General features: G+C 44.2%; 1 long non-coding RNA gene and 1 pseudogene across 1 annotated transcript; both read right to left on the reverse strand.

Moving 5' to 3' along the window:
- Positions 1-9,053: 9,053 nt before the first annotated feature.
- Positions 9,054-13,474, reverse strand: LOC137089839 (G2/M phase-specific E3 ubiquitin-protein ligase-like; annotated as a pseudogene).
- Positions 13,475-26,568: 13,094 nt separating this feature from the next.
- Positions 26,569-37,021, reverse strand: LOC137089622 (uncharacterized). Its single transcript, XR_010907735.1, has 3 exons — positions 36,752-37,021; positions 26,889-27,101; positions 26,569-26,784 (listed from the first exon to the last, which is right to left on the reverse strand). It is a non-coding gene; the product is annotated as an uncharacterized lncRNA (long non-coding RNA).
- Between the last annotated feature and the right edge of the window lie 35,068 nt (positions 37,022-72,089).

Below are 72,089 nucleotides of genomic sequence, written 5' to 3' on the forward strand. Positions count from 1 at the left end.
GTTAATGACAAATTCAACTTGTACCACTGTAGTTTAGGTCAAGAAATATATTCATGACAATGTTATAAAATATTTTGACAGAGTATTGACACTTAATGACATGTAAATGACAAATTAAATCTATAAAAAAATCATGACATTATAATAGCCTAATGACAGCCAACGTCAAAACCAACCACATGACAGTTTATTAATAATAATAATAATAATAATAGATTTTATTTATAACGCACTTTTCATTCCGAAGAATCTCAAAGTGCAACAAAGGGAAAAAATAACAATACATGAATAACAAGTAAAAATTACATCTCAACATCATGCCGGACGTTGATGTAGCATGGAGCAAACTTCAGCCACCATGCAGTTCATGCCCGAGGGAGACCACCAGTGAGCAGCCGACACCCAGAAGAGAGAGCAGCCGCAGCGAGCAACATCAAATGTCCTTCAATCCAAAACCAACCACAAATTCAAACAAAAACAGAAGAGAAGCGGTGAAAAAACAACATCCTCTCAGTGGCTGCCACCAATCAGCAACAGTCCCAATAGTAGCTCTGTTAGACTAGTCACAAACATAAGAAAATAAAATAACATCTAAATTTAATAGTAAAGTTAACATGATTTGTGGGTGGAGAAGCGGCGAACAGACAACGCCAGCATCCTCTCCCCCACGTTGCCTAGCAACTAATGTAACGTAAACCCAAAAAGCTAAGTAGTTTCTTAAATTTAATAATTAATCTGCTATGTCATTTCATGTCTGTTTATGACAGGTTATGTTGTCTTGGTAATGTCAAGTTGTCATGACAAAGACACTGACAGGTTATGATGTATTGGTTTATGTCAAGTTGTCATAACAAAGACAACTCCGAAATGTCATCATTGCATTAAAAATGACACAATTAAGCGAATGACACTTAATGACAGTTGTCATAAACATGCATAAAAACTCCTTCATATTCATGACACGTGTCATGTCATGATTATGAAGGTGTCATGTCAGTCTTATGCACACCCCTTCAAGTAAAGTGTTACCGTTTTGCCCGCTGTTAGGGATGACACAGCTTTACGACGCACTCGACTCAACACAATAGCAGCAGCGCACACACGTCATTATTTAGCTCCGCTCACACGATATGCCCCCACCCGCTCGGCTTTTTTCGGAAAGACTCGGAACAGCGCATCTTTCTTATATAATTATTAAAAAAAATAAAGACTTTTCGGAGATATGCAGGATGCAATGCTACTCTATAGGTACTCAAGATTGACATGACACTGACTGAAACTGAGTGTTTCACCCCCCCCCCCCTTTAACTTTAGAATGTAGACAAAATAAAATAAATAAAGTGAATAAATAATAATAATAATAAAAAATAATAATAATATCCAGAAATGCACAGGAGTAAAGGGGATTTCAGTCCTCAGACACTGAGTCTCCCCAGACTCAAAGTATTCTAGGTTTTCTTAATTTTTCCTGGAATCCAGCACATAGTTCAGGGTGGAGAGTGTACCTCTTCTTTGCCATTCTGCCAGCACAGAATGATCCATGTGCAGGACACCAAACACACTGTTATATCTTTTGCGTAGAAACAACTCATTTGTTTTCAAAACACAAATGCAGCTCTTACATCTCAACATAAACTTTCTCAAAGTGGAAAAGATCGGTTGTCTTTCATCTCTGTTTGAGCTCTGTCTTGCTCTCTCTGAACCTCTGTGTGTGTGTGTGTGTATGTGTGTGTGTGTGCGCGCGCATGCGAGCGAGCGAGAGAGAGCACGTGTCTTTGTGTCAGTGTGTGTGTGTCAGTGTGTGTTCACGCGCGGTGTGTGTGTATGAGAGAGAGTGTGTGGCACTCTCGTAGGATTTAAATCAAACTTCGCTTATCAATACATACATAACACACGTGCATATACACCTATACATTACTTGCATACACATGTATACTATTAGATGTTCAAAATACATATATGAAATACACGTGCACACTAATATGAAATCCATACCAATACATATAATGTTAGTAATCAATGCATACACACTTGTGAATTACTTGCATATACATCTAAACTTTCATGCATATACACCTATAAACACTCGCATATACATATAAACTTTCATGCATATACACCTATAAACACTCGCATATGCATATAAACTTTCATGCATATACACCTATAAACACTTGCATATACATATAAACTTTCATGCATATACACCTATAAACACTCGCATATACATATATACTTTCATGCATATACACCTATAAATACTCACATATACATACACTCACTGCACGCAGACACACCTATACTCACTCGCACATACATATAAACTTTCATGCATACACCTATAAACTATCATTTTACATTTACATTTACATTTAATCATTTAGCAGACGCTTTTATCCAAAGCGACTTACAAATAAATCATGCATATACACCTATAAACACTCGCACATACATATAAACTCGAAGCGCGCATACATACAAAATAAAACGTGGATGCATGCTTTAGCTGTGTATATATGTATATGCGAGTGATTTCATATGTGGATGTGCGTGAACTTTTCAGTGCAAACGGAAGGCATTTCAGTATAAAAGGAAGTCATTTCAGTGTAAAAGGAAGTCATTAAGGGATGTCTTCCTCATGCATTTCGACATGAATTTCAGAGTGACCTTAATAGCCGTTACGTTTGTTAGCATTTTATTTGCTTGTGCAAGGTGCAATGAAGACGATATACTCGATTTCTTTAATAGCGTATTACAGTGCCTAACGTGCATACAGCAAGAGCCGAGAGAGATACTTTATCGAGATTTAGATAACCATGCCAGAACAATTAACAGTCTTTTGTCTGTGGTTCGTTATGATCAAAATGCCGAAACCAGAGAATGCATAGTTATTCTCGAGACGCTGTACGGCACACTGCGCCAAATCACACATCCACTTGATATTGGAAGACCTGCTGGACTAAGAGCAGCCCCACCACCTACATGTAACATAGGCCACAGAGGTCGCCCGCGCTATGACATTTCGTATGAGCAACTGTGCCATTGTCTGCGGCTTGGGTTAAACTGGCAGGGAATCGCATCCTTATTCGGAACAGACCGCCGCACTTTGTTCCAGCACAGGCAGCGTCTTGGAATCAGACCGCTGGAGTTTGCAGAACTGTCTAACTATGAGTTAAACACACTTGTCAGACAGATTTTGCAAAGAACCCCAAATGCAGGCGAGACCTACATTATGGGCAGTCTCCGGTCTCCAGCATCCGCATCCAGCATTGGAGGGTGAGACAAAGTTTATGGGCAGAACTGAACAGAGTTGTTTCATATTATTATTCGGACTTGTTTACTTTCATGGAGGACCAAGGTATACTAGACTCTCTGTGTGAGCTTCACATATATTGTTTGCATTTTATTTTCTTACCTCGGATCCAGAGAGCAGTTAGGGAATTTAGGGACATGTGGAATAACCATGGACTCTCAACTGAAAGAGGACAAACCCCTCTGCAGTAATGGCACAGGGGTATTGTTAGTCATATTGGAATCAACAACACGGCTATATCTGGTGTGTTAGAGAGTCTATTCTGACATCAATGAAAACAGACCACCAGCACCTGAACTACAGAGCAGGAATAACGTCTCAGGTTACGTATGTAACCATGGTTCCCTGAGAGGGAACGAGACGCTGCGTCGAAACGCTAGGGGACGCCTCTGCGTGCCATGTCATGAAGCACTTGTGTAATCAGTCCAATAGCGGGACGATACGTCACGGGCGGGTGACGTCATCGACCAGGAAGCTATAAAGCATGCCCGGACCAAACAGTCACTAGCTTCTGAAAAAGTCGAACAAATCGATCACAGGCATGCCGGGAGTATGGCATCTCGACGCAGCGTCTCGTTCCCTCTCAGGGAACCATGGTTACATACGTAACCTGAGACGTTCCCTATCTCGAGGGAACTTCAAGCTGCGTCGAAACGCTAGGGGACCTCAATACCCATGCCGCCAGAGTCCCAAATGTCTGTTTGTGTGATTTAACCCAGAAACACCCGGGACCCCGGAGTAGAGGCTACGTCCAGATTGTAAAACCTCACAAATGTATGCGGAGAGGACCACCCAGCCGCATCACAAACCTCTGACAGTGAAACTCCCGAAATAAGAGCCATAGAGGCAACCATACTCCTAGTAGAGTGGGCGCGGACCCTCATAGGTGAAGGATGTCCGACCGACTCATAAGCGAGCGAGATAGCCTCGACTATCCACTTGCTAAGCGTCTGCTTTGAAGCCGATTTTCCCTTACTCGAGGACCCAAAACATACGAACAACTGTTCTGATTTTCGCCACAGGGCAGCTCTGTGGACATATGCATCTAGGGCTCTGACCGGACATAGCAGATTTAGCTTCTCTTGGTCTTGACTAGTGAACGGAGGCGGACAGAAAGCCTGCAGCATTACTGGTCCCGGCACGTTGGTCGGGACTTTGGGAACATATCCTTCCCTCGGGAAGAGAAATGCTTTCACCATTCCTGGTGCGAATTCAAGGCAAGAAGGTGCTACTGATAGAGCCTGTAGGTCTCCTACTCTTTTCAGTGATGAAATCGCTAGGAGAAACACTGTTTTTAGTGTGAGGAACTTTTCTGACACTTCCTCTAACGGCTCGAAGGGAGCCAACATAAGGCCTTCCAGCACTATGGCCAGGTCCCAAGTCGGCACCCTGGAGCATGCCGCAGGTCTGAGCCTCAAGGTACCACGGAGGAAACGCGTGACCCACGGGTGTCTCCCTAATGATGCATTATCTAATGGATTATGATACGCAGATATCGCCGACACATACACTTTCAGAGTCGACGAGGATAACCCTGCGGAGAATTTTTCTTGCAAGAACTCGAGAACTGAACCGACCGGGCAGTTAACAGGGTCCAAAGTTTGGTGCGTACACCAGGCGACAAAAACTCTCCATTTGAGTGCGTAAAGTCTCCTTGTGGATGGTGCTCTGGAGTGCAACATGGTCTCTATCACCTCAGTCGATAGACCCGTGTTTATGAACTGGGCCCCCTCAGGGGCCAAGCCCACAGTTTCCACAGTTCCGGGCGCGGGTGCAGTACTGACCCCCCGGCCTGTGAAAGAAGATCCCTCCTGACTGGGATTTCCCAGGGAGGACCCTCTAGGAGAGACATGATGTCTGAGAGCAATACTCGGCCCGGCCAGAACGGGGCTACCAATAAGAGCTGAACCCCATCCCGGCGGACTCTCTCCAGCACTCCTGGGAGCAACGCCAGAGGGGGAAAGGCGTACAGACGCAGCCTCGGCCACGTCTGTACCATCGCGTCCAGCCCCAGTGGGGCTGGATGTGTGAGGGAAAAGAATGCTGGACAGTGTGTCGTCTCTCGAGACGCAAACAGATCCACCTGGGCTCGCCCAAAGCGGATCCACAGCTCCTCCACCACCTCGGGGTGGAGCCTCCATTCCCCCGGCACCACTCCCTGCCTCGACAGGGAGTCTGCCGCTACATTCAGGACCCCTGGGATGTACATCGCCCTGAGCGAGAGCATCTTGCCTTGGGCCCATATTAGAATGTGATGCGTGAGCTTCCACAGCCGACGCGATCTCAATCCCCCCTGGTGATTTATATACGAGACCACTGAAGTGTTGTCTGACCGAACTAACACATGGCGGCCCCGTAGGTCTGGGAGGAAGTGTTTGAGTGCTTGAAACACAGCCATCAGCTCCAGCTGGTTTATGTGCCAGGAGAGCTGATGGCCCCTCCACAGACCTTGGGCCGAGCGGCCACTCATGACCGCTCCCCAGCCAGTTAGGGAGGCATCCGTCGTTAGCATCACGCGACGACAAGGAGCCCCCAGAACTGGACCTTGGGAAAGGAACCAAGGATCTTTCCACTTCACCAAGGCACGTAGGCAGCGCCGCGTGACCTTGATTAGGCGAAAAGGGTTTCCCCTCAGGGAGAACCCCTTGGTCCTGAGCCACCACTGCAAGGGTCTCATGTACAGCAGGCCAAAAGGTATCACGTTGGACGCTGCTGCCATCAAACCCAACACTCTTTGAAAGTGTTTGACAGTGAGTGACTGGCCTAGCTTTATCTGGTTGACGGTATTCAGGATCGTTTTTATCCTGGGCGGAGATAGCCGAGCCGACATCGTTCTCGTGTCCCAAACTATCCCCAGAAAAGTAATGCTCTGCTGTGGTGCCAACATACTTTTCTTTTCGTTCAACCTTAGCCCCAACACCTTCATGTGGGCGAGAACAGCATCTCGATGCTGAACCGCCAGTTGTTTCGACTGTGCTAACACTAGCCAATCGTCGATGTAATTTAGCACGCGGATGCCCTGGAGTCGCAGCGGAGCCAGATCTGCATCCACGCACTTCGTGAAAGTGCGGGGCGATAAAGCTAGACCGAATGGCAGCACTCGATATTGGTACGCTTTTCCCCCAAAAGCGAACCTGAGGAATTGTCTGTGCTGCGGAAGGATGGAGATGTGGAAGTACGCATCTTTTAAATCTATCGTGACGCACCAGTCCTCGGACCTGATGTGACACACGATCTGTTTTATCGTGAGCATTTTGAATTTTAATCTTTTTACTGCTCTGTTTAGATGACGCAGATCTAAGATAGGCCTTAACCCCCCATCCTTCTTTGGAACTATGAAGTACCGGCTGTAAAACCCCGACTCTCTGCAGTGGGGAGGGACCCGTTCTATAGCCTCTTTTCGCAGAAGAGTCTGTACCTCTTGTTCCATTACCAGAGCCTGCTCGGGGCTTACTACCGTGGTAGTAACCCCGTTGAACACGGGCGGGTGTAACCCGAATTGAATTCTGTACCCTTTTTCTATTGTACGCAGGACCCATTCTGAGACATTCGGCAGAAGTTTCCACGCTGCCAGAAAATCTACTAAGGGAAGGTCTCTGGATTTTCCTGTGTGGTCAGCCCGGTGTCCTGTAACGGATAACCGGCAGGTAGCAACCGTACTGACCGCCCAGGGGCCCTCCCGAGAGGGCGCGAACATCCCCAAGCCGCTACGTTTCCGGGCGGACATAGAGATATGCGTTCGCCGGGGACCGCCGCGTCCTGAAGCACCAATGGTGGCAGGGTTGGCAGACCGGCCCCCCGATGGCACCGGGAAAGAGCGGGCGCCTCGGCGAGCCGCACTTTCCCGGAGGGGACTGCCATCGGAAGCCCTGCGCTCTTGGCGTCAGGACTTCTTAGCCGAGGCCTTCCTAGCGATAAGGACGGTCCTCAGATCCGTCCTACCGCGGGAAGGTCCCGGCTGAGCGCGTCGCCCTGACCCCCGTTCTCTCTGCGGGGGGGCCCGAGCGGCCACGCTCTGTTTCTGTTGCGCTCGATGCGCTGCGGAGGAGGACGTACTCGGCTGGGGCTGTCCCCGCCCGGCAGCCCCTGGGGGATATGATTTGCGGGGGAGAAATTTTGAGAACGCCGCCGCCTGCTTCCTGGCCTCCTGGTAACTGTCGACGACTGTTGTTACAGCGTCACCAAAGAGGCCAGTAGGCGAGACGGGCGAATCCATCAGAAACTTCTTATCCTTTTCTTTTATATCTGATAGATTTAACCATAAATGTCTCTCCGTGGCCACCTGCCACCAAGAGACAAATCTGCCGCCCGTCTAATTTCGGCGATCGTTTCTCTCCCCACTTCCTCAGTTTCTTCATTTATATCCCCCAATAAATCTGCCTGATATGCTTGCAGGACGGCCACCGTATGTAAACAGGCATACGAGTACGCCCTGCCCACCAGCGCTGATGTTGTTCTTACGGGCTTGGTGGGCAGCTGCGGGGCTTGCAGCGACGATGCTGACTCGGGGGAGAGATAGCTCGCGAGCGTCTCTTCCACCCGCGGCATCGCCGCATAACCATGAGCCTTCAACCCCTTTATATTTGAATATTCAGATGTTGACGGGTTGAAAACTCTGGCTGACGCTGGTTTAGCCCAGGACCTCGACACCTCGGTGTGGAGGTCCGGGAAAAATGGCAAGCCCCGCTTAAGAGGTTGTGTATATGAGGGCAGAAATCTTTCATCTAGCCTGCTTGTGTGCTTTTGTGACTCATAACGCTCGGCCGGCCAGTCTAAACTTAATCTGGCAACGGCGCGAGTGACAACCTCCATTAGCTCCTCCTGTGCGTGTGTGTGTAATGGTGGAAGTAATTCGTCAGTTTCATTTACGCTTACAACATCCAGTTCCTCGGAACTGGAGTGCTGCAGCTGATCTTGTGCCTCAGCGCGAGCGGTAGAAACCGCAGAGCGTGCTTCCAACTCGCAAGCTGAGGCTTGAGATCCAGCGGGTAAGGGCAGAGATAGGGGATCACCCGTCTCTAACCCCGCCACCAGATCTAACTGCGATCCCCAAGACGCGAGCCTTCGCTGTGCCTCGGCAGCAGCGGGACCCGAGCCCTGAGGACCGCGAGCCAAAGCACTCTCCTCGAAGAGTGCCCGGCGTGATCTTAATGTACGCATTGGGAGACTCTCGCAATGCTCGCAGCCAACCCCCTCGAGAGCTGACTGGGCATGCTCGAGCCCCAAACACATAACGCACAGGTCGTGTGTATCCCCACCCGTGATGTAACGAGGGCAGGGAGGAACACAACGCCTGAACTGACTAGACATTCTCTTTTCTCTTTTGACACACACACAATTAATGGACATACAATATCACACAGAGCGCTTTGTGAAGACACAGAAGCTAGTGACTGTTTGGTCCGGGCATGCTTTATAGCTTCCTGGTCGATGACGTCACCCGCCCGTGACGTATCGTCCCGCTATTGGACTGATTACACAAGTGCTTCATGACATGGCACGCAGAGGCGTCCCCTAGCGTTTCGACGCAGCTCGAAGTTCCCTCGAGATAGGGCACATAATAGTTCCTGAAAACATTTACCGGCCAAATGACACTACCATGGAAAATATTCTGGAAGCATTTAACCCATTTCAAAACGATGGAAATCATGGAATTAATCTATTTTCGGCACTTGTACAATTATTGGAAAGACAACAGGATCAAACACAGTAAAAGAGCTTTATTGTGATTGTTCTGAATTAGAACTCATAAACAAGTGTTGACAAATGTTGCATTAAGGAAATGCTTGCAAAAACTGCAACAGCTGAAAACTGTTAAATTCTATAGCCAAGGTTTAAACATGTACTGCTAAGATTGATTCTAACATTGCTGAAAATTATTTAATAAAGTTGTGTTACAAAATGCCTCAATAAGAACACTGGCACAGCATTAAAACATCTTAGCATTTAAATGTATCTCTTACTCCTTGCCAAATCCGTAGGTATTATTAATGGCAAATTCCATGTTGCTTTTAAAAGTGCCATATGTGCTATATAATGGCAGGCAAAGGCAGTTGATGCATGTATTTGCAACTGGAAATCTTTGTGGAGTTTCTGTCATGGTGAAAGGCAATAGAGGGCTGAGGATGAAATCCAACTGGTGGAACCTGATCAGATCCTGTAGCAAATGCTAAGATTGCTCCAAGCCTTTGGGACCCTTCCTCTGAGTAAACAGAAAAAAACCAAACCAAAATGTCAACAACTAAACAGTGTATTTGGGTGTTTGGGGGGGGGGGGGGGGGCAATCTGGACAATCAACTCTTTTTATGTTTGTGATAGTTATGACTCATGTTTGTCATTGACCTGGCTCTTAATGTATTGAATTGTGTTGCGTCCCTGTTAATATTTGCATCACTTAAGATTTGAAACTTCAGTAACTGATCTCTCAGTGAAGAGTTTGAAGATATATCTCTACATCACACATAAGTCGCTGCTAAAACATTCTCACAAATGGAGATTATGTTGGAAAAGAAGAGAAATGTAAGGATTGTTTTAATGTGCTGTGGACAGTTTAATGGCTAATAAAAAGACACTCATGAACAGATAAAAACATACAACAAAATCTAGAATAAAGAGTAATTACACCTTTGAACTGGGTTATTTTGGTAAATTCAAGTATTATGTGAGTTCTGTGAAATACACAGGTCAGTGCTAAATAAAACAAAATGTGATTTATACGATCTGTCTTTTTTTAAATATCACTTTTAGAAGATATATTTATGAGCACAGCTGTATATACACATATAGATATTGTATCAATGGAGTTAGCAGACCACTAGCAGCAATAGCGTCACGTACAACAATATATGCATTTAGAATTACAATGACACTAAAAAGCTTCATATTGACATTTGTCTTTATATTGCAGAACAAATGATAATTTACTGCTTCAAATCAATGAATTGATATAAATTATGATGTAAAAAAATTAAAATTCCAACTTAAATTTTACACCCCGCTAGCTTTATTATTATTATTTTCATTTTTACGTAAACTTTAAATTAAGACAGCAGAGTAATAAATTATTTTAAGTTGACAAATGATTGTTTACAGTGTGCACTTCAAATATATTTGAATGAGATGTTATCAGCAAGACAAGAAATGTTCCAGTTGCACTAATTATTGTCTGTAACTTATTAAAAGTGAAATGTGCTTATTACAAGGTTACCTTCCACATCCTGCAGGTAGTCCCTCCAGAAAGCAATTACTCTGTTCTCATTTGCTCGTTTGTTGCTCCCATTCTCTGACCACTGTATTTCAAATAGGTCATCCATTATGTCTGCTGTCAGCTGATTTGGCTGGTGACAAAACACAGATCTAAATGCTTCCGGGTGTTGTTGGACTTTTGCAAGGACGCCAAGAGTTTTTAGTCCATCCCTGAACCTACATTAAGAGAATTTAGTATGATTCACAATTAAAAGAGAGATTTGAAATAACATAGCATTCATTAATTTTATGAAATCAATTAAATAATTGTATTGCATTTTATAATTGTATTTAATTCAATTTTAAATACATTTGTCTGATTCAAAATATTCATCCAATGTACTGTGTATATTTCTGAAGTCCTAACAAACCTTTCAAATGGTCCACGAACACGATTCACCACCTGAAACATTAGTAAGTCTTCAACCAGCCTGTCCCTGTCAGCAATGCTTCTTAATGGCCTAAGACAACCTGCGTTGGCAAGGTAGTCCATAATGGGCTCAGTTGAGTGTTGTAGCTCTTCAAGAGTTGTGGCTTTAGAAATCTGTATATGAGCAAATGGAATGTGATTTTCAAATTAAAGTTCCCTTTCAGTCGGTCACGTTCGACGTACGTCAGAACTGAACCGACGAATTGGGAACTGCCCTCAGAGACCTATCCACTTCGAGTGTATAAAAACGAGCCAATCGGAGATTGGCATGTGATCCACACATTCCACGCTCCGCCCCGCAGCGCGGGTTTAAATAGGAAGTGGAATGGTAGATCAAATGCTTTCAACTTCGGAGCCGAACAGTTCATTGCTGTTTCCACGAAGAGTGTTTAGAGACTGAGTCTTGGAGAAAAGGAAGGAACTGCCAGTGCGGGTGTTATAGCGTTTCTCAGCGAGAGACCGACCATCGTTGCAATCGTTTGCATTCATTAAAGAGCAAAAGAGCTTTTCCATTGTTGGTTCGCTGGGCGTTTTCCCCTTTGAGTGTCACACGCAGGCTTGCACTGTGGACTGCGTGCTAAACGCGGTCATCTCCCTGAGTGCTTCAGCACAACTAAAAGAGCAGTTTTCCATCCTAAAAGAGCAACACGGTTTGACCCTGCGTCTTTTTCAAGATGTCATTCAAACCGTGCATTCCTGGAATGCAACTGTTTCCTGTCCTCATTGACGGCCACGATCGCAGGTGAAATTGCGATCGTGGATGATTCATGTTCTCGCAGAAGAACATGGTCACGTCGGCGCGTTGTTCGTCTCACCCTTTCTCATAAAAGGCTTGAGTGTTCAGCGCGTCTTGTGCCGTCGAGCGGCCGGCTGACAGCGGTGGTTGTCACAGCAACCGACGCGCGTCAGTCGGTGCTCTAGATGCACGGCCGAGACTATGAAACCTCAGATGGGGTCGAGTCCCTTCGCCTATCCCCCGATCTAGATCATATTCTGGTGTTACTGGAAAAAGGACTACTTTGGCTGATAAGCTCTGGTGGCCTGAGGACTGTTCGTGGGTGGTACGGATTCTCTCATGAGAACATGACCACGTCAGGGCATTGTTCGCCTTGCCTTCTTCATTGAGGCTTGAGCGTTCAGTGCGCTGTGTGCCGTTTTGACGGCCACGTTCACTGTCTCATATGCCTGCTTGTAGTGAGAGATGGAATCGCTGGTCCTGGAAGAGAAAAGGTCTTAGCGTTTCATTTTTTGCTCTGGCAGAGGACAGATGTCAATTGCTGCATCGGAGAGAGGGAAATATGGAGGGTCAAAAGGGCCAAAAATGAGACAAAAAAAAAAAAAGTATCATGGTTTTCCCTCTCTCACTGCCCTCTGCCTTGCACGCACGAGGGTAGTCCCAGCCCAGGGGTTGTGCAGGAACTGCGTGCGGTGTTGGACCTCGCCCTAGGGGCAATGAAAATCACTGCACGCTCCCTGGGTCAGGCGATGTCCACACTAGTGGTACAGGAACAGGGCGAACCCGGCAGATATGCATAACGAAGGCCTGTCTGTCGGGCTGGCCTCCTCGGCGACGCCATCGAGAACTTTGCCCAGCAGTTCTTGGTGGCCCAGAAGCAGACAGAGGCGTTGCACCAGGGTGCCGACGACGAGCTGCTCGGTCGTCGGTCGCGGCGCCTCTGCCGGCTTGTCGCCGAGGGCATCCCCTCCTGCGTCCGCCTCCACCCTGCTAGAGCCGAGCAGCAGCCTCCACTGGAGGAGCAGGGTGCCGGGCGCGAGGGAGGCGCCCAACCCGTCCAGGGCCCCACTAACCGGCAGGCAAGCGCAAGGGGACGCGGCCCTGAGACGGACAGGCTGGGGAGAACAGGAGCTGCTAGGGGGGAGGTGATATTCGTATCCCTCCCCCACCCCCTCGGAGGAGGACCGGGGGGCCCTGACTGGTTAACGTTCTGCCACATATTCCCACATATTCAGAGCAGTTCCTCTCTCTCTGGGCCTCAGAGGGCCAGGTTGGAAGTGTGCGACGCCCCCGGGCCTTGCTACTTCTTTCCTCCCCTCCCTCGCCAGGGGGCAGTAGTGTGGGCATCGAGACCGCCCCTGGGCCTTCTCAACCACACTCTGCCCCAACCTGGAGTACTCGGACAATACTCCGGGCCGCCTTCGGGCCTCCCGAGTAGGGTCTGAGTGCCCCACCTCCCTGCCTTCGGGCAGTAGGCAGCAGGGTGGGCTTGAGGACGCCTCTGGCCTTCTCACCCACTCTCTGCCCCTTCCGGGAACATTCAGATAACACTCTGGGCCGCCCACGGGCCTCCCGAGTCGGGTCTGATTCTCCCACCTCTCTGCCTCCGGGCAGCAAGCAGCCGAGTGAGCTTGAGGACGCCTCCAGGCCTTCTCACCCACTCCCTGCCCGCACCAGGAGTGCTCGCGCGACACTCCGGGCCTCCCGAATCGAGCCAGGGCACTCCATTGCGCTGCCCCACCCCGGGCATGTCTGTGGTGCTGTTGGTCCCGCGCGGGCGGTCCCTGGGAGTGTGGCTACAGCTCCCTCGACCGTCCCGTTGGCTCATCAGTACCATCAAACTCGGCTACGCGATCCAGTTCGCTCGCCGGCCACCGAAGTACAAAGGCGTCCTCTTCACCTCAGTGCGAAGCAGCGACGCTCGAGTCTTGCGGTCAGAGATCGAGGTCCTACTGGCGAAGGACGCGGTTCGAGCCGGTTCCTCCAGCCGAGATGAAGACAGGGTTCTACAGTCCCTACTTCATTGTGCCCAAGAAGGGGGTGGGCTACGGCCAATCCTGGACCTGCGCGTCCTGAATCGGGCCCTGCTCAAGCTCCCGTTCTGGATGTTACGCAGAAACGCATTTTTCAATGCATCCGTCCCCAGGATTGGTTCGCAGCGTTCAACCTGAAGGACGCGTACTTCATGTCTCGATTTTTCCTCGACACAGACCGTTCCTACGTTCTACGTCCGAGGCACGGGCATACCAGTACAAGGTCCTGCCCTTCGGGCTGTCCCTGTCGCCTTGCGTCTTTACTAAGATTGCGGAGGCAGCCATTGTTCCACTCCGAGAATGTGGCGTTCGCATTCTCAACTTTCTCGCCCAGTCTCGGGAGCAGTTGTGCGAACACAGGGACATGGTGCTCAGTCACCTCAGCCTGTTGGGCCTTCGGGTCAACCGAGAGAAGAGCAAGCTCTGTCCTACTCAGAGTATTTCTTACCTCGGTATGGAGCTGGATTCGGTCAACCAGACTGCGCGCCTCACGGAGGAGCGAGTCAGGTCGGTGTTGAACTGCTTGAATATGTTCAAAGGCAGAACAGCGGTCCCACTGAAACTTTTTCAGAGGCTCCTGGGGCATATGGCATCCGTAGCCACGGTCACGCCGCTCGGATTGCTTCATATGAGACCGCTCCAACACTGGCTTCATGGCCGAGTCCCGAGGTGGGCGTGGCAGAGCGGCCAGTACCGGGTCCCAGGGACTCCTTACTGCCGCCAAACCTTCAGCCCGTGGTCCAACGCCCCGTTTCTCCGGGCCGGGGTGCCCCTAGAACAAGTGTCCAGGCATGCTGTGCTGTTCACGGATGCCTCATCCACGGGTTGGGGGGCCACGTACAACGGGCATGCAGTTGCGGGTCTGTGGACGGAACCACAATTGCATTGGCATATCAATTGCCTCGAGTTGCTAGCAGTACACTTGGCACTACGCCGCCTCAAGGGGCCGCTATGTGGCAAGCATGTACTGGTCCGTACGGACAGCATGGCGGCCGTTGAGTACATCAATCGTCAGGGTGGTCTACGCTCCCGTCGCATGCTCCAACTCGCCCGCCACCTGCTCCTGTGGAGTAAGAAGCATCTGAGGTCGCTTCGGGCCATGCATGTCCCTGGTGCGCTGACAGCCGACGAGCTCTCTCGGCAGTCAGCACCTCCGGGAGAATGGCGACTCCACCCCCGGGCGGTCCAGCTGATATGGGACCAGTTCGGAGCCGCACAGGTAGACCTGTTGCCTCTCCGGACTCGACCCATTGCCAGTGGTACTATTCCCTGACCGGGGGTACCCTCGGCACAGATCCACTGGCGCACAGCTGGCCCCGGGACCTACGCAAATATGCGTTTCCCCCAGTGAGCCTTCTTGCACAAGTTCTGTGCATAGTCAGGGAGGACGTCCAGACCTCTGGAATCTTCATGTCTGGTCCCTGGACGGGACGCGGAGGTTCTAGATGGACTACCACAAGCAGTCGTAGATACCATCTCTTCAGCTAGAGCCCCCTCTACGAGGCGCCTCTATGTACTGAAGTGGAACCTGTTCGTTGAGTGGTGCTCTTCCCGCCGGGAAGACCCCCGAAGGTGTTCGATTGGTGTCGTGCTTTCCTTCCTGCAAGACGGGTTGGAGCGAAGGCTGTCTCCCTCCACCCTCAAAGTGTACGTCGCCGCAATAGCGGCGTATCACGACGCAGTCGAAGGTAAGTCCGTGGGAAGGCACAACCTAATCGTCAGGTTCCTCAGAGATGCGAGGAGACTAAATCCTCCTCGTCCATCCTCGATACTCTCTTGGGACTTAGCTCTAGTGCTCAGTGCACTTCAGAGCCCTCCCTTCGAGCCTTTGGAGTCTATTGAGATTAAAATCCTGTCAATGAAGACAGTGCTCTTGACTGCATTGGCTTCGATCAAGAGGGTAGGGGACCTGCATGCACTTTCGGTCAGCGAATCGTGCCTAGAGTTCGGGCCTGGTAACTCTCATGTTGTCCTGAGACCCAGGCCCGGATACGTGCCCAAGGTTCCTACCACTCCCTTCCGGGACCAGGTGGTGAACTTGCAAGCGCTGCCTTTGGAGGAGACAGACCCAGCCCTGGCTTTGTTGTGTCCGGTCCGCGCTCTTCGCGCTTACATTGACCGGACCCAAAGCTTTCGGACCTCAGAGCAACTCTTCGTCTGTTACGGAGGCCAGCAGAAGGGAAAGGCTGTCTCCAAGCAGAGGTTAGCCCACTGGATAGTGGATGCTATAGTCATGGCTTACCAGTCCCAAGACGTGCCTTGCCCGTTCAGTGTAAGAGCAAACTCCACTAGGAGTGTTGCTTCTTCCTGGGCGCTGGTTCAAGGCGCCTCGCTGACAGACATTTGTAGAGCTGCGGGCTGGGCGACACCTAACACGTTTGCTAGGTTTTATAGCTTACGTGTAGAGCCGGTATCTTCCCGCATCCTCGCCCCTGGTGGCCAGGAGCGCTAAGTGCCCGTTCTAAGTGTCGGCTTGCAACGCCACTCCCACCCTCTGGGCCGGATACGTGCGTTTATTGTCTCCAGTTGTGTTCCCCGGGAAACCGGCTAACCCTGTTGAGCTCCTCCGTCACCCCATGCGGTGTCAGACGCTGCGGACCGTCTGACGCTAGGCCTGCACCCGTATGCTTGTGGAATGTGGTTGTAGGCTGGGTTCCATATGTAGCGGTTCCCTCACGGCAACCCCATATGTGTATTCGTCCACGGTATCAGCTACCCTTCGGGCTAGCCCCGTGTCTTTCCCTTGACAGAGCCCGCTCTGTCGTCTCTGGGCGTGTTCTTTCCCCCCTACAATTAGGTTGGAACCACCCCAGAGACTGCCATATGTTGCACTACACTGCCAGGTTAGTCCTTATGTGTATTCGGCCACCACTCCTTCCCTGAAGGACGTGGCCCCGCAGCGTACCTTCTCCCGAGAAGAACACGCTTCCCAGCGGTCTATGGTCACTCTAAGTGGGTCTTGCAAAAAAGCAGTGACTGACCTCCCTGCTTGGAGCCCTGACTTCCGTACCATACTAGACGGTCCAGTGCGCTCAAGCAGGACGCTGGAAGGGCCAGCATCCTGGCGTTTTCCAAAGGTATCCCAATTCGTCGGTTCAGTTCTGACGTACGTCGAACGTGACCGACTGAAAGGGAACGTCTCGGTTACGTATGTAACCCTCGTTGGAGGGAACGAGACGTACGTCCCGTCGCCAGGAGCTGTGCTTCAGCTAGGAGCCCAGTCACGTATTCGGCTCCTCAGTTGAAAAAAGCATTTGATCTACCATTCCACTTCCTATTTATACCCGCGCTGCGGGGCGGAGCGTGGAATGTGTGGATCACATGCCAATCTCCGATTGGCTCGTTTTTATACACTCGAAGTGGATAGGTCTCTGAGGGCAGATCCCAATTCGTCGGTTCAGTTCTGACGTACGTCTCCATTCCCTCCTTCAGGGAACGAGGGTTACATACGTAACCGAGACGTTTTCTATAAACAATATTGTTATACTAAGCTATGGCTTTTATAACGGAACACATTTTTGAGTAAATCTGAGAAAGCATGATGGTACATAAGTAAATGAAACGTTTATACTGCATTTGTAAGCAAACCTTTTTGATTTTATTATAAAGCTCACAGTCAGCTACATCGTCCAAGACAGGTATGCACATGTCTGGCCCCTGAACTAAACTGTCAAATAGGGTTTTAGAGAAACAACCCGGTGCAGGTCCTCCATGTACAAGGCTGGCTGCTACTGCTCTCTCTGCTATGAAATACCTGTCCTCCCTGATGGCTGACATGAAATTAGAGAACACATCAATACAACAGCCTTAAAACAACCTTAAAATCACAATTATGCAATGTAGAATACAAGTTCTCAAATATGTACAACAAACAGCACAAATATAATGTTAACCTTGGGAATCAAGAGCCATGGTGAGACTGTTCTCCTTTCCCTCAAACATTGATGACTGCATTAGTGCCACCAGGAGTAACCGTAAAAATTCTCGCTTTGGACCACCCAGATCAATAGCCTCTTCATACTTTCCTTTATCATCAGAGAACCTGATCACCATTCTGTTATTTGGATTGTATGAGAGTCTGGTAAATCCCCGTACAGCACCATCCAGTACAGAGGCACGGTTAATATTAAACTTGCAGGTTTGATTGGAGTTTATTTTTGTTGCAAGTTCTTCCAATATTTCCTTGATGGGGGTTTCCACTGCAGGCAGGATTCTGAAGAAGAACAGGTTTTATTATTTAATTTTCAGTATAATTAAAAAATATATAAAATAATATAAACATCATGTATACACAAAAGTGTTGCATAGTAGGGAATGTATATTCCGATCATTACTGAATCAGACTGATTAAAAATAGCTATAAACTCTGCAGGTCCTCGGGGAGTTGTCATGTTTTTCTATAGACTGGTAAAACTTTGTATAATTATATAAATTTTGTAGTGTTGCTGGAGAACAACAAGTGAAGTTACAATGACTGAATCAACTGTGTAGTAACAATGCAACTACCAGAATTAATCAATAAACAAGGTGTAACAAGCATTTAAGGTAAGCAGTATCAAAAAAAAAATAAAATAAATGACAACACTTTCACAACTGAACTGAAATATCAATAATAAAGGAAAATACACCTAAAGGAAATGGTGTACTTTGTAGTGTAATGGTTTTTTACATGTCCACAATTCTGACAGTTAAAAATTTGATTTTAAATTATAGTAGGGAGGTTAAGTGACTTTTGACTTCAAGTCATGATGCAAAGGTCCCCTTTGGTATGGAAGTACCTTAGGGTCATACAAATAAATTTATCCTAAGACACAAGTGAGATCACAATTTTTATCAAAAATAAACAGGTTTTTTCAAAAATGGCCGACAATGTGCCGAAAATACTCCATATCTTTGCTTCTGTTATCGCTATAATGACACATTTGGTGTCAAAGTGTACATTTTTGGGGTCGGGGAATCCAATAAAATTGGTTTCAGGTTTAAAAAAACAAAATATTTCCCCATACTATGACAACTGGGGGTAAAAATGCACATTTCACATAAAAAATGATGTCATCAGAGTGACTTTTTAATTATATTTTCCTTCAAAAACTTTAATTTTGTATTTAAGCAGTGCAGCTACTTCTGTACATTACATTTGTCCTAAGTAGCATGAGATTTCGACCAGTCAGAAGTAGCCTATAGCAAATCAGTTCCTGCAACAACACATCCCATCTGCACCAGGAGCTGTGACAGCTGTTAAAGGTCAGAGGTGACAGGTTAACACTTTGAGGTTCGAATGACTTTCTTATTAAATAGAAACATGTTTTTAATGTTAGATAACTAATAACTAGCTAGCTAGTAACTAGTTAGCTTCATCATAACTGTATTAATTTTTATTGAAGCAAGCACATAGCCTACTAGTCCAGGCGTTTAAGGAAACAAGGGTGAACAAATTGCAACAGAATCAAATTGCAGAATCAAACTCAACTGATTTTGTATCCTCAATATGTCCTGAGTAAGAAAGAAAGAAAAAAAAAGCCCAGAAGAATCCCATTAGGGGAAATTTCAGAAAAAGACCCAAATATAACATATTCATATGTCTATTCATTATTTTTCTCACATGAATAGGGTAAAACGTTTAACCTTTAGATATCGCCATGAAAATTATTGAATTGATTACTTATATCAAGACAAACAAAAAATGTAGCGTTCTCAACCCGCTGTCTTCTTGCTGCCGCTCTCTCCAGCGGCGAGGGTCCCAACCCCAGCTTATCGGCACCGCCTCTCGTTGGCCTCCCGGCGCCTCCACAATGCCCACCATATACCTCTCCTCTTGGTCTAGTAGCTGTTGAGGTGGGCGCCTCAGGCCCTCTACTTCCGGAAGTCGGGACAGAGCATCGGCATTTGTATGTTCTCTCCCAGGCCGGTACTGGAGCTCGTACTCATAATTGGCCAACTGTGCCACCCACCGCTGCTACACAGCTCCCAACTTGGCGGTCTGCAAGTGTACAAGAGGGTTGTTGTCAGTGATTACCTGTACCTTAGCGCCCCACAGATAGTCCTTAAATTTTTCGCTCAGCGCCCATTTCAAGGCCAACAACTCCAGCTTAAAGGAACTATAGTTGGCATATTTCTTTCGGCTGGATGGAGGCTCCGACTAGCGTAGGCGATCACACGTTCCACCCCCTCCTGTCGTTGGGCCAACACTGCCCCCAGGCCGAGGTTACTGGCATCTGTGTACATGACGAAGGGTTGGGTAAAATCTGCATAGGCCAAGATCGGGGATTGCAACAGCTCTTGTTTCAGCCGCTGAAAGGCTTTCCCACACTCAGAGTCCCAAGCAATCGATGAAGATCCACGGCCTCGAGGGCGTCCCGTCCCGGACAGAAGTTGGTTCAGGGGCTTCGCGATCTTAGAGAAGTCTTTAATGAACCGTCGATAATACCCCACAAAGCCCAAGAAGGATCTGACTTGCCTCACGGTCTTCGGGACATTCCACTCTCGTACCGCTGAAACCTTCTCCGGGTCCACAGAGACCCCAGCAGCGCTTACACAGTGGCCCAGGAACCTTACTTCTCTCCGCAACAGGTGACATTTGTCTGGTTGGAGCTTCAGCCCATACTTCTCCATAGCTTGAAAGACCTTCTCGAGATGGTGCAAATGGGACTCGAAGTCTGGGGAATAAACAATAACATCATCCAGATATACCAGTGTGGACTCCATCAATTGACCACCCAAACATCGCTGCATCAATCGCTGGAACGTAGCAGGAGCGTTGCAAAGGCCGAAGGGCATCCGATCCCACTCGAATAGTCCGAAGGGGGTCGTGAAGGCGGTCTTCTCTCTGTCCGCCTCTTCCACCTGCACTTGCCAATAGCCGCTTGCCAGATCTAACGTGGAATACCAGGCCGACTGAGTTAAACTGGTAAGTGAATCCTCGATCCTAGGTAAGGGAAAGGCGTCCTTCTTAGTCACCTGATTTAACTTCCGGTAGTCCACGCAGAACCTCCAGGCTCCCGTCTTCTTCTGCACCAAGACTATGGGGGCTGCCCAGGGGCTACTGCTTTCACGAACAATCCCTTGATCAAGCAGTCCTTGCAACAGGGTTCGTACCTCAGAATACAAGGTGGGCGGTATGGGACGGTATCTCTCGCGACTGGGCCCGGCTTCCCCAGTGGGAATTCGATGCTTCACCACATTGGTACATCCGTAGTCTTCATCATGTGCAGAGAATATATGTTGCCACTTCACCAGGAGTTCTCGCAGTTTACGTGTCTGAGCCTCTTCCAACTCTTCTCCCCGCAGGGACTCACCTACCAAATGGCCGGGCGTCTCTTCCCCAGCCTTCTTCAGGGGCGAGTCTGTTTGAATTAAGGCCACCTCAACCACGGTAGGACACACTTGCCGGAAGCTCACATCTCTTTCTTCTCTTACTTGATGAGGATCGACCATCGTCACTCGGGCCAGTCGTTGATGTCTATGTAGGTGTATGGAATAGGGGTTCTCGTTGCGTACTTTCACAGGAACTCGTCCTCGACGGACTACTGCCAATCCTCGGGCCACTTCCACATGTTGACAATCCAGATGGGGCTCCACTAATACCCAGCCTTCTGGCCCATATTTCTGTTGGGGGACTCTTACCCACACAATGGCCTCACTCCTAGCTGGCACGGACAAGGCATAGCGACAGGCCACTCGGCCGGTATCTTCCCGGTCTCTTCGGACCCTAGCTGCCTGTATCCGGCGACAGTCAGCCACAATGCGTTCCCACTCTCGCTGCTCTGCAGGTGGTATCGACTTTACGGGCCTCGCCCGGAATAATTCTTCCCAGCACTCCGAGATTACGTTCATGCCCAGAAGGGCTCGATGGGTCCCCAAACAATGATCCTGGACGATGACTACCCCCTTCTGGGGCACGGTGATCCCATGGATCTTCAGATCAGTCAATAGGTACCCAATGTAGGGGATGTCTAACCCATTCGCTCCCTTCAATGTCAGCCAAGGGGCCTCGGTTTCCTGCATACTTCGTCTTCCAAACAGCTCCTTCGACAGGCTCTCCGAAAACAGGGTGACTTGAGATCCGGTATCTACTAGACACTGTACCTTAGTACCACGTACCTGGACCTCCACCACAGGGCTTTGCCCAATCAATCTATCCTTCGAGCCAGTTACTGGAGATGGGTCATCTAAAAGGGTCCCGACCACTCGACCCACAGTGGCCGGTTGACCTAAAAACCCCCCTTCTGAGCTTCGTCGGGAGCCACACTGCCGGCTGTAGTGTCCGGGCTCACCACAACTGTTGCAAATGGGTCGTCCTTGTTCGTCCCACTCAAATCGAGGGTGGGCAGGCCGGCTTAGTTGCCTCCCTAGGTCCCGGCCTCCACCTGAATAGGCTCGCTCCCGAGGGGCAGGCTTTACCTCCTGTCTTAATGCGCCTAGCCGCAACTCCTCCAGGAGCGTCTTGGACAGCGCTGTCATTTGCTCGCGGACGTCTTGTAGGAGCTCCATCCGTAAGGTCTGTTTCCAATCTACTCCCTCAGGGGCTACTGCGGCTGCTGCTGCTCCACTTACGGCCGCACACACTGGGGGATTAACGACTTCCGCTGGTCCGATTCCAGAGCCACCGCTTCCTTCTTTAACTCCTCAAAGGTCATCTCTGGATCTCGTCGAAACTGCACTCGCAGGCTCTGTCGCACCGGGCCTTCTCTTAGCCCTAGCAAGAATTGATCCCGCATCAGAGTTTCTCCCTCTCCCAACCCGTGGTCGCGTCTTCCTTGCAACCGGGTAAAGTGCTCTTGCAGTCGGAGCGCATAGGCTCGGATGGGCTGCCGAGGGCCCTGTTTGCAATTAAAGAACTGTGCTCGGAGGACGGATACCGGCGTGGTGTCTCCATATCGTTCGGTCAGAAAGTTAAACACAGACTGTGCGGTGGCTCGGAGGGCTTCTGGGGCGGCCTGGACTTCTCGTCGGGCTTCCCCCTCTAGGGAGTTCAACACAAACTGTTGATATTGGGACGCACTTAACCCTTGGATTCCGGCCAGATACTCTATCTGGGCTTTCCACTCAGAAAATCTCACCTCTGACTCTGCTCCGCCATACTTCTGGATCCAGGGGGTGCCCATGAACACGGGCATGACTCGGAGTGGGGCCTCAGGTACCTCGTCGTCGGCCATTGGGGATTTTCGGTCGCTCAACTCGAGGTGGAACCCTGCCGACTGCGCCAAAATCTGTCACAGGCCGGAGCGGACCGCCACTTAGCGCGAGTCCCGCTCCTCCCCTAGTTTCCACCCCGAGGAGGTCCCAGAAACACCCCAATGACCAGACAGACGAGGACGGGTAAGTTAAAACCAATATTTATTAATTTAAAAGAGATTTATAGGAAAGGGGAAGGAGGGATACTAAAAGGGGGAAAACAGCCCTCTAGGACTGGGGCCTTGGGATCTGAGTCGCTCCTGGTTTTCAACAGATCTTCCCAGCTCTCTCTCTCTTCTTCGTACAAGCCGAGGTTTGCAGGTGACTATGCAGGCGGTACACTGGGCTCTTAGCTTTGGGCATACAGGTGAGTATACAGGCGGTACACTGGGCTCTTAGCTTTGGGCATACAGGTGAGTATACAGGCGGTACACTGGGCTCTTAGCTTTGGGCGTGCAGGTGAGTATACAGGCGGTACACTGGGCTCTTAGCTTTGGGCATACAGGTGAGTATACAGGCGGTACACTGGGCTCTTAGTTGTGGGCATACAGGTGAGTTTACAGGCGGTACACTGGGCTCTTAGCTGTGGGCATACAGGTGAGTATACAGGCGGTACACTGGGCTCTTAGCTTTGGGCATACAGGTGAGTATACAGGCGGTACACTGGGCTCTTAGCTTTGGGCATACAGGTGAGTATACAGGCGGTACACTGGGCTCTTAGCTTTGGGCATACAGGTGAGTATACAGGCGGTACACTGGGCTCTTAGCTTTGGGCGTACAGGTGAGTATACAGGCGGTCCACTTGGGTAGATACAACTCACAGCTCCGTAGTTAGACAGATGTCGGCTTTAGCGCTTCCTCTGATGCAGGGCTTTCTCTTCGACCTAGGGAGGGATCGCTGACAACGTTTGCACAGCACAACACTATAATTCTTCAGGTGGACACACATCAAAAAAAAGACTCACCCACTGTACTCCACACACACTCACGGTGAATTAGGGTCAGGATCACCACGTTGGGCCGGGAAATAAGTCCTGGATAGTAGAAAGGGTCAGTGCAGAGGATGACCATATGAAAACGTCAAGACCACGATCTTTCAGCATGCTCCTTCCTCTTTTCAATACGTTCCCAATGACTTCTCAATGTAAACAATCTCTCCAAGGCAGTAACAATACATATCAACACAGTTGTTTCAACAACGAATGCTTCAAACACTTAGCTCATGTTTTCTTCAGCCCAGTACTTTGTTCTCACTTCGCCCAGTCTGTATCATCCGCCTCAAGACGTCCCTCCGATTCACCGATCGCTCCGTCTCACCCACAGCGATCGCCCAAATCAACTTCACTCACCCTGCAGCGTTGGCCGGAATCAACTTCACCCCTTTCCTGTTCTCCCATTACCTTATTTATATGCCTCCTTTTCTCTAATTTGTCCAACCATCGATCGCCACGTCCATGCGCACACCTGTTCCTAATAACACTCCCTTTTAGTTGCCCGGAGTTACCGGAACTAGTCGCGTGTTTCATGGACAACGGTCCGGGCGGACAATTTCCGCCATTTTAGGTTCCGCCATTTTAGGTCACTCCGTGACAGGAACGTATAACTGGCTTTGGGCTGACAGCTAGCGGCTGCCCGCCAGTGGGTCCCGGCCTGCGCCGGTATAACTCAAGGGCGGGCTCATGCCCTAGCACAACGAGACTCTGTTTCTGCTGCGCAGTCCCTTCAGGACAGGGACTGGCTAGCCTACAGCATGGGTTACCTACCAAGCTGGCTTAAGAGCTCCCCTCATTGAGGGTCGTCTGCGAGCTTACGGCCGCTTGAGTCTGGTCAGACGGGCAGGCCCCCCCTCGGGGCCTCCCGGGTAGATCAGTCCATAGGCCTTTTTTAGGCCTCCTGAGCACCCCTGTAATAAATGTGCTCAGTAGATCCTAGGATCGAGCAGAAGAGACTCCCCTCGATGGCAAGGGTAAGAAGCACTAAGCTGAGTACTGCTCTCCAGGATTCCCGTCTCCGAGTTCCGGTCTGAGGAGGACATTGCCAGTTTGCAGTCCCTCAGTCTGGATGCTCATAAGTAAGAGCGATGTCCGGAGGCTCTGTTCTGACAGACAGGGTTGGCCAAGCTGGGGTGTCCCACAGAAGTGATGCCAGGTGAGGCCTCCCTGGTGGCATTCGGTGAAGGTTTTTCCCGAATTAGTGACGGCTGGTGGCGCCCTCGGGTCCCCTAGCCACATTCCCTTAAGGGACTCCTTCCTTCGGAAGTAGTAGGTCCCAGGCCCTCGAGCAAGCCGAGAGTAGCAAACCTCAGTTAAAACTTGTTTAGGTTCTCTCTTAGGCACATAGCTTGGGCTATGACCGTAGGGAATGATGTCACTGGCAGCCTGTGTGGCTAGAGGGGGAGTGGTTCAGACTTTCCGCGAACACTCGTCCAGGCAGTTCTCACTGCCAGTAAGGGGCGTGCACTCCCCTCAGCATGGCGGCGTGGGTATATCGTTCCCCATAGCGTCAGCTGACGCAGCGCGAGTTCCCTTTCGAAAGGGAACGTCCCCGGTTACGTATGTAACCTTAGTTCCCTGAGAACAGGGAACGAGACGCTGCGTCACATGGCCATGCTTCAAGGTGTGCCTGCCCACAGTCCCTTCAGACGAATCGGATGTTGTCATGTTGGCACGGTGCCTTTTTATACTTCCTGGTCGCACGGTGATGACATCACCAGCTGCCGACGGTCAGTAGGATTGTGATTTGATAGCGATTTCAGACACCTGTCACGCTGAAGGCGTTCCCCATAGCGTCAGCTGACGCAGCGTCTCGTTCCCTGTTCTCAGGGAACTAAGGTTACATACGTAACCGGGGACGTTTTCAACAGTGACTGCAAATGTGAAAATGAATTAAAAAAACAGAAGCTAAAAGTAATTAAGTATAAAACAAGTTAACATTGCATAACATACATTTATACACTATAGTTGTGCTCATAGGTTTACATACCCCATGCAAAATGTTAATAATTCAAATAAAATGAGTAAACATGAAAATTGCATATTTTTTATTTAGTACTGGCCTAAATAAACAATTTCACATAACAGATATTTACATATACTCCACAAGACAACATAACTGTATTTATAAAAATGACCCCATTCAAAAGTTTACATTCTCCTGTGTCATTTCCTGGATGATCCATGACTGTTTTTATATTTTGTGATAGTTGTTCATAAGTCCCTTGTTGGTCCTGAGCAGTTCAACTGCCTGTTTTTCTTCAACAACAAAAAAAAATCCTCCATTTTTGAACATGAGGATGATTTGTAAATTCTTCTCATTTTGTTTAACGATCAAACTTCAGAAGCTACATACCGGTATATATCTATTTTGTCTTCTGGGAAACATACAAGTAAAATTTACCCTGATAGTCCAATTTTAAAAAGTTTACACCCACTTTTGAATAGGGTCATTTTTATAAATTCAGTTATAATTTTGTCTTGTTGAGTATATGTAAACATCTGTTAGTGAACAGTGAGAGTACTAAATAAAAAAAAAAAAAGCAATTTTCATGATCCCTATTTTGTTTCAATTATTAACATTTTGCACATTCTGCAAGTGGTATAACTTAAGAGCACAACTGTATATGGCCTAAAATAAACCAAAACCCTATAAGGAAGCCCATATGGTTAAGAAAAATAATTATAATTAAAATTCATAAAAAAAATACACCAGTCTTACCATGAGTAGTGGTCTTGGGGGTTTTACGTATAAGGTCTTCAACTTGAAAACCTTTAAAATCAAGCTGCCATCCAGTTCCTGACCTTCACTTAACTTAGGTGTAATGAGCTTGTTGCCACATCCCATAAGTATTTCCAAACTGCACACAATAAAAAACAGTGGTACTAACTCACCATCAAATAATACATCTCACAGTAAAACATTTACAATAAAAAAAAACAAATAAATTGTAAACACATTTACCTAACATCAAGTGGCACTTTTTCTTTGAAGCCTTCTTCGATTTTCCTTAAAACTGTTGTACAATCCCATGCTTTGTCAAAGTCAAACGCATTTAATACGTGTCCAATCTCATGCAAGTGCTGTTTTTTCTTTTGCTTTACAACAGCATTATCGTCAGGGGAGGTCAACAGTATAACATCCTTATTAAAAGTCAGATGGTATTGAGTCCTGGGCCTGTAAAAACAACCACAGCTTAAAAAAAAAGCAAAACTTTTTATTTTATTTTTTTGGGTTAAAAAATATATTTATAAAAGTTATATTTTATATGTATTATATTTTATAATATTTGGAAAAGTACATAACCAGCCAGTGTTTAAAACTATTGCCGTATGCCTTAACGTTACTTTAGACCAGTGGTTCTCAAACCTGTCCTGGAGGACCACCTGCCCTGCACATTTTGTACGTTTCCCTCTACGTTTCCCTCATCTAACACACCTGATTCAACTCATGAGCTCATTAGTAGAGACAGCCAAATCTGAAATGTGTCAGATATAGGGAAACATACAAAATGTCCAGGGCTGGTGGTCCTCCAGGACAGGTTTGAGGACCACTGCTTTAGACCTATTAAGGTCTAGGTCCTTTAGACCTACCAATATCTTGCAATATTTTTTCTAATTTGAGTGGATAAATTGAAATCTAGCCTACACGATAATACACACTGATAGTCACGCAACTTTAACATGAATAATTTGAGAATAAAGCATAACGCGTGTAATTTGCATATGTAGTGGGACAGTCTGGGTACCGCCCCTTTTTAACGCGACTATCGCCTGAATGACTGGTGTGACAGCCTATTGGCTGCCGCTCCATGTGTATTTAAGACGTAGTTTACGCACCTGAATGGGCATGATACAATCATTGTCATTTGTGGCTGTGTGCACGCAGCTTTGCGGGAGGTATGTAGCTGTTTGGCTAATGTTGCTTCTGGTGTGCACTGTTAAGTGTGTGTATTTGTTTGCAGCCAGGTTGTGTTTAGGATTGGCGCGACATTGCTGTTGGGTACGGGCTGTCTTTCACTCCAGGTATGTTGATTCCGGTGGATTTAACATTTGCGGTGTGATTTGTAACTTATGCCTCGATCATATTGCAGTCTGTGTATGCGCTGATGGAACACCCGCATATTTGCCGTTCGTTGAGTTTTGGGATAAAAACCGCGAGTAAACTGAACCTGTGTGTTTAGCAATCTACTTCTGGGTATGTATATCGAGTCCCTTGAGCATTATTGGGTTGATGTCTGACTGATATGTCTTCATTTGTGTCTATTTTAGTGGGGGCAATTTCTCGTGAGCATTTTGTCACTGGACTGCAGGGGCAAATAAATTACTCCTTATACAACACGCTCAACATCTCGTCACTGTGGACTGCAGGGCGAATAAGTTACTCCTTATAGAACATTGAAGACTGCACCGCTTGTTCTGCTGCTATATTTGTAGTATTTTTGTGACCATTGGCATTTGATTTCTGTTTTTTTGTTTGTTTTGTTGCTTCGCGCTGATGCTGGTGGCTTGAGAACGGTGGCCAGTTCGAGCCGTCATTTAACGAGAGATGTGCCGTTAATAGAGCACATTAGCTCCACTGGAAATCGCCATCCGCAGCGTGTTGATTTGTTTTTATTTTTCTCTTGGCCTGTGTTCTTCCTAGGGACGCCTTGGAAGAACATTTATTATCTGGTTCTTGGGAGGTTTAATTTATTGTTTTTTTGGTTTAAATGTACTGATTTGAGTATTTGTTAATGTCTTTAATGTTTTGTTCTTGATTAATTTGTGATTTCTTGATTTGAACTCCGATTGTTTTTGCTTTGTTTTATATTTTCAGTTTTGCTTTTGTTCTTAAGATTTGTCATTGTGATTAGGTTCATGAGCTTTTGGTTTAAACGTAACAGGTTCTATCTTCGTTTGAACCATTGTGGCCAGTGACTTGTCCATATTCATCATCTATGGTTTGAGCTTGATCCAATACAAATTGTGAATTTTGTGTGTTGATTAATTGTTGTTTGTTTTTTTTTTTTGTTTATTTCAGGAGCTGTAGGCCTCCAGTGAGGGAAGCTAGCTGTTTGACCCTGTGGTGGTAGTGTTTTTGCCGTGACCATTGCATCTCCCTCACTTAGAGTGTGTGTGTGTGGTGTGAGTGTTTTGTGTGGAGCATACTTGGGCGAGTGGTGTGCCCTAAGATACTCACTGTGCAGCTAGCCACCCTACTGGTAAGCCTCAGCCTGAAAAGTGTTTGATTCTCTTGATTTCATTTGTCTGGTCAATCGTTTTTCTACATTTTTAACTATTATTATTGTGAAATAAGTGTTTTGTATTTATACCCCCGTCTCTTGTGCTTAGTGGAAACTAACCTGTGTGCTTTATTTTTGGGTCTAAATTTCCCTGTTCATAGAAACGGGGTGGCGTAGTCTGCTTTGTTCTAGTTGTACACTAGTGTGAATCTTTACCAATTACCGCCCCGCCACACTTTGGCGCTGTCGGCAGGGTTCCACTTTTGACAGAGACGTGGGTGTATATATAGTTGTTTTTTTGTTTTTCTTTTTTTTTGTTGTTCAAGTTTGCAGGATTGGTTTTTCCTTGGTGTGGAGTGGCAGCAGGACAGCAGTGCACGTCTTGTAATAACCTAGCCTTTATTGTGGGCATACTTTCATTGGTAAGTGCCTCTATCGTTCAAGTATGGAAGAGGAGTTACAAGAGTTAAGAGAGATGATTGCTCAGTTAAGAGCAGACAATGAGAGGTTGCGTCAGGAGCGTATTCTTGTGCCCCCAGGTCTCAGTGACATATCTGCCCCTGCCCCTGGGCCTTCTGTTCTAGCTCAACCCAGTAATTTAGATGTCACTAGACCAGAACGATTTGTTTTTGTACCACGAGATCGAAAGTGTCCAAAGTTTAATAGGAGGGTCGGCCTCAGTATTGAAGAGTGGGTTGAGGAGGCCCAGGCTTGTATGCGTGCCCGCCACCTTTCTGATACTGACAAAGCGTTTTATCTATTTGACCACTTAGAAGGGGAAGCCAGGGAAGAGATTAAGTACCGCCCAGAGGTGGAGCGTAAAGACCCAGACAAAATTATTTCGGCATTGCGGGAACTGTATGGTTGTTCGCAGTCATATGTGTCTTTGCAGATGGCCTTTTTCTCGAGGAAGCAACAGGAGGGTGAGAGCCTGTTGGAGTTCTCCCTCGTTCTGATGGGTCTCCTTGAGCAAGTGAAACAACGATCACCTCATGGTATGCCAAATTCACATGTTTTACTGCGGGACCAATTCGTTGAACATGTTTTTGATAGCGCCCTGCGTCGTGAATTAAAGCAGTTGATACGTCGTCAACCTACGTTAACTTTGTTGGAGGTACGTAGTGAAGCCATTAGATGGGAGCAGGAGGGCATGCCAGGAACCACAAGGCCCAGGAGTCATTCTGTTCCATCAGTTCATGGGCTTCAATATAGAGTACAAGGGGATCCATTTGTTGGGGTGAGTGGGTCACCTGGGAATTCTGAGATGGCTGAATTGAGGGATATGCTCAAAAGCCAGCAAGCACAGTTGACTAAACTCACACAAAGCTTTGCCCGTTTACAGGCTCCCTCGTTTCAGGGTCAATCTTCCCGGCAGGGACCAGTTATTTGTAGAAGGTGTCAAAAGCCTGGGCACTTTGCCAGAGACTGTGACGAGGAACGTGTCCCTTCTCGCCCTCAGCTTTTCTCACCCTCTATCCCGTCAAGAGCTGGAGGTAGGCGGCCTGGCCCATCAGCAACGTCGGAAAACTAGCACCCACCGTGCTTCAGGGCCATAGCACGGGTGGGGAGGTAACTGGCTCAAACATTTCAAATATGTCGCACCTAATGTCATTGTGCCCACACCTTGTTGTTTTAATTGGTGGGGTTCAAGTGCCCTGTCTGGTGGATACTGGCTCCATGGTAACTACGATTACTGAGAGTTGTTTTCGTGAACATTTCGAACCATGGGGCCAGGATCGACTTAAATCGTGTCAGTGGTTGCAGCTTAGAGCTGCTAATGGTCTTTCAATCCCCTATATTGGATATATGGAGTTGAATATCGAACTCTGCGATCGAGTAATTACAGAGTGTGGCGTGCTTGTTGTTCGGGATCCTCCTGGTGGCTTGTGTACACGGGTCCCAGGTGTTCTGGGAATGAATGTCCTTAGTCGATGCTACCAGGGGCTTTTCGGACGGCATGGCCCGGCCTTGTTTGATTCACTCTCAACCATAGATGTTCCAAATTCTGTTTTACAGGCACTGCAACATTGTCGTCGAGTCGATAATCAGTCGCTTGTGGTACGTTCAGGAAGAGTTAGAGTGCGAGGGCGGAGACCTTGTCGCATCCCAGGTGGCACGATGAAGTTTGTGGCAGCAACTTGTTCCGAGCAGTATGCCAAAAGCACTGTTCTTTTTGAACCCCCAGACTCCGGGTTACCAGCTGGTCTGTTGGCTTCTCCTGTACTAGTGCAGGTTACACGAGGTACTGTTTATTTACCTGTGGTAAATGTGGGAACCACTGACGTGTTGCTCTATGCTAACACTGTCCTTGGTACACTGAATAATGTTTGTGTGGTTAGTTTGCCATCAGGAGTTAGTGAGGTCCGGTCTGTGGCAGCTACAGTACATTCCCCCGCTGGTGAGGTCATCCCGGGCGTTAAAGAACAGATTGACGCACTCGATTTGTCTGTTTTATCAGAAACAGAACAGGGTCAGGTAAGGGACCTACTTTATAGGTTTCAGTCCGTGTTTTCCACTCACGAGGGTGATCTAGGATGTACCGGCCTGATTTCGCATGATATTCCCCTGCTAGACAACGTTCCCGTCCGGCAGCGGTACAGGCGTATACCACCGTCGGAATATGAAGTGGTAAAGTCCCACATTAATCAGCTGTTGGAGGCTAATGTTATAAGAGAATTGTTCTTGTTAAAAAGAAAGAGGGTAGTCTGCGTATGTGCGTTGACTACCGCCAACTGAACGCAAAGACCCGTAAGGACGCTTTCCCTTTGCCGCGCATCGAGGAGTCGTTGGACTCTTTGACGGGGGCCTGCTGGTTCTCCACTATGGACTTAGCCAGTGGGTACAATCAGGTCCCCGTCACTGAGAAGGACAAGTCTAAGACCGCATTTTGCACTCCTTTCGGATTGTTCGAATGGAACCGTATGCCCTTTGGGCTTTGCAATGCCCCAAGCACGTTCCAACGTTTAATGGAACGGATGTTTGGGGACCAGCAATGTAGGTCTGTACTTCTGTACCTTGATGACATCATAGTCTTCTCTTCCTCGGTGTCACAGCAGCTAGAGCGGTTGGAGGTGGTTCTACGTCGTTTAGAGCATGAGGGTCTGAAGGCTAAATTGGGTAAATGTGCATTCTTCCAACATGAGGTAAAGTATCTGGGACATGTTATCTCAGCTCAGGGAGTATCCACAGACCCCAGTAAAATTGAGGCCGTAGTTAATTGGCAGCGCCCCACTAGTGTGCAAGAGTTGCGTTCATTTCTAGGCTTTGCAAGCTATTACCGGCGCTTTGTTGAGGGGTTTGCGAAATTGGCAGCCCCTCTCCATAAGTTGGTAGCTGAATGGGCCGCTGCGAAGCCTAGAATACGAACGGGACAAGGTTTCTCTGGCACCTGGACTGAGCAGTGCCAGCAGTGTTTTGATGAGCTGAAGAGGAGGCTTACTTCTGCCCCAGTACTCGCCTATGCTGACTTTTCCTTGCCTTTTATCCTAGAGATAGATGCCAGCCATGGGGGTTTAGGAGCGGTCCTCTCGCAGGAACAAGGAGGTAAAGTACGGCCAATTTCTTATGCTAGCCGCAGTCTTAGGCCCACTGAGCGAAATATGTCCAACTATAGCTCCATGAAGTTGGAGTTTTTGGCGCTCAAGTGGGCCTTGACTGAGAAATTTAGGGAGTACTTGTTAGGGCAGAAGTGTGTTGTCTACACGGACAACAACCCTCTCAGCCATCTGACCACTGCGAAGCTTGGGGCTACCGAGCAGCGCTGGGCTGCTCAACTTGCAGCATTTGATTTTAGTATCCGCTATCGGCCAGGGAGGAATAACCGGAATGCCGATGCCCTTTCCAGACAGGACCCTGCTAGTTATAGTGAGGTGAGAGGCTTGTTACCAGGGACTGAGGTACCAAAGGTCCGGGCACAAGCATCAGGGGTAGATCTAGTGATGCCAGCTACCCAGGCTGTAGTTTCTGTGTTCCCTAGTCTGGTAGGTGACATGAAGGCATTGCAGGAGGCAGATCCAGTGATTGGGGAGATTTTGGTGTTCTGGAGACTGGGGGCACGTCCCAGCTCTGAAGAGCGACGCCAGCTGCCCAAAGCAGCCCTAGTTTTACTGCGTCAGTGGGATCGATTGCTGGAGAAAGAAGGGGTTCTGCATCGGCGTGTGTTTCGTTCTAACGGTGGTGAGGAGATTCTCCAGGTAGTCCTGCCAGCTGTTTTGCATAGTGAAGTTTTGACACAAGTGCACCAGGGACATGGACACCAAGGGGTCGAACGGACCACCGAGCTAGTGCGACAGCGTTACTATTGGCCAGGACTGACATCCGATGTAGCCCAGTGGTGTCGGGAGTGCGAAAGGTGTCAGGTCGCCAAGGATACGCAGCCAGTAGCTCGTAGTTTCATGGGTCATCTGTTAGCTTCTAGGCCAAATGAAATCTTGGCCATTGATTTTACACTGCTCGAACCATCTCGCTCGGGGTTGGAAAATGTCTTGGTGATGACCGACGTCTTCACAAAATACACCCTGGCAGTCCCCACTCGGGATCAGCGAGCTGAAACTGTGGCCCGCACGTTGGTGGTGGAATGGTTTTACAAGTTTGGTGTCCCTGGACGCATTCATTCTGATCAGGGCCGTAGTTTTGAGTCTTCTTTAATACAGCAGCTCTGTAGTCTCTATCAGATTGAGAAATCTCGCACTACCCCTTACCACCCAGCAGGTAATGGGCAGTGCGAACGTTTTAACAGGACCCTGCATAATCTCCTGCGTACCCTACCTCTTTCTCGGAAGGCAGATTGGGTCTCGGCTCTCCCTCAGATGCTCTTTTGCTACAACACTACCCCTCATCAAGCGACTGGTGAGTCACCTTACTTCCTGATGTTTGGCCAAGAGCCAAGGCTCCCTATTGACTTTTTGCTAGGTAGAAGCCAGGAAATGGTAGCAGGTGGCGTAAATGAGTGGGTGTTGGAGCACCAAACCCGCTTGCAGGTTGCCTTTGAGGGGGCGCGAGAACATTTGAAGGTGATGGCCGAGCGTCGCAAGAAGCAGCACGACCTGCAAGTTCGTGATACACCATTGGGGGAGGGTCAGCTGGTTTACCTTCGTGATTATGGCGTGAGAGGGCGCCATAAGATCCAGGACCTGTGGAGCCCAGTGGTGTATCAGGTTTTGAGAGCGCCTCCGGTAGGTGGGTCGGTATACACAATTGCGCCAGTAGATGATTTGAGTAGGGTAAAACGGGTTCACCGCTCTTTGTTGAAGACCCGTATACAAAGAGATTCTCCTGCTGTCAGTCCTGCAGATGGCCCTGTAGTAGTGGAGGTTCCACCATTGGATGACTCTCCGTCTGAGGAGGTCGATCTGTGGGTCTTGGTACCCGAAACTCCACAGGGTGTTGGTGGGTCAACACTAAGGGACCCAGCATCTTTTCCTGCCCTTGTTCCTCGACGCCTAACCGAAAATACTGCCCCTACAACTTTAGCGGTTCCTGGACCATCTGGTGTGGTATCTTCAGATTTAGAGTCTGTCAGGGAACCCTCACCTGTAAGTCAGTCTGGTAATGGTGAACTGGTCTTGCGGCGGACGAGGCGAGCTAACGCTGGTCATCATCCTAATCTGCACCACCTCCCTCAGGCAGTAGAACCAGGGAGGAGTGGTGTGTCTACCATAGTTCCCGCGTCTAATTCTGTTTTTGCCTTTTTTAGGCCCTTTAAGTCTAAAGTTTTAGTTTGCCTTTTTAAGTCTTTTTTTGGCTGTAGTGGGGTTTTGTCCACCGTCGGGGCGACGATGCAAGAACCAGGGGTAGATTGTAGTGGGGCAGTCTGGGTACCGCCCCTTTTTAACGCGACTATCGCCTGAATGACTGGTGTGACAGCCTATTGGCTGCCGCTCCATGTGTATTTAAGACGTAGTTTACGCACCTGAATGGGCATGATACAATCATTGTCATTTGTGGCTGTGTGCACGCAGCTTTGCGGGAGGTATGTAGCTGTTTGGCTAATGTTGCTTCTGGTGTTTATGCACTGTTAAGTGTGTGTATTTGTTTGCAGCCAGGTTGTGTTTAGGATTGGCGCGACGTTGCTGTTGGGTACGGGCTGTCTTTCACTCCAGGTATGTTGATTCCGGTGGATTTAACATTTGCGGTGTGATTTGTAACTTATGCCTCGATCATATTGCAGTCTGTGTATGCGCTGATGGAACACCCGCATATTTGCCGTTCGTTGAGTTTTGGGATAAAAACCGCGAGTAAACTGAACCTGTGTGTTTAGCAATCTACTTCTGGGTATGTATATCGAGTCCCTTGAGCATTATTGGGTTGATGTCTGACTGATCTGTCTTCATTTGTGTCTATTTTAGTGGGGGCAATTTCTCGTGAGCATTTTGTCACTGGACTGCAGGGGCAAATAAATTACTCCTTATACAACACGCTCAACATCTCGTCACTGTGGACTGCAGGGCGAATAAGTTACTCCTTATACAACATTGAAGACTGCACCGCTTGTTCTGCTGCTATATTTGTAGTATTTTTGTGACCATTGACATTTGATTTCTGTTTTTTTGTTTGTTTTGTTGCTTCGCGCTGATGCTGGTGGCTTGAGAACGGTGGCCAGTTCGAGCCGTCATTTAACAAGAGATGTGCCGTTAATAGAGCACATTAGCGCCACTGGAAATCGCCATCCGCAGCGTGTTGATTTGTTTTTATTTTTCTCTTGGCCTGTGTTCTTCCTAGGGACGCCTTGGAAGAACATTTTATTATCTGGTTCTTGGGAGGTTTAATTTATTGGTTTTTTTTGGTTTAAATGTACTGATTTGAGTATTTGTTAATGTCTTTAATGTTTTCTTCTTGATTAATTTGTGATTTCTTGATTTGAACTCCGATTGTTTTTGCTTTGTTTTATATTTTCAGTTTTGCTTTTGTTCTTCTCAAGATTTGTCATTGTGATTAGGTTCATGAGCTTTTGGTTTAAACGTAACAGGTTCTATCTTCGTTTGAACCATTGTGGCCAGTGACTTGTCCATATTCATCATCTATGGTTTGAGCTTTATCCAATACAAATTGTGAATTTTGTGTGTTGATTAATTGTTGTTTTTTTTTTTTTGTTTATTTCAGGAGCTGTAGGCCTCCAGTGAGGGAAGCTAGCTGTTTGACCCTGTGGTGGTGGTGTTTCTCTCACAGAGTGTTTTTGCCGTGACCATTGCATCTCCCTCACTTAGAGTGTGTGTGTGTGTGTGTGTGTGTGTGTGTGTGGTGTGAGTGTTTTGTGTGGAGCATACTTGGGCAAGTGGTGTGCCCTAAGATACTCACTGTGCAGCTAGCCACCCTACTGGTAAGCCTCAGCCTGAAAAGTGTTTGATTCTCTTGATTTCATTTGTCTGGTCAATCGTTTTTCTACATTTTTAACTATTATTATTGTGAAATAAAAGTGTTTTGTATTTATACCCCCGTCTCTTGTGCTTAGTGGAAACTAACCTGTGTGCTTTATTTTTGGGTCTAAATTTCCCTGTTCATAGAAACGGGGTGGCGTAGTCTGCTTTGTTGTAGTTGTACACTAGTGTGAATCTTTACCAATTACCGCCCCGCCACACATAGCGTCTGGAAGCTTTTTTCTTACCTTTTTCTAGAACGAGACTGCCAATTCCCATACTGCTGGCGAGTGTGATATCGTGGTCCGTGAACTTCGCCGGCAGATGATGTTGGCCTGTTATTGATGCTTTGTAGGCCTACAGCAGGCGCCGATGGCCGAAACAAAGTGCGCAATTCAGTTTCTGATTCTAGTTGAGCAGAAGGCGACACATTTGATTAAACTGAATTAGCAATTGATCTTATAATAGTGGGCGACGCAAGCACATTTCGCAAAATGCTAATTGCTTCAGTTGTAGCACGATCCCTATCCATGATTGCAAATGCGGTAAACAGACAGCTAATTCCGTGTTCACACAAATGACTTCCTTTTACACTGAAATGCCTTCCGTTTGCACTGAAAAGTTCACGCACATCCACATATGAAATCACTCGCATATACATATATACACAGCTAAAGCATGCATCCACGTTTTATTTTGTATGTATGCGCGCTTCGAGTTTATATGTATGTGCGAGTGTTTATAGGTGTATATGCATGATAGTTTATAGGTGTATGCATGGAAGTTTATATGTATGTGCGAGTGAGTATAGGTGTGTCTGCGTATATGCGAGTGTTTATAGGTGTATATGCATGAAAGTTTATATGTATATGCGAGTGTTTACTCGCATATACATTTGCTCAGACTTACACACCCTCCTTCACTTGCTCAGACTTACACACCCTCCAGAAGCTTGCGTTCTGCGAGCGGCGCCTCGTGGTTCCATCCCAAAGAGGCATGAAATCGCTCTCACGGACATTTTCCTGGACCGTTCCCACCTGGTGGAATGACCTGCCGATCTCAATTCGTGCTGCCGAGTCTGTAGCCATTCTTAAAAAACATCTTAAGACACATCTTTTCCATTTGCACTTGACCAATACAGAATAGCACTTACTGATCACCACAGCAACGACCAAAAGCGCACACTCCTGGATCATATCTACGTCTCTCATCCGGATTTGTGCCTTCAGGCGGGTATGTTACATAGTTATCATAACTATCAGAATCCAGTGTTCTGTATATTGCGTACGTGAGTTTTTGTTGTAGATGGCTATTGCTGCGCGTTTAGCTAGAATACAAAACCAACCCATTGGGCCACTGAATCTGCATTAACGACAACAGCTGGGGCAACAGCCTTAGTCCTAATGGGTTGTTATCATAGCTATCAAAATCCAGTGTTCGGCACTCTGCGGACGTGAGTTTTTTGTTGTAGATGTCTGTCTTTAAAAAAAAAAAAAAAATTGTTGTGTATTGTGCTAATTAATTGAGATTTCTTACAGCTCTTACAGGTGAAGGGGGGATTTTGAAATCCACTGCCGCTTCAATATACCTGTATATATTTATATCCTAATTAACTTCATAATCCAAACTTTAATCAATATTTATCCTATATTATTATAATGATTCTATCCAGTTATGATTTTGTTTTAGTTTCTTGTTTTCTAAAGTGTGTATTTGGTCTCTGAGGAGTGACTGAGGGTCTGGCCTAGAGATGTGTGATGTGTCACTAAACACTGGCAACAAGGTCATGTGTTTGGATTTTGGAGGTATCACACACCCCTAACATGTCAGGAGTGCAGTAACAGCGTTTGCTCACTTAGCCCGGCTTCCAGGTATGAAATATGGATTTGTTTTCATTTAATTTATGTTTTATTCCTTTTATATTTCCTTTTACTGAAACACTAAAGACTCAAGATGAATATTGCCTGTACTAGTGTGTGTTCCTCTCACTAAAGGAAAGCACATGTTATCAGTATGTTTTGGTAAGAACTAGTTAAAACTGGAGCTTAATCAGCTCCAACCTTGGAGTGACTTTGTATCTGTGTATGTGCGCAATATTCTATGTTACAGATCAGAATGGTGTTCAATGGGCACCCTAAGAGATGGGTGGACTTGTTGTTCTGGGCAAGCTGGCGCCTGCTCCAGATCTGGAAGGTCACTACGGGACTAATTCTGGGTGAAAGCATCAACAAGTGACACGTCAGTGGAAACGTGCATCAGATTAACTGACTCGAGTGGAAATTTACCATGACTGTGCATTGTCTCTGAGCCAATCAGAACCATCCACATCGCAGTAATGACATGGATAAGACCTTGAAAACGGTATAACTGTTGGGACAATTGTATGTACGATAGGGCGAGGCAACGAGACGGTGAGAGAGGGAGCGCGGCCTACGAACTCCTTGTGAGACTTGAAGCTGGCTTCTGCTTTTGAAACTGCAAACTATTCTTAAGTAAAATTTTCTTTTATTTAATTGCAATCCTGACTCTGTCTTCATTTCTTCACTACTGGTCCTGGGTCATAAGCTGTTAACCCCTAACAGTTTTGGTGGAGGATGCACGGGCAATCATTCCATGGTGACACCCCTGGCAAAACAACAAATAAGGTAGTAGAAAGCTTTAATTATTTGGATAGGGTTATCTGAATGGAAGAGATGGTAAAGGGGAACGAGAGAGCTTCACTTCGATAGGAGTGAGGAGTTGATTATACTTGTGTGATAGTATAAAGTAAAGTCGCTGATGGCATCGTTACGGTTAACGGTAGAAGGCAGCGCATTGAAGCGTACTCAAGAAAGGGGGCCCCGGTGGGCATTTAGTGCGGTCACTACCCCTACAGGAGTACGTCCCTGGAACGGTGTGTGAGTCCAGTAGGCATCGCAAACCTGCGCTATCTCTTCCATCTCAGATAAGGGGATCCCCGAACTTAGAGTTTAGAACTTAGTGAATCAGGCAGTCAGGGAATAAAATATTAGTTATTAGTTAAACAAAATAAAAATTGATTCAGGAGTTGTTTTGCCGGTGATGCATCTGGAACGATCTCGAGTAAAATAAAAATTGTGACCCAAATTGGCACGGACCAGTATGTGTGACGTTTTCGTACAAGTGTCCTTTGCAGTTTCATCACGCAGAAGCCACAGCTGTGTTGGGTAAAGATCGCCGCCTCCATCTCTTGCTGTTTCGGTGAGTATGAACTTTGACTAAAATATGGCTGATAAATTGTGACATGATCAGTAACTTGATCAGTCTTGATAATATATATTGAAATGAAAGAGAGCAAATGCTGTAACTAGCTTTGCTCTGAAGCCCTCACTTAAAAGAAATTTGCAGAACATTTATAAAAAAAAAAATTAAAACATGGAAGCAAGGTTTTAATTCAGACTGAAAAGTTAAATAGCAACTTGACTGGCTACAAACAAAGAGTGCTTATTAATGAATTTGTAGAATGGGTGGGGTTTAACCCCTGAACGAAAAATCCCAGAAGATTACTGAGGGATGGTATAGTCTAACTGCCAAACGTAATAATGTCTGAAATTACTGGAATTGAGGTGTAGTCTGAAAAGGGGCTTGAGATTGTTTTTGAAAAAGCGAAAACACCAAGATGTGTGAGCAGCCAGTCTTATCTGCCCCCTCCCCTCTCGCGCACTCTTCTCTTCTCTGACTGTCCGAGCGAGTGCCGCTTTAGGCACCGCCTTACAGACTGGGAACTAGACTGAAACATGCCAGTTGCTAAATGACAGAGTTTTAATTGTGGTCAGCAGGGCCATTTTGTATGTAACTGTAACTTCCCACCCATAAGGTGTAGAAATGGTGGCAAATCAGCCCATCAGACTAAATTTTGTAGATGAAACAAAGTAAGAAAGTAACAAAGAAGTGGCTTACACTCTGTCTAACAAAATAATGAAATATGAATTTAACGACTTAAGTTATTATTTTTGAAGGAAAGATCTATGAAAATTTATTAAAATTATGAGGTAAAATTAAAGACATTAACTGAAAAACGTGAGGCAAGAAAATGTATAAATAGTAACGTAGAAGTTTAAATGACAAATTTATGAAAAAGGTTGTTCCTGTTACTCTAACTCTTGAAAAATTCAACAAAAAAATTAAATAATAATAATGTTAATTTGCCTAAATGTTGGTAAAAAACGTTTTTATAAGATAAATTGGCGTTAATATGTTAAAAACCCTAGATTGTTGGTGTTTTGGTTTAAAAAAGTTAAGCTGGTGCAGAGCTGTAATAAAACAATTCGCTTATCTGAATCTGGCCCCCACCATTTCTGGTGCTATGGCCGAACTTGCAAGAATAACAGAGACTTAATATGAGAAATGTATAGTTTCTAAATTAATTGTATGGGAAAAAGACAAATATAAACTTATGATAAATGGAAAATGTGATCTTTGTCTAGGGATAGAGTTTAAAGGAAATGTTTGATGTCTTATTTGAAAACAATTTTAATTTCTAGCCAGACCTTATGCTGAGCTAGTGTGAGTAGTATAAAGTTTATGAAAACACAGTGTACCATCCTGAATAACTCAGAGTCTCTCTCTCATTCAAAACCAGCTCAGTGCTGTTATCTGAGCCTGTGTCATAGGTGATAAGAGATTTATAGTAAAAGCACAGTGGAGTCAAGCATCAGTTGAATTTTATAGTCAATTTTATAGTTTTATAGTCAAGCATCAGTTGAAAATCATAGAGACTGAAAAAGAGTGAAAGTGCCACTAGGAGGGCAATAATAAAGGTATAAAATGATTTAAATACAGAATTTTAATTAATTGAAAATTTTAAATAAATTATTCCATGACCAGTGACATCTTTGTCTAATCTTAGCCGCCACCATTCATAGGACCAATGGATCAGGTCAGAGTCAACATGCAGGACATTAAATTGAGTGGACAGTGGTTATGGCTAAATTCACTGAGTATAATCTACGCACTAATATGTTGCGGTTTGAAGGATGTAAAATGGTATCAGTGATTAAGTAGTGTTATGATTAATGTCTCCATGTTCTACCTATAGTAAGCAGACTAAATGGCCCTGGTGACTCTTGAATGCACTTTCCCCAAGGCTCCAGAAAAACATCTGATCCATTTTAAGGATCAAAGATCTCAAGCGATGACCAATGTGAATGAGGGTGATTCGCCGAAGACGGGTAAGATCCTCTTTTGGCCAGCGGGGGACGACCTAAGACATGGGGGTCACCGGCATTGGGCACTTCCAAGAAGGGAGGTGTTTTATGTGAGGTGTGTATGAGAGTTGAACCGATGTCTGTGAGGCCAGCAGCATCAGTAAGGGGGGACGCTGTGGTTGTAGGGGCCGAGAGTCCAGACAGGACACAGCAGGGCCTGCCCTAATAATGGCTCCTCTATACCGCTCACTCAAGTACCGCACTGTTTGTGAATGCCAGGGAAGACCCTGAGTGAAAGTTATGATGGTAAAGGTCATTCAAGAGCCAGCTGAGACCATGAGGTGATTGTCAATAACTTTGTGGAGACCAGAACAAAAATGTATTAATTGAATCAGTAAAACTGTGATATTGAACTAATATGTCCAGGGCCGGCGCTCCGCATACGCACAGCACGCACTGCGCGTAGGGCACCAAGTGCTTGGGGGGGCACCAAAAAATCTGGGTCGTGAAAAAATCATCACAATAGGCTAGCCTACTAGTATAAATAACACATAAAATATTTCTAAAAACATGTTAAAATACTAGGGCTGTAACGATATGCGATATGAAATCGAAATCGCAATACGCAGGTCCACGAACCTGTATCGCGATGTGAGAAGGCAGAATCGCGACACACCCCTTCCAACTCCCAGAATTATCCTTCCTGTCCAGGTCCAACTTTTAAGTCAGCAGTATGGCAACATTTCAGCTACCCGGTGGAGAACAAGGATGGCAATCGTGTAGTTGACAAGACCCACACAATTTGCCGTAAGTGTTTCAAGAAGCTTCCCCAACCGGCTGGCAACGTGGTGTGAGCGTGGTGTTTCTGTTGCGTGTCATCCGCGGGGCGGCTGCGTGACGTTTTCTCTTTCTTTGCACACCAGAAGCGTGTCTGACGCGGCGCTTCTGTTGGTATTGATGTACAGGAGGCCCTATACTTCATGTTAAATATATATTGCCTATTGGTACCGCAAAGAAAACGTCGGCAGTAGCCTATTGACCATACAGATATATGGTATTGACGGCAAAATAGGCTACAGAATACTGTACAGAATAAAACTGTTTTGTCCCCCCCATATCGAGGTTTGTATCGTACCGTGGGTCAAAAATCGTGATACGAACCGAATCGTGGGTTTGGTGTATCGTTACAGCCCTATAATATACAAATGCAATACAAAAGTAATATAGGCTGTTATGAAGGACTGTCATGTGTACATAATAATGTACTATGATTGTTTAAAATCATAGTTTACCGCGAACTGAAAGTTTTAGTAGCATAGATCCTTATCTATCGCAATCGTGCATAGACAATTCTGATGGAGAACGAGTATTCCTCTGTACTATAATTATTATAAGACATGTTTACATTTATTTACCATGAGTGCTATATTCTATGTTGTACATTCGCGAGCTAAATGTGTATGCCGTAAATGCACCGTTGTGTTGTTTACATAAAGGCAGCCGGAATGGCGCTAATGACGTTACGGCCGGGAGTTCGAGCCCCGCTCAGAACAGGATTCTTACATGATGATAAAATAAGCCTACATGACAATTTATAGGCTAGTAAGTGCGGATTTCATTTCTTGTGTAACAGTTTAGTACTTTGTACTGTTATTTGTCCATTGTTATCATAATTACACATCATTTATGTGTACTGCTATTGGCATCCTTTTGTATATTGTTATTTACCAATTTGTATGTATATTTTCAGAACCACAAACTTGCCCCGACTTATGGTGGAGAATAAATGTTACAGAAGAAACATCAGAGTCCTTATTGCATTCTAACTGGATGTGCCATAGTGATTGCAACCAATTACAACCAGACAATTTGCCAAGTATTTGTGCTTAGGGCACCCAAATGGCTAGCACCGGCCCTGAATATTTCCATATCATGAGTTTAATCCTGCAGGTCATTAGATATGGCAGAGGACAATTTGGAGGCATGGTGGTGTCTAAAGATAAGGACAGCTGTTGAAGTTTAAAGAAGAGGTCTGGATAACAAAAGGTATTTAACTAAAGTAACTTGAAGAAAAAAAAATCATAGCATAAGTTATTTTGAGATGATTATATAGCTCTAATTGGAAAGTTAAACATTTAAATTTCTGATACAAATTTATTCTTTAAGGATAAACCAATTTCTAAAACTTTGTGAAGGTTAAAGGTTAATGAATTTAATATAAGAGACTATCCGTGTAAGAGAGAGAGAGAGAGAGACTGCTTGAGAAGGAGGAATGGTGCTCTGTGTGTTATCGTCCTGCTAAAGCTGAAACAAAACAAAAGCAATGATATCAGAACCAAAACAACCCAGCTGACTTCACTAAAAATGAAGGAATAACGAACAGACATGATTTGAAATTGGTTAAGAAACCAAGAACTGAGTTTAATTTTTTTTTTTTTTTTTAGTTAAACACTAAAAGCAAATTTTGAGACTGAGCAATTCATAGTTATATGTTTAATGTGTGTATGTTTGTTGATGACTGCACTTTATGTTTTGTATGTGTTGGTTTGTGAAACTGTTCTGTCCTGATAGTGGGTGTGAGGTCATTAACCTCTGGAATGAGTGTTTATCATTACAGATGGGTTAAGGCAAACGACAACCTTTAAAGAGACTGCTAATTCTGAAGGAAATTTCTGGAAAAGTTGATCCAGAACATGGGACGAGCTTTAAGTGGACTGGTATCCAGCTCTGTCCGTTACTTGTAATTATGACTAATTTTGTCATTTATGATGCTGATTTGAATTAATCTCTGGATAAGTTGAAGTGGAATTATAAAGTTAAAGATTGCCGTTTCTTAATGGGTTAAACACCCATCTCCAAATTTAACTGAGGGTTTAAATTGAATTGATAATGTCAATTGATTAGAAATGGTAAACATAAATGTTAGAAACTTGACGGCAGAGACAAAGTGACAAATTGGCTGAAGTCACTATCTAAATTATCCAGAGATTCCCTCATATTTCTGAAGGCAGAAGGGCGGCCAAAAAGATAACTTCTAAAAGAAAAAGTTTTATTTTTATTTTTATTTTTCATCCCTTAAATGGATGCAGGACATTAGATGTCTAGTAATAATGTCTAATTAATGTTAAAGGAGCAAGTGACTTTACGTTTTTCGGTGTGACTGGGATTGAAAGATGAATAAAATAATATTTTGGTTTCTGTAGAGCAGTAAAGATAAGACTGAAACAATAACGATCACATGGTGCATCTGCACTAGAGACTTACTATTTTGATAAAGAATAATCTGACAAGTTAAAACGAGAGAGACATAGCCCTAAAGATTAATGTTGTGAAAATAAAACTTCTGACAGAATTTATGAACACTTTAAGTCAAATTAAGTTAATATAAATTGAACTATGAATGCTTTTCAAAATACAGATTGTTTTAAAACAGTTTTAAATAAATTGATGATGACAGTACAAATTTGAATACTTTATAAAGTAATATGGGAGATTATGAAAATTTGTAAGTTCTTGGTAAAATTATAACAATTTTGGTGTAAGTGGCAAAGGAAGGCTAGTGAGGATTTGATGAGAAGTATCACTGCCAGATGACATAAATCAACAGGGTTAAGATTTTGGTCATTTGGAGCTAACGCCTAAAGAGTTTTAATGGACAAGACATTGAAAGAAAAATGTTACTTTAAAGGAAACCCTGATGAATTGATTTTGAATGGTTTACTAAATAACATGGCTTTGGAAATGTATTTTGAAAAATAATTTGTATTGAGTATGATTAAGCACAATGTCACAAGATAAAGATGTGATCAAGCTGAATGAATGTTATACAAATGGATTAATATGTCACTTTGATGAAGTTTTCAACATTAACAATTTTATGGTTATGTTAATTTTAAGTTTAAAAAATGATGTGGGCTATCATGAGTGAAAACTGGATTTGATGGAAAAGCAAGTGTAACAAACAGGTTTGAGTATGTGGAAATCTATGTGGAAAAGAAAATGGAGTTATGAAAATGGGTTTAACAAGAAGGTTCTTCAGGGGAAAGCGATTGAAATGGATGTTATGAACATGTTTGGGAAATAAATAAATAGGATGTGTAATTAAGATGGTACATGCATGTAGACTGTAAACTGAAGGATGTTTTATGCAGAGACTGAATGTAATTAGATGGATTATGATGCCTGTTTATTTTGTTTATTTTTGTTTCAGACCACTATTGTTTTGAAGATGAAAAAGTTCTGTGTTTTGAAAGAAATGCATTTAAAATCCCTATTTTTAGATGAGATATCTTGGTATTTCTAATGGGGTGGTATTTAACATGGGGTGCTAATGTAGTATGTCCTCCTGAGGATGAATATGTGCTTATTGTAATCAATCAAGCCATTGATAAAACCAAATTAGATGAGATTAATAATGGTTGAAGTTAAATCCCTGAGGGGAAAAGAGATTTTCTTTTTTTCAAAGATTATAAACTAAAAAGGGGAGAGCATTGAACATTTATGAAGCGGCCTAAAATTGGCAGACCAACTTTAGGGGGTCATTGGGACCCTAAAATTGGCCTTTAGGAGGGAGTGAAGGGGGGATTTTGAAATCCACTGCCGCTTCAATATACCTGTATATATTTATATCCTAATTAACTTCATAATCAAAACTTTAATCAATATTTATCCTATATTATTATAATGATTCTATCCAGTTATGATTTTGTTTTAGTTTCTTGTTTTCTAAAGTGTGTATTTGGTCTCTGAGGAGAGACTGAGGGTCTGGCCTAGAGATGTGTGATGTGTCACTAAACACTGGCAACAAGGTCATGTGTTTGGATTTTGGAGGTATCACACACCCCTAACATGTCAGAAATGCAGTAACAGCGTTTGCTCACTTAGCCCGGGTTCCAGGTATGAAATATGGATTTGTCTTTCATTTAATTTATTATGTTTTATTCCTTTTATATTTCCTTTTACTGAAACACTAAAGACTCAAGATGAATATTGCCTGTAATACTGCCTGAGTGTCCTCTCACTAAAGGAAAGCACATGTTATCAGTATGTTTTGGTAAGAACTAGTTAAAACTGGAGCTTAATCAGCTCCAACCTTGGAGTGACTTTGTATCTGTGTATGTGCGCAATATTCTATGTTACAGATCAGAATGGTGTTCAATGGGCACCCTAAGAGATGGGTGGACTTGTTGTTCTGGGCAAGCTGGCGCCTGCTCCAGATCTGGAAGGTCACTACGGGACTAATTCTGGGTGAAAGCATCAACAAGTGACACGTCAGTGGAAACGTGCATCAGATTAACTGACTCGAGTGGAAATTTACCATGACTGTGCATTGTCTCTGAGCCAATCAGAACCATCCACATCGCAGTAATGATGTGGATAAGACCTTGAAAACGGTATAACTGTTGGGACAATTGTATGTACGATAGGGCGAGGCAACGAGACGGTGAGAGAGGGAGCGCGGCCTACGAACTCCTTGTGAGACTTGAAGCTGGCTTCTGCTTTTGAAACTGCAAACTATTCCTAAGTAAATTTTTCTTTTATCTAATTGCAATCCTGACTCTGTCTTCATTTCTTCACTACTGGTCCTGGGTCATAAGCTGTTAACCCCTAACACAGGTTTTTGGCCTTGTCTGTTCCGTTGCTTCTATTACTCTCCCCTTTTTTGTAAGTCGCTTTGGATAAAAGCGTCTGCTAAATGATTAAATGTAATGTAAATGTTTATAGGTGTATATGCATGAAAGTTTATATGTATATGCGAGTGTTTATAGGTGTATATGCATGGAAGTTTATATGTATATGCGAGTGTTTATAGGTGTATATGCATGAAAGTTTATATGTATATGCGAGTGTTTATAGGTGTATATGCATGGAAGTTTATATGTATATGCGAGTGTTTATAGGTGTATATGCATGAAAGTTTATATGTAGTTCACAAGTGTGTATGCATTGATTACTAACATTATATGTATTGGTATGGATTTCATATTAGTGTGCACGTGTATTTCATATATGTATTTTGAACATCCAATAGTATACATGTATATGCGAGTAATGTATAGGTGTATATGCACGTGTGTTATGTATGTATTGATAAGCGAAGTTTGATTTAAATCCTACGTGGCGCCTCATATGGCTGCGTTCGGAACCGCATACTTCCCTACTAGCCTATATAGTATGGAAAAAGCAGTAGGCGAGCGAAAAGTATGTCCGAATCCTTAGTATTCATAAAAGAGTAGGCGAGAACTACCAGGCGTTTGGACTATTTCTCGCGAGATTCGGACGTGCGTGTACTTTTTTTAAAAATTTTTTATTTTTTTTTATTATGCATATATTGAACATCAACAAAAAGGCAATCACAAATGCAAGACATTATAAACAAGGACTGAGATTACAATGAGTAGAATAAAGACAAAAAAATAAATTAAAAAAAATATAAAGAAAGAGTAGGGGTGTAGTAGGAAGAGTTTTTTCCTAAGTTATAAAACCATGTATAAAACCAAAATTTTCCATTAAGGAGTACAGATACAATGCTTTCATTTCTCGCAGTGTTTCTAGATATACTTTAAATTCCTCTTTAAAAACCAATTATCGGGGAGGAGTTTTGAAAAAATTACATTTGTGTATGTAAAATTTCAACAAGAGCAATATATTATTTATTACATAAGATACCTTTTTATCCTCAATTAACAAACCACATTTAATAGTTTCCCATGACATTGTCAATGTTATAGGTATTCCTTGTTGCATCCAATTGAATGCCTCTTTCCAGAAAAAATTACACAGAAAAAACAAGTGTTCAACAGTTTCTATCTCTACCTTGCATATTTGGCATAAGTTTGAGTCTCCTACATTAAATCTTAATCTTAAAAATTCTTTAAGAATATAAGCAGGGTATATATGATTCATGATTTTGAACTGCACCTCTTTACATTTTGGGTTAATAGGAAATGAAAGAAAATTGGTTCTGATTTCACTTACTTCTTTCTTTTCATAATGACGTAGTATATAAGCTCTCTTTACAGGTCCTGCGAAACATTTTTTGTATTAAACAATTCCTCAAAAAAATATTAGAACATTTTCTGTCACCCAAGCTTACATTATCTATTGTGAGATCTTGTATTTTAGGAATTATCGTTGAATATTTCAATTGTTCTTTTATCAATTTAATCATTTGTATTGGGATGGTCTTGATTAATTTTCCATACATTTTAGAAGAGCAACTTAGACTGTATTTACCACAAAAAGCATCATGACTCAATATATTCCACACATTATCTATAATATGTGTTAGTGACCATATGCCTTTCTGCCACCATCCATTTACAAACAAAGATTTCCTATTCACAGTTATACACCTGTTATTCCAGATTGACATGTTATGAGGACTAAAATTGTGCTTGAAGATCAATTTCCAATATAATAATACTTGCTGATGAAATGCAGAGAGCTTTATAGGGAGTTTGGAAAGTTCAAAGTCACATTGCAACAAAAAAACATATACCACCACATTTTTTTAAAAATACAGCAGAAGGGATCTCAAACCAGAAGGAGGACTTATCATTAATGAAAGATTGTAACCATCTAAGTTTGATGACCCCATTCATAATATCAAAGTCAATGGTTTTAAGCCCACCTTCTTCATAGTCTTTAATCATGTCATTTTTCCGTATATAATGACTTTTCATTTTCCATATAAAATCAAAATTTAATTTGTTTATTGCCTTTATCTTTTTTGCAGATACTGCTAGAGAGAAGCACGGGTAGAACACCCATTTTGAGCAAAATAGACAACATTTCTGTCACCATAATAAATAATAAAGGAGAACATCCATGTCTGATGCCTCTTTTGATCTCAAACCTTGGACATGTACCATGGGTAAGAACTACAGAGCTGTTAATGTCTTTGTAAAGCATTCTAATAATGTTTATAAACTTAGGACCAAAACCAAAATGTTTACGAGTTTGGAAAATAAAAGGATGTTCAATCCTATCAAAAGCCTTATAAAAATCCAAAAATAATATAAAACCATCCTCATCAATTAAATGACCATATTCAATCAAATCATGCGTATAAATAGTACGAGTTTGAAATCTCGTGGAATGTATACGCCAAAATGAGTTTTGGCGTGCGTATGGTACACGGTTTTTCGCGTGCATATGAAAAACTCATTTTGGCGTATACATTCCACGAGATTGCAACGCATTTTCGTGAGATCCGGCTCGTCACACTAATAATTTGTGATATTCCAGTTTTTAATCTATAAGCCAGTGCTTTAGTAAATAGTTTATAATCCGTATTTAGTAATGTTATGGGGCGTAAGTTATCTAATAATCTCTTATCTTTTCCTGGCTTTGGTATTAAAACTATAAGCCCTTGTTTCATAGTTGGCAGTAAGTCATTATTATTTATACAATCTTGTAAGGCTTCAAATAAAAGATATTTTAGGTCATCCCAGATGAATTTAAAAAAATCTATAGTTCACCATCGGGTCCTGGTGATTTACCAGGTTTACTCTGTTTAATTGCTGTATCTAGTTCTTTAATGGACAAGTCAGATTCACATAGTTCTTGAAATACATTATCAATTGACGGGATGTTATTTTTTATCATCAGAAAAAAGGAATTAGAATTAACAGAGGAAAAAGATGAGGAATATAATGTAGAGTAGAATTTAAACACCTCTTTAGCTATTACGGTATGATTGGAATGTTCTACTTGATTCACTATTAAGCTGTTGATTGAGTTTCTTTCTTGTCGTCTTTTTTCCAAATTAATGAAGTATGAACTATTTTTTTCCCCTTCTTCCAGCCACTTCGCCCTGGATCTCACATATGTCCCTTTTGCCTTTTTAATATAAAATTAATCTAAAGTGTAGTGTAGCTTAATAAGTTTATCTCTCTCTTCATATGACATATTAGATTGACAACAACATTTATTAATTTCTTGAATTAAGTAGACTTCTTTTTCGTGTTTCTTTTTGATCAAGTTTTTGCTAAAAGTTATAGAATATTCTCTTAATTTATGTTTAATAATTTATGTTTAAAATAATGCCAAGTACCACTTGGCATTATTTTTACTTTAAAATCAGCAATTATTTTCCTAATATATGTACAGAAGTCATTATGATTAAGTAAGTCTGCATTAAATTTCCAATAACCTTTGGTAATACCATCTCAGATTTATCTTTTTGTTCTAGGACTAAGTTGATCACACATGAGCTGTGTCCCAAAGTGAAGGGTGCGCACTTCGAAGGCCATGCACTTCGAAGGCTAGACCAGGCCACGCCTTCAAAGTGCACGAAGGGCGAACCGAGGGACAGGGTTGCCAGGTCTGAATAATAAAACCCCTCCAATTTTTATTCAAAAGTATCGGAATCACAGCCAGAATGGGCCAAAATATCCCAAAATCCGGGGCGCGGGCAGTAGAAATATTGCTTAAGTAAAGACAACTTAACCTGTGGACTATAGGCTACAAACACCCAAACACCCCAAAGCAACAGCCTAAATGCAACCACATTCCAGACTTGGCAACAATGAACCAAAGCGCCGTTAATGGACAAGCAGGTTGGTTCTGACAACTGACAGCGGACGTTCGTGAGGAGATTGATTTTAAAAAGAGAAATGGAGCATATACTACTACTAGCATGTCAAAACCCAATAGAAAGCTAAAAAAAAAGTATATATATATATATATATATATATATATATATATATATATATATATATATATATATATATATATATATATACTTTTTTTTAGCTTTCTATTGGGTTTTGACATGCTTCAAAGCCTGCGACGATGGGCTGGACCATAAGCATGTAGGCTAAATCTGTAGCCGGTTAAATATTGTCAAATTGCAAATATTAGTTAATAGTTTATTTCTTATGTTAAATGTAACTGTTACAATAGGCTATATTTTAAACATTTAGCCTATATACGTCCAAGTTTTTTTTTTTTTAAGTAGGCCTACTTATTTTTATTCAACTCATCATCTCACTCAGATGCATTTTTTATGGCATGCCATGCACCGTCGACCGATTCGGCCCCGCAAAGCTGCGGACAGTGGAAATATGCACTCATCCCAGAAGATGATGTCCCGCTCAGGCCTTACCAGAGTATCTATTGTGTATTATTCCCCATCCCGGTCCAGCTCCAGCTTCTCCCGCTCAGCGCAATGAAAGTGTTGAAAAGTGTTTTCTTCTGGTTTGGCTGATAATAAAAATTTGTTGTTTCTGATGTTAAACTTAAGTTATTTTATTGGTTTATAAATAGGCTATAGTTGTAAAAAAACTAGTAGGCTATAATATACCAATTTATTTTCATTTACACATTTTAAATTACATGACAAGAAAATATATGTATAAACATAACGTCTCAGGTTACGTATGTAACCCTAGTTCCCAGAGGGAACGAGACGCTGCGTCGAAACGCTGTGAGAACGCCTCTGTGTTAATGCATCGTGAAGCGCCTGTAGAACCATTCCATCGGAAAAAAGATCGATCGTCGGCGTGATGACGTCATCGACCGGAAGCTATAAAGCGTCCGTGAAAACAAACAGGAACTAACTTCTGATGGGTCAGAGAAAACCACTGCGGGCAGTGGGAATTCTCCGCCGAAGCAAATAGGTCTATTTCTGCTCTCCCATATACCTTCCATAGGAGCTCCACCACCTCTGGGTGGAGTCTCCATTCCCCGGGCCTCGGCCCCTGCCTCGACAGGCTGTCTGCTTCCTGATTCAGGACCCCCGGGATATATACTGCCCTGATTGACAGCAATTTCCCTTGGGCCCACAGGAGGATCCGATGTGCCAATTTGTCCAATGGACGAGACCTCAGACCCCCCTGGTGATTTATATAGGCGACCACCGACGTGTTGTCTGTCCTGACTAGCACATGGTGGCCCCTGAGGTCGGGCAGGAACTGTTTCAATGCAAGAAACACTGCGAGCATCTCTAGCCGATTTATGTGCCAGTGCCGCTGATGTTCCTGCCATAGACCCTGGGATGAGCGACCACTCATGGTCGCCCCCCAGCCCGTGAGAGAGGCATCTGTCGTTAGCGTTACGCGATGAACATGAGCCCCTAACACGGGACCCTGAGATAGAAACCCCGGGTTTTTCCACATGACCAGAGCACGTAGGCATCGCCGCGTGACTGTGATCGTGCGGAGCGGATTTCCCCTCGGGGAGAATCCCTTTGTTTTGAGCTACCACTGCAGTGGCCTCATGTACAGTAGGCCAAGAGGTATTACATTGGACGCTGCTGCCATGAGACCTAACAGTTTCTGGAACTGTTTCACAGTGACGGCCCGGCCTAGCTTCTGTTCTTTGACTGCTGCCAGGATCGATGCTATGCGTGTTGGCGATAATTGCGCCCGCATTATTACCGAGTCCCAGCTCACACCTAGAAAAGTGGTTCTCTGAGCCGGAGAAAGCACACTCTTCTTGGCGTTCAGCCTCAACCCCAACTTCGACATATGTGCGAGAACAGCATCTCGATGCTGAACCGCCATCTGCTCTGTATTCGCTAGAATCAGCCAGTCGTCGATATAATTCAGTATGCGGATGCCCTGCAGACGCAACGGCGCCAGAGCTGCATCCACACACTTGGTGAATGTGCGGGGTGACAGTGCTAGACCGAAAGGAAGTACCCGATATTGGTATGCCTCTCCCCCGAAGGCAAACCTGAGAAACTTCCTGTGATGTGGAAGGATGGAGACATGAAAATACGCATCTTTGAGGTCTATGGTGACAAACCAATCCTCTAGTTTGATCTGCGACACAATCTGTCTGAGTGTGAGCATCTTGAACTTGGCCACCGAGCGATTTAGTAGACGCAGATCTAATATCGGGCGTAAGCCCCCATCCTTCTTCGGCACGATGAAGTAACGGCTGTAAAACCCAGACTCCCTGCTGGGAGGGGGAACCCTCTCTATAGCCCCTTTTTGCAGGAGTGTCTGTACTTCCTGTGCCATAACCAGAGCCTGCTCCGGGCCCACCTCTGTAGGTAGGACACCGCTGAAAGGAGGTGGCCGACTTTTGAATTGAATGGCGTACCCCTTTTCTATTATCTGCAGGACCCAATGAGATATATTTGATAGACGTTTCCACTCGTCTAGAAAATCTACTAAGGGAACCAGCCTCTCGAGGCTGGCCTCTGGTGTACCTTGAGCAACAAGCACAGTGCCCTGAAGCGGCGGACCGGCAGGGAACGACTGACTTGACTGCTCGGGGGCCCCCCGAGGGGGGCGCGGACCACCCTCGGGTGGCCCGCGGAGACCGACTGCGCCCCGGCATTGCGGCGGGGTTGGCTGCGCGGCCCCCAGAGGGTGCCGCAGGGAAACGGGTACCGTTGGCAGGGGTAAACACCGTTTCCCTACGGGGGGAACCACCCTCAGCGTCCTGACGCTTCTGGCGTCAGGAACGCTTCGACGAGGCCTTCTTGGCGATCAGGACTGTCCTCAGATCAGCCCTGCCCCTCGAAGGCCTCGTCTGAGAGCGCCGCCCCTCGTCCCCGCGCTGAGGGGGAGTTCCGGTAGCGACGCTCTGCTTTTGCTTTGCCCTGTGCGAGGCGCTCGTACTCGGTTTGGGCTGCTTGATGTCAGCAGCAGCCCCAGGGACCTGGACACGGAGAGGGAGGAACTGCTTGAGCGCCGCAGCTTGCTTTTTCGACTCCTGGAACCTCTCGGTGACAGTGTGAACTGCGTCACCGAAGAGGCCTCCAGGAGAAAGCGGCGCATCAAGCAGGAAAGCTTTCTCCCTCTCCTTGATATCTGTGGGGTTTAGCCATAGATGCCTCTCCGTGGCCACCAATGCTGCCATAGAGCGGCCAACACATCTGGCCGTCTCTTTGGTGGCCCGGAGAGCTAAATCAGCAGATGTTCGCAACTCAGCTACTATATCTCCCCCCACAACATCACTACTGTCCAAATCCCTCAGCAGGTCAGCCTGATATGCCTGCACGATGGCCATAGTGTGCAGGCATGCAGCAGCTTGACCCGCTGCCGAGTACGCTTTACCCACCAGCGCCGACGTTGTTTTAAGAGGTCTGGTGGGCAAAGTCGGGGCCTTAAGGGACGATGCCGAGGAAGGCGAGAGATGGCTCGCGAGCGTCTCTTCAACCTTTGGCATCGCCCCATAACCATACTGTTTCAGCCCGGCGATGTTACTGTAGACCGAAGTCTGCGGGCTGAAAACACGATATGATGCCGGTCTCCTCCACGATCTCGCCACCTCAGTGTGCAGATGGTGGAAGAACGGCAGGCCCCGTCGCTGAGGTTCTGAAGCTCGAGAAGGCAGGAATCTTTCGTCTAGCTTGCTTACACGCTTTCTTCCTGCCTCAAATCTCTCGGCTGGCCAGTCGATATTAAGCCTGGCCACAGCTCGCGTCAGAACCTCAACGAGCTCCTCGCATGCAGGGGACTGAAGTGGCGAGTCTTCAGTCTCGATGCTTTCAATGTCCACCTCCTCAGAGCTGGACAATTGAAGCACCGGCGACTCTCTCGGGGGGGAAGAAACCGCCATGCGTGCTTCCATGCCCTGAGAAGAGCCGCTGGATGGTGCAGGTGAGGGCAGAGATAAGGCAGCGCCCGTCTCTAACCCCTCTGCAACATCCAATTGTGATCCCCACGACTGCAGCCTCCGCTCCGCCTCAGCGACAGCGGGACCAGAGCCGGGGGGAACACGAGTCGAGGCACCCTCCTCGAAGAGTGCCCGGCGGGAGCGCAGCGTTCTCAGCGGTAACTTTTCACAATGCTCGCAGGCAGCCCCCTCGAGGGTCCCAAGCAGGCTACACAAAGAGAGTGTGTATCCCCGCTCGTGATGTAGCGTGGGCAGGGATGAACACACCCCTTGAAACTGCTTTCACTCGCCATAGTATCTATCTATTTTATTTTCGCTTTGTTTTGTTAATATATATGCAATATTTAACAAAAAGGGTGGAAAAACTCTTCAATAGACAGACAAAAACACCAAATAGACAGACAGGTTCACACAGATCGCTTGCTGAAGGCTCAGAAGCTAGTTCCTGTTTGTTTTCACGGACGCTTTATAGCTTCCGGTCGATGACGTCATCACGCCGACGATCGATCTTTTTTCCGATGGAATGGTTCTACAGGCGCTTCACGACGCATTAACACAGAGGCGTTCTCACAGCGTTTCGACGCAGCTCGAGTTCCCCGAAAGGGAAATGTGTTTAGCTACAAATTATAACGTGCATTACAAAAATAAACAATAGCTAGGCTATAGAAAAACCACTTCTCTTTAATTTAGCCTACGTTTGAAGTTAACGAAAATGAACAATAGACAGCAGTTTGTTTAATTTACAAATAACTTGCATAAAAAATAATAAGCTATCCATTTAAATTGTTCTGTGTCGGCCACGCATTCAGCCTTTGGAGGATCGATGTTTCGTTGACCGTCGTCAGAACATTCATTCATATATATATTAAAAAAATATATATATATTTTAGCATCTATAGCCTAAGTCAGCAGTTTTCGTTTGTTTGTATTTTTTCTTATAATTCTGAGTGACAGATGTCACATTTGATTTAGCCTATTTTTCTGTGATATTTGTTTAGTTACGGTGTTGACATAGGCTACAGCCTGCAAGAAAAATAAATGATTGCACGGACAATTCCTTTCCAGTGTCTCTCTTTCTGTAAGGGAAATTTAAAAGATAGATTCTGGAAACAAAATCTAAATTTAGCTGGATCAGTCGGGTCGGGAATAAAATAATTTATAGCGGGTGAGCACGGAGTGCACGGATCAAGATTATATTTTGAAGGCTATTTAAAGAAAGTGTATGGGGGGGAAAGAAACAGCGAAAAGGGTGATACCACTGATTCCTCTTCTTGAGATAATGGTTGAGAAATAAATAGCATTTAAAAATTGGGAAATTAAAGTTTATCTTGCTCAGGGCAGGGAACTGGGAACTGTGTGAATGCACTAACGTTGAACGTTTTATTTACTTCAAGCGCTTGCGCTGTTGTGTTCAATAGTACCCAGGCTACACTTGAGTTACCGACCGCTACCGTCTTTAACTGGAATCTGATCGAGTGGCGCGGGAATGCGGACCAGTCAAATCCTGTAGTCACCAGTGTGCTATGAATTCTGGGATAGGGAAGGCTGCGAAGTTATGGGAAGGTCCCATCTGCTGTACCCTTCCTTTGCCTGAGAACCGAAGGGCGCATTTTGAAGTCGCTCATGAATTGCGGCAGCGCTGTGACGCAATAGCACTTCAAATGCGGCCTTCAGAGGTGCAGCTTTCACTTTGGGACAGCCTACGTAGTGCCGCTGTGACGTAATCGCACTTCAAATGCGGCCTTCATAGGGTGCAGCCTTCACATTCTGACAGTCTTCGTAGTGCAGGTATGACGTAATCGCACTTCAAATGCGGCCTTCGAAGCGCACTTCGAAGACCGCATTTGAAGTGCGATTACGTTATAGTGGCACTACTGCATGAAAAGTGGGATTTTCGTCAGTAAGCGGCTCTGTAAATTGTCGTGGAAGTTCAGGTTTACGACTGCAGACGGCAATTTGCAGGCAACACCGAAAACTGCCGTGAATTGTCAGAAATTGACGTGGGCCTTGGTTGGCAGTTGTCCCCCCCATGACCCCCCTTCCCCTAATTCCAGGTGAGGCTTTAACATGTAAATGAACATGCTGTGGGCTATACAAATGCAAATCAGGGTAGCAGGATTTTTACCCCAAGTTACATTTTTCTTAAAGGTTTTAACTTCATTCTAAGAAAGTCTTTTGTATAAATAGCAGGCTCAGTATAGCCTAATGATAAAATCTTAAACTATAGCTTGAATTTATATATTTGATGAAAGTATGCTAGATTATTTATTGTGTCATTAGCAATGGCCAATGTTATGTAAAAAAAGATACACAAAACAATTTATTTAAGTAATTAGTTTTAATCAGGCTTTGCCACAAAGGTAAATTTTTTTTACATTCCATGCAAACAACATCACAGCCTCCTAGAGCTCAACCACTGTGCATAGTGGCATGACTACAGTGACCTTTTCTTTGGTCTTGCTTAAATGCACAGCTAGTGGATGTATTAACCACACATCTCCCAGCAATGCGCTCAACAGGCAGAAACCCTTACGAAACAAACATATATTGTAGTATATTGGAAAATATCAGGTAATACATTAGGCAATATATTCACATATATGGGATTTAATATTTATATTCTCCAATATATTGCAATATATGCAATCATTTGTATATTTTGCAGTATATTACAGGAATATATAATATATTGTATAATACCATCAATATATTATTCCATGTATTTACAATATATTATAATATATTTTGAAGTAATGTATTGGTAAATATATTTTTATTTTCATAAGGGAAGGATGCTAGGTATGACATGTCTGTTCCCTGCAAGCTCCAAACTTCTATTGGCTTTCCATAAAAATGTCTGTCCGGATGGGGATGAAGCCAGGAAACTTGTGCAATAACATGTTTAAATGCAGTAACTTTTGACACAACATTAACAACTATAAACTGCTTTATATTTCAATAAACATCCATGGAGCATAGTAGCATCATTTCACATTAGCTGATGGAGCAATCAAAGCATCAGATTATTCTGTCCATAGTTCTATGAAAACATATAAACAGTCTCGACTGTCTGCTATCTAAATGATCAGTGAACTCTCCCCTTTTGATTGACACATCATTTGAGCCAATCGGTGCATCTATGGAGTTGTCTCAAGCCTCCAAGGAGCGCTCGAGATGCAGAAAGTCCCACCCTCACTTTGAGTGGCAGTAATTCGATCCAATTGCATCAGACTTCGAAAATGACGGTCTTGTCTGATAGCCAATGAAATTCTGAACGTATCAATATACAATTTTAGCATGACGAATCAACCGGTCTGCATACAGTCACATGCGCAAAACTTGTTACCAACTCGTCCCTCTGTGCGCATAGCCGGTGTCATGACAAATCCTGTCCACCTGTGAAATCGTGTCCGCAAGGACCCCAAGAGCGATTCTATTGGCTGAAAGAATAGGTAATCTGTTCAGAGCCTGATTACAATTCTTATACAATCACATTTAGATTTTTGCTGTTTAAATTGTGTTAAAATAGTCTTTAATGTCTTACAAAGCATATGTTTAATATATTAGTAGTATATAACTGAAGCTATAAGTGCTTATATAAGTATATAATTCAGAACATGTTTTTGCTCCCATTATAGCAATCAATTAAATATTTTAAATAAATGTTTTGCGTGTGTACTTATTATGCCAATGAATTCATAGTTTATTAGTTTATTATTTAGCTATTTTTAAACAATTAATTGTCAAGAACCACGTTTAACAACTTTTGATCAGGCATTTAAAACCGCTACCAGCGGACACGATTTCACAGGGGGACAGGATTTGTCATGACACCGGAGCACACGGTTAGCGCATTAGCTTCAGCTGTCTGTGGAGTGTTTACATTAGTTTGAGCTTGACGATCGCGGAGAGAATCATGGAGAAACACTTTTTACTCGACGAAGCAGTGAAGCAGAGTGTTCGGCGTGACCGTAATGAGTCGAATGATGACATTACTGAAGATGAGAGGGAGGTTTCATCTGTTGACTCGATAGCGGAGGAGATGTTTTTGGATGGCGGAGATGTTAATCTCGACAAGTAAGTGTTTTATCATATTTTATGACATGAATGTAAGTAAACACTTTATGACTTTTTATTGAGGTGCGTGTTTTGATGTGTAAGTAACTTTTTCTATTTTCTCCTTTATTGTTTAAGTTCTTTTACACATTTTTTTTATTCATATCACTCTCATTTAACGTTAATTGTTTTCCAGCTGCATGTAAGAAATATTACGAGACAGTACGAGGAGCTTCAGGTACAAACATCCAGATCTTGCATCGCAGGCAGAAGCTGTGAAGAGTTCAGCTCGGAGTCGATCGAGAAAAAAGAGGGTAAGATTTATTAGATTAGATCAGTTTTTGGTCAATGTGACTATTTTTCAGGTACATTAGAGATGTGTTGAGCCCATATGTGATTGTGCATTGCGCAATACTGATTGTCTTTATTGGTTGTTTTTACAGCTGCTAGAAGCAAGACAGAGTGTGCTAGCAGAGGATGAGGTGGGCCTTTGGAAGTGCACTACCATAGACCTGATGTTGTTGGAAATTTTCTTCTTGCAATAAACATTTCCCAAAGATCATTTGATTTCAGAAAGACTTTATTCAAATTAACAAAGCCGAGTTTCCCCTGCAGGAGACAACTCCAGTTCTTTGGTTTACCTAGCATATATACCCAGATGCTTTCCCAAAATGGTAACAACCTTCAGCTAGTTTTCCAGTTGGTTTCCTGGCTCATATGTCACAGCATTCCCAGTTCTTTTTCTGTCCATCATGCATCTTCTACATGTCATTTTCAAGCACGTTGTCAAGGTCCCCAAGAACTTAAAACAGGGCAAACACAACCTCAGCAAACAGCCAATATCTAATAGTGTCTTATATACAGCTTATTTTACATTAAATTCAATAATAAAAATCTTCTACATTCCCCCCTCTGGGGCTTACCTAAGCCCCAATTTTGTATCTTTCTTCCAGACGTGTAGCTTCAAAATCTAGCTTCCTTAGTTATACTTCCTAATGACTTAAATTAAGTCACTCACTCTTCATTGCCAAACACCAGATTATGCAACCACACTCTGGATGAGCATCAGAACCAAACATCTCTTTTCAGACATTTTTCTTTCTTTCTTAGGTGTATTTTTCCTTTTTATTCTTTTTCTTTTTCCGAAAAGAGTAAAAGATTCTTTTGCTCCCTTTAAAACTAGACCATTGTTGTAAGCATGAACATACAATTGGCTCAGCCTTGTAAGTTATTTTCACAATTATGTAGAGTATATCAATGCATAATACTAATACAAGTTATTTTTGGTATGTAGACATCCTTAACCCAGACATTGTTCTCATATTCGTCTTCTTTGTCCTCATTAGATATGCTTAAATCTCCATCAGATGTTTGTACATTTCAATTTGATTTATCAGACCAATCTTAACATACTTTGTTTGCCCTCTTAATTGTTGTCTCATTATCTTAACTTCTTAGCATTTCCATGTGCTTAACCATGGCTTTGACAATTAGTGATATTAACATGAAAATTTCACAGCAGAACAATAACCATGTTGATACAGAACAATCTTAATATTGCAACTTTTAAAGACATCCCTTATTTAGCAAATCACTAGAATTAAACCAGTTTTCTTTAACTTCTGCTCTTACGCCTCTTGTTTAATTTATTCATAACTTTGTCTGCCAATAACCAATAATCAACTAAGGGCTTGCCTATTTTGCCTTGTCATTCTATTTGTTTCATGTAATTGTTCTTCTATAGCACAGATAAAGCATCAATCAATCAATCAATCAACTTTTTTTTATATAGCGCTTTTACAATCACGATTGAGTCAAAGCAGCGTCACAGCTTCAAAGCATCATCTCTAAATCTCCTGACTATAGTAAATATAAATTAGCCATTTTCTGTTGTTATTTTGCTTGATCCATATAATTGTTGGTTAAACCAAGGTAAACTATCTTTCTTATTTTTTGATCAATTCCTATTTTTATAAAGTATTATTAATTCCTTAGTCTGAAGAATCAATCTTTTAGTCAAAATCATTTTTAGATGATGAACGACCAGAATATTGTCGTGCATCTGTTATCACAATACACTTAGTTCTTTGTTAGATTGTTTAAATTCTTGTCTGTTTATTACAAAAACTAACAATAAATATAATTTTAACTTAAGTTTAATGCAGTCTGACTGATTGCTTTAGTGGCTCAGTTCAAGCTGCTCATGAAGCAATCATTTCTTCCTTTTTACTACTAACAAAACTCTAAAACTTGATTAGAAGTAGAAACATAATTATAAAACTCCCTAGTGTGTAACTTAAGTGTTTGTTCATTAATCAATTACTTATCGCTTTTAGTGCTTTTGTTCGATATTTTGGCACAAATGTTCACAGTTCAGACTGAAAATTTTCTTACATTGCTTATAAATATCCATTAATCTTTCCTTATCTTATAAATATCCCTTAATCTTTCCTTATCATCTAATATCTTATTCCCCCCTCAACATTCTTAGATGTCACAAACTATGCACATCGAAGAATGTTTAAAAGGGTTGTTGCAACAATTTGTCCTTTATCTGAATGGCAAATATCTTTTTTGGCCCTCTTTTGTTGCCTTCTAATGGCCTACTTTTTATTAAATTTGGTTGTGGTTCTGTAAGCACTACTTGATAAATATTCAAATTAGTTGTATCATAGTGTCTTACTAAATCAAGCTATCAAGCTTTTGAATTGAAATTGAAATTCGTGGTAATACCTATAGTCCTAATTCAAACTTTGTTTTAACTTTAGACTGAAATTTAGTCATCTATTTTATATTAGGATCTTGTTCATAAGCTCTTTTAGTTCTACCTTTGTAAGCCTTTATAAGTTGTTCTGATTCTCATTGACAATGCTTTATTAGCTGTACTCTAGCGCTCATTTCTTAGTGGCAAAGAGTCTAGAAGTCATTCTTTACCACAAGTCCAAAGATATCTGCTACTACTATTGTCTAAACTTCAATCTTTTATCTACAGTAGTGATATAGTTTGCATTTTACATTTTTCTTCTTCTGTATTATTATTATTAGTAGTAGTAATAATATTGATTTATTTATTTTCTTATTCTTTGAAGTTATGGGGCTCTTACAAGTATTTTTGCATCTCAACCTTTTTTTCCGTCTTATTTTTCAATATCTGCACCTCTACAGTTTTGCAGTTTTATCTCTTGTTTTTTAATCAGTTCTTATTTTACTGGGGTTTTTAAATTGTTAATACGTCTGTTGAGACCTAAAGCATAACATTTGAAATTCTGGATTGATTCTTCTGCCTTGCATAGCTCCTTATGAGCTTTCAACACTCTGCAACCTTCATTGTGAATCTCTGGTCAAGCCTATCCCCTTTTTTCCATTTGTTGACATGATGGTCATTCTGTGAGCAACTCTTCACCAGGGTGACTCTTTGCCAGCCGTTGCAATGGGCTTTCCCTCGTTGGTAAGGGAGAGACGTCACTAGTACGCTCTTGTGTCCCCTACTTCATGGTATGTGGGAATGCTGAAGTTGGCTGATGTATTTTAAGATGAGAATCATGGACTCAAGTGTCCTCTGGTGATCAGTGCACACTCTTCTTATGAGATCACAATGTGCATTCACTGGTTCTTTTTGTTGGATCATACTGGAATCCTTCCTGGAATTGAGCTCCTGTCACCTATAATTAAGACTAAACCATTTCTTGTTAGTGACAACAACATATAATAATCATCTGCTCAACTGTCCCACTGTTCCTGTGAAAAGCTTTTGTGAGGCTGAGCGCTGTCCTGTCCCCTTTTAGGGCTCTCAACTTACATCACTAGCAGGGCTTAAACCTCTATTCATAATCATTTTTGTCTCATACCATTTTTCCCCAAAGAGATACAAATTTATTCTTTACAATTAGCCAATTCAACTCAGTTATTTCATTGTTTTGTTTCTCATTATTCTTTCATAATTTCTGATGCATATGGAAAGCACTCAACCCACTCTGCTCAAGTTAACAGTTACATGATATTACACTTTTGAATCCGCTCCATAGCGATATGCTGAAAAGAAATGTAGATATGTTATGCGCAGCGCAAATGTGGCAATATTTTTCCCTCTTTTTTACCACAAAAGTATTGACCAGGAAGCTTAACCAAATTCATCCTTGGTCATTGTTTTATTGGGCATAATTTGCCCTGTGGGCCCACATACTAAATTTAAATACAGCTGTTTTGGCAAAATATATTTTTGCCTTAGTGTCTCTTCAGACACTCTCTGTCAATCACCCACTCACACTCCATGGCCATCACTCACACCCCCATCATGTATTTTTGTTTCTGCTTCAACAGGTTGTGCTCTAATTGAGGAACACCAGGAATGCCACAAGGTCTGAACATGGCACTGTAGCATTCCCTGTATATGAACCTTTCTTTTTCTCACAAAGTCTAATAGATCGTAGACCTAGTTATGGTGCAGTTGAGACAGCCGATTGTAATTTCTCAAGTGCATTTAATAATTTGTTCGTCTCATTTTAAGTTTGTAATTTTCTTTTTGTTGTTGCTCATGAGCTTCTTTAAGAATGATATTGGAGATCTCTTCATTATCACGGATCCTTGGCCAATAATATTTTTATCTCGTTATCCCACTGATGACAGCATTCTGACTTCATGTTTTTGACTTTGGAGTTATTATTATTTAATCCAGCTCTAGTAAGATTAAATTACTAAACAAGATGGAGTGACCAACATTCAGTTTACCTACCATATTTTTCTGTGAGACATCTCGTGTCTATATTTTCTTAACCAATGAATACATATTTAATGATTTTAGCCCTAGATGTTTAACATTCTAGCCCTTACTATACCAAATCCAGCCTCAGTTATAATTATTAGGTGAGTTGAACACCCACTATTGTCTGTCAATGCACTGTGTTTTTCTTTTCTCTTTTTTTTTTTTCATCAGACATAGGGCTGGACTGGTGCCTATACTGAAAAAGCAGAGAAGGTTAGTTTAGCAGAGAATACAAAGAACTGCTATGAGACCAGTGAATTATCAAGATGAATCAAGTGAATATCATAACTAACAAATTTGAAGCAGACTCTAGAGTGATCATTGTAGATGCCGCACCTGTGCCGCCCGTCAGGGAATCGACGTCACTCATTCTGTATAGATCATCAGTCTTTTGAAGCTCCTCAGCTGTTGTTCTGCATGTGTCGTCAGCCTGAAGTCACTCAAAGGCCTGTTGCGAAGTCCTGGTGTTGTCGAGTGGAACTTAGGCTCTGTCGTTTCTCAGCCTCTTCTCCATTTTAGCTTTTGACTGATCTTGTCAAAGTTTTGTATGTCAGGATATTGTCTCTGTTCTCGGGAAAGCCTCAAGTGAAAGTTTCACCTTTCCCTGCATTAAATCAGTCTTTTTCCATGCTGACCTTTTAGAAAGTGTCATCTTCTCCTTTCAGGAAGGGAGCTGAAAAAAGCCCATCATCCACTCTCTTCTTCTCTCTGCAGCCGTGTCTTCACCTTTCCCCACTTGTTGCTTCAGTGGTCAAGGCACTGTCATTGAAGCCATCTGAAATTTGAACACTCAGAGATCTGCATGAATCAGATTGAACTTTATTCAATCTATATTTATATCTTCTAATTCCAGTTGCATCTGAGCAATCAATTCTTTTTCTAAATTCCATTCTCTAACCATTTTCTTCACTAGTTATCAAATGTCACTGGTTGACTACAGCAGTTCCTTCATTCTATTTTTAGTGAAGCAAGTTCTTCGTTGCAGTATGCAGAAAAGAAAGACAATAATCTATCCTAATGATACTGAGTGTAATACAGCTAAATACTTTTCATTCTTCTATATTCACATGCTGGGATAAAAATAATCTGGTAAATAAAACTTTTCTCAACCAACAGGAATTCTTTTTTGGTTTAATTTGAACCACCAAGTCCCATTCACTAAGGTCCTAAGATTGTTGCAAATCATCTATAAATGTTGAAACTTTTCTTTAAACTTGGTCACCCAATCTCGCTCTCACTCAGCTCAATGCACAAGTTATTTTAACACAAGCATAATTCTCTGCATTGGAATACTTTCTCATACTGTCCCCCAGGGATAAAGAGATAGACATTTTTAGACGTCTTCATATATAATACTTTAAGCACGTGCAATCTTATTATTTATTCATCAATTAAAATAAATCATTACATTTATCAAATAAATATATATATTATTATTTTTTATATATATCATATTACAGTATTCTGCAGAACTAATACTTTGTAACAATATTCTAATTTCCTTTTCAATACCTCTCATTTACGTTCCTATAGGGCTCATTCTCTCATTCACTGTTCTCAAGTGACCAGGGAGGGGGTCACTATTTTTACCCACAGACACAGTCAGACAAGACACAGGATCCCACACAGATACACTTCCTCAACACATAGTCTTTACACTATCCCGTCTAACCATTCAGACCTCTGTTGTTTATCTCAGAGCGGTATCAAAGACGTAAAATTCACATGCCTATCCATTCAGACCTCTGCTTTATAGCAAAGCGGTACCATAGACATAACCTATCGTTTACCCATTCAGACATCTGCTGAACATCAACAGACCGGTATTCCAAACGATCAGACTATCCGTGCAGTCCCCTGTAATTTTACAACAAGGCGGTATCCATAGTCTTTCCTTTCCAGTTTGCCCCGAGCAGTCGCTCACTAATTGAACCGGTAACCGGCAAACTCCATCTGTGTGCATGCATTTACACAGATTAACCTTTTTTCACCCTGAGCAGACGTTCGTAATATAGCCGAACCGGTAACCGGTGAACTTACCCTGTATTCATGCTTATACAGATCATGCAATTATTCTGAAATCAAAGATCCTTATTCCTTCTTTAGTTCTTTAAATTTGGAGAAGCTTTTTTAGTGACTTACCACTTCCAAGTGAGCCCTGGTGATCAACACAAACATGAGAAAAAGCAAAATTTTGCTCACCTCAAGATAGTGGCCACTTGGTGTTTGTGTTGATCATTCAAGGTCATCAAGCTTGCAGTGGTTTGTCATCAGCTCCGAAGCCAGTCCCATCTGGGGTGCCAAATATGTTGGAAATTTTCTTCTTGCAATAAACATTTCCCAAAGATCATTTGATTTCAGAAAGACTTTATTCAAATTAACAAAGCCGAGTTTCCCCTGCAGGAGACAACTCCAGTTCTTTGGTTTACCTAGCATATATACCCAGATGCTTTCCCAAAATGGTAACAACCTTCAGCTAGTTTTCCAGTTGGTTTCCTGGCTCATATGTCACAGCATTCCCAGTTCTTTTTCTGTCCATCATGCATCTTCTACATGTCATTTTCAAGCACGTTGTCAAGGTCCCCAAGAACTTAAAACAGGGCAAACACAACCTCAGCAAACAGCCAATATCTAATAGTGTCTTATATACAGCTTATTTTACATTAAATTCAATAATAAAAATCTTCTACAATGTCTGATGAGGAAGACGGCATCGTTGGTGGGGTGTCTGGATGGATTGTGAGACCTCCATCCTTTCGCAGCCAGGAGCTCACCGAGCCAATCTCATACGTTTTGTATTTGGTTGTGTGTTTGTTCTAATAAAGCTCTTTCTTTGAATAAACTGCAAGTCCCTGGCAAATTTTCCTTTCCTCAATACATGAATGTCCTTGGTGATAATAATAGTGTAGTCCATGGGATAACAATGACATGACTACACAACATAAGAGCATATCACATGAATATGAATATATAAAATGAAATAATATAATAATATAATAATAATAATAATATGCAAATAATTATATATATATATATATATATATATATATATATATATATATATATATATATATATATATATATATATAAAATATAATGTATGTAAAATTATTATAATTTTGGGGTTTAAATTTATTAATGACCCAGGTTAATGACCCAACTGATCTGCCAACCAATCATGAGAGATTTTTCTTGTTTCAATGTAGTAGATTCAACCAATACTGAGTGAGGAAATTCAAGCCATTCTGGCAAGGCGCAGCCCAGCGCTGCTATTCATATGCTAATTAGAGCCATTAGCGCCGGCGCCAGTGCCTCCGCGAGCTCCACATACGTCATGGTTCGTTTCCGTCAATATGTGGCACAGACGAACGCGGTGTTCACAGGCTGTAAATTGTCGTTAATTGTCGTTAATCAGGGAGATTTCCGGCCGTTTAAAGGGACGAAAATCCCACTTTTCATGCAGTGAAGGCTGTCCCAATGTGAAGGCTGCACCCTCTGAAGGCCACATTTGAAGTGCGATTGCGTCACAGCGGTGCAACGAAGGCTGCCGTAATTCATGAGCGACTTTAAAATGCGCCCTTCGGTTCTCAGGCAAAGGAAGGGTACAGCAGATGGAACCTTCCCACAACTTCGCAGCTTTCCCTATCCCAGAATTCATAGCACACTGGTGACTACAGGATTTGACTGGTCCGCATTCCCGCGGCACACAATCAGATTTCCCAGTTAAAGACGGTATAGCCTGGATACCGCTATAGTAGCCTGGATACTATTGAACACAACAGCGCAAGCACTTGAAGTAAATAAAACGTTTTTTGCATTTGCACAGTTCCCAGTTCCCTGCCCTGAGCAACCAAGATAAACTTTAATTTCCCAATTTTTAAATGCTATTTATTTCTCAACCATTCTCTCAAGAAGAGGAATCAGTCCATTATCACCCTTTTGGCTGTTTCTTTCTTTTTTTTCATACACTTTCTTTAAATAGCCTTCTGCCCGGGGCTGTATTTTCGTCCTGCTCCCGCTATGCACCCTTCCGCTCGCGCAAAATTCACTCCGTGCTCACCCGCTATAAATTATTTTATTTCCGACCCGACTCATCCAGCTAAATTTAGATTTTGTTTCCAGAATCTATCTTTTAAATGTCCCTTACAGAAAGAGAGACACTGGATAGGAATTGCCGGTGCAATCATTTATTTTTCTTATAGCCGTAGCCTGTCAACACCTTAGCTAAAACAAATATCACAGAAAAATAGGCTAAATCAAATGTGACATCTGTCACTCAGAATTATAAGAAAAAATGTAAATAAACGAAAACTGCTGACTTAGATGCTAAAATAAAGTTTTTATATGAATGAATGAATGAATGTTCACTGACGACGGTCACCGAAAGTCTCCTCCAAAGGCTGAATGCCTAGCCGACACAGAACAATTTAAATGGCTAGGCTATTATTAGCTTTTTATTATTTTTTATGTAAGTTATTTGTAAATTAAACAAAGAAACTGCTGTCTTTGTTCATTTTCGTTAACTTCAAACGTAGGCTAAATTAAAGAGAAGTGGTTGTTCTATAGCTATGTTTATTTTTGTAATGCACGTTATCATTTGTAGCTACATTAAACACATTTATATATGTTTATACATATATTTTCTTGTCATGTAATTTAAAATGTGTAAATGAAAATAAATTGGTCTATACATTAACCTACCTAAAGTAGGCTTTTTACAACTAGCCTATATATAGACCAATAATATAACGTACTCGGTTACTTTCGTAACCTCGGTTCCCTGAGAGAGAGGAACGAGTATTACGTATGGGAAAAACTCCTTTTCTCGAGAATATGAAGCAAAACTTTATAATAAAGGTATCCATGTAAAGCGCAGTGCCGCTGAACGGCCATAGCTCAGCGCGAGGAGCGCTCTGATTGGCCGGGCCACGGCAACTGCAGGAACCTATGGTGAGGCGGCTGAGAGGAACGAGCCAATGGGGGGCGTTCCAGAAGCCCGCCGAAAAAAAGGTGCTTATATTTGCATACAGGAGGCTATATAAAGCCCTAATTTCGCCATAGGTGTCAGGTTTTTAGATCGACTGAAGCGATACCTGAGAAGCATAAACACGGCACGGAACGTAATACTCGTTCCTCTCTCTCAGGGAACCGAGGTTACGAAAGTAACCGAGTACGTTCCCTTTCGAGAGAGGTTCCTCGTATTACGTATGGGAACACAATGTAAAGCGCCGTGTGTGCTGACTGACCCAGTATGCCCAAAGCACATGTAAATAACCCCCGAGAAACACCGAAGAGGCGGCTATAAGGGGGATGAAGAACCAGAAGAGTCGGTTCGTTTGAACGGCTGATCGGACATAGTCGGATCTTATGATAAATGAAAAGTGCTTAAGGACTGATGTGTACAGGCCAAAACTAAAGGCAATCTGTTTACCAGGGTCAAGATAGAGCCTAGATGGAGAGAAGCCCTGCTTGTAGAGCTGGAACCTCCAATTTATAGAATCTGATAAAAGTGGACGGAGAGGCCCAGCCTGCCGCCGCACAGATATCTTCCAAAGAAATGCCACACGACCAAGCCCAAGATGAGGCCATGCCTCTAGTGGAGTGGGCTTTAACGCCTATAGGGCAAGTCAGGTTTTTAGACTCATATGCCAGCGAGATCGCATCCACTATCCAGTGTGAGAGTCTTTGCTTCGTGACAGCACAACCTTTAGTGCGGCCGCTGAAGCAGACAAACAGCTGGTCCGACTGCCTGAAGGGGGAGGAGCGCTCCAGATACAGTCTCAAAGCTCTGACCGGGCAGAGTAGATTCGCGTCCTGTTCACCCTGAGATGCGGGTAAAGGAAGCAGAGTAATAACCTGTGCTCTAAAAGGGGTAGAAAGCACTTTGGGTATAAAACCATGTCTCGGTTTAAGAACAACTTTGGAGTTGTTGGGCCCGAACTCGAGACAGGACGGACTCACTGAGAGTGCGTGTAAGTCACTCACACGTTTAACCGAGGCCAGAGCCAGCAGAAACGCGGTTTTGAGTGATAAAAGCTTTATGGGTCTGGAGAGGCTCGAAGGGGGGACCCTTCATAGCGTCTAGAACCACCGCAAGGTCCCAAATAGGAACCGAGGGGGGTTCAATCTCCTGGCCCCTTTAAGAAAACTTCGTAACCGTGCCCATAAGCACGCCCCTCCGATACCACTCTGTCCTCGTCCAAGGAGCCAAAGTTTTGACAACGCTGTGGCTCACTTTGACGGGAAAACGGCCCCATTTCCATGCATAAGGAGGGACACGGGCGCGTAGCCAACGCTGGAGGGGGCGCATGTGTAGCAGTCCCAGCCTGAGCACTGACGATGCCGAGGCCATAAGGCCGAGCATTCTCTGAAAGTGTTTCAGGGGAACGCGAGTTCCGGCTTTGAATGAAGTCGCCATGTTCTGGACGGATAGCGCGCGTTGTGTCGTTAGCCGCGCGTTCATGAGTCTCGAGTCTAGAACAATGCCCAGAAAAGATATCTTTTGAGTGGGTGACATCGAGCTCTTGGCGATATTGATCCTGAGACCCAAACAGTCTAAATGGTTGAGGAGCCAGGATCTGTGTGTTAGTAGTTCTGCTCGAGACTGGGCTATCACTAGCCAGTCGTCGAGGTAGTTGAGCACCCGCATCCCTTTCAGCCTGAGCGGGGCTAATGCCGCGTCCATACATTTCGTAAACGTGCGGGGCGCCAGGGATAAGCCGAATGACAGGACCGTGTACTGATAAGCCTGCCCCTCGAAGGCGAATCTCAAGAATGGCCTGGGGGGCTACCTGCACGTGAAAGTACGCATCTTTCAGATCTATCGTGAAAAACCAGTCCCCAGGGCGAATGTGCGCGAGGATCTGTTTCACCATTAGCATTTTGAAAGAGTGAGTCATTAGAGCTTTGTTCAAATGCCTTAGATCTAGGATGGGCCTGAGCTCTCCGTCCTTCTTCGGAACGAGAAAGTATCGGCTGTAGAAGCCCGACTCGCTTTTGGAAGGGGGAACGGGCTCCACCGCTCCCTTCTCTACCAGTTTCAAAATCTCGGTGCGAAGCACGTGACTGACGCTGCTTCTCACCGAGGTCTCGACCACGGCGCGAAAGCGCGGGGGCCTGCGAACGAACTGTAGCGAGTAGCCCCTTTTTACTATGTTCACAACCCAATTTGATACCCCGGGCATGGCTTGCCAGGCCTGAGCCCGACACGATAGCGGCTGAAGCCGGCGCGGATAAGGGTCGCCTACTAGAGGGAACTCGGTAGCGCTGCCATTTTGTGCTTGAGACATAGAGGGGGTAGTGCTTATGTGTGGCGGCTTGCACTGTGGAGTGGGCGCCGGGACATTTATAGCATGGGTGGGAGGGGTGAATGAGTGTAGGAGTGCAGAATGATGTGTGGGCACATTTACTACAGAGAAAAAGCTCTTTTTGAGATTTATTTGGGTCGCCGTGATAACGGCGTTTGTGTGCAGGCGAGTGCGTTTGACAACGGGCTCGTTGGCTGCTAAACTGAGGTCGGCAGTCACCTGGGTGCAGGGAACTGGGAGACCGGGAGGGAGAGATGGGGGTCCGGCCGAGGCGAGACCTGACCATCTCCTTTTTATCCCTGCGGCTAGGACGGCTTCGGAGGCTCGGGGTTCAACACAAGCCTGGGTCGAGGTCCCCGGCGTTCAGGCCGACTGCTGCGGTTCGCGGAGCGGGAACATTGGCGCGGTCCAGAAGAGGAGCGAGGCCGGGAAGGCGGCGCGGCCCAGCGGCAGGAGGAGGGACCTGGTCGAAGGTGGCGAGGCGAGCCCGAAGGGTCTGCAGCGCCATCTCATCGCACTAGGGGCAGCCGCCCTTAGAGAGTGCGAGCTGCGCGTGGTCCCGTCCAAGGCATGCCACACAGATGACGTGACGGTCGCCGCCAAGGAGAGGAGCTCTGCAAGAGCCGCAGGAAATGCGAGGCATTTGAAACAACGCCCGCGCTCTTTTAGGAGAAGAGAGTAAAAAGGATACAATCGCCGGATGGCGTAGCTGGAACGG

This window comes from Pseudorasbora parva, chromosome 9 (assembly GCF_024679245.1).
Source record: "Pseudorasbora parva isolate DD20220531a chromosome 9, ASM2467924v1, whole genome shotgun sequence".
In the NCBI taxonomy this organism is placed as follows: domain Eukaryota; kingdom Metazoa; phylum Chordata; class Actinopteri; order Cypriniformes; family Gobionidae; genus Pseudorasbora; species Pseudorasbora parva.